Raw genomic sequence first — 72,089 nt, 5'->3', positions numbered from 1 at the left:
GAAAACAAATCCCCTGATCGCCGATGGCACCTCCAGTCGGCGCCGATCAGCCCCAAATTCTCTAACAGAATGCAGGCTGATCAAGCGCAGCACCTGAAAAATAGAAAATAAAGCACAGGGTCTTGATGAAACATTTTTTGCCTACCTCACCATTCCCCAAGTGGCCATCCGCGGTGACAATGCTTCCTGCAGCTGCCGGTGTTGAGGCCCAGTGATGCTGCAGGGGGCGTCAGCCAAACTCGCATCCGGGGCGGTACCAGGGCTCAGGAGATCGTGGCGTTAGGGTTTACTGCCGCCGGTAACCTGCAGGGGAAGTTCACGGGCGTCGGTACTCTTGCCATGCCCGGTCGTAAAGCCGATAGAGCCCCGTTAACGCCCCCCGGAGGCCCTAACGAGAGGCACAAAGGAGGCCAATTTCTCCCCCTTAGTTTATATATTAGAATGGAATTTTGTGGCCTGGGAAAATAGAACTTTTTTGCCATTGATGTTCAAAAACAATCTTTAATACATATGAAAACCAATAGTCTGTGCCATGGAATTTATCAAAAAGCACCCACAGAAAGAGTTCACAAATTGCCCCTCTCCATTATTGAAAATTTACTTCATATCAGAAACAATCTCTATAATTACATTCATGATGCCATTTACATCTACAAATGGGAATCAGTCTAAGTATTTAAACATAATTTGCATTTCATAAATGTACAAGGTAATTAAGCTTCCCTGACCAAGCTCAAGATCTTAAGGGCGCGAAATTCAGTAGCGCCCCGTTCCAGGACACAGTGCCGGGCAGCATGATGGTGGCCAGGACCACCATGGAGGATTGACATGGAGGTCGGCCAGAAAATGATGGCAGTGTGGGTCGCGGCCGCACCTCCCCTTTAACTACCGCTCCGTGAGTGGAGGTCGGCCCACTTCGCGACCTGCGAGGCTGGCGGTGACACCGCCCACGGCAGCCTCACGGAGGCCAGCCGAATTTCTACCATGGGCAGTAAGGGGACACGGTGGAGTGCTAAGGGGTCGCCGCGCACGACGATAACGTCATTGCCAGAGACGCGCTGGCCTGGGGCGCTACTGGTGGGGACGCGGCACTATCGGGTAGTGCCTCAGCAACACCCTGCTGAATTTCGCAGGAGGCACTTTTTTCACCCCCCCGGGCAATAACCCCTTTGCGCCCCGTTAGTATCCCCTGGAGGCACGAACGGCAGGCCCAAAGGAGCTGAATTGCACCACCTTATAATCCTAATAAGAATGGCCTAGAAATTCCCCATGAGCCCCGTTTGGGGTACTAAATCAGGAAAGCTGGAAAAGTTAGCGCCAGGTGCTAACCTCTTCCTGCCTCTCTGAAATTCCCATTTCTTGCTCCAATAGGGAAGTGGAGCGCTAAATCAAGCACTCTACTTCCTTCTTGGAGCGCAAGAGGGGGAAAGTTCATGACCTGGAGCGCACGGCTCAGCAGCGCTATGCTCTGGGGATGCAGAGCGCTGCCGCGTTGCAGGGGCTCTTCCTTGAATTAAAGGGAAGGGCCCCACGCTGCAAGCAGAGTGCCGGGCAGACCGATCGCGGCACCGACCCCGCGTCCGGAGGCACAAAAAAAAAGTTTTTAAAAATCTGAGGCGGCCAGCCACCTCACCTTTAACTTCCGCCCCGCTAGCAGCTGGCCTCCCTGTTCGTGTCCCCTGCAGCAGTCGCTGCCATCGCCCGGCGCTGCTGCAGGGGGTGAAGGGGAACGTTTGTGCTAGGGCGCTATGCCCAGAGATGATGCCTTTAACTCCTGGCGCAGGAGATCGGGGTGCAACCCAATAGCACCACCGCTAACCTCCCGCCAAATTTGGTGGGAGGGGAGGTGAGCGCGCACCCAGGCGAAAAGGCCTTTGTGCCCCGTTAGTGTCCCCCATAGAAGGTGCAAGGGACATATAGAGAAGTCATCATTAGGGGCGAAATTCGGCTCCTTTGCGCCTGCTGTTAGCGCTTTTGGGGGGCGCTAACAGGGCGCAAAAGGGTTATCGCCCGGGGGTTGAAAAAAACACCTCCCGCAAAACTCGGCATGTGCGGTGACCCCTTAGCATCCTGACATGTTCCCTTACCGCCCCGTGGCAGAAATTCGGCTGCGCCCGCAAGGCTACCACAAGCAATGTCAGTGCAAGCCTCATGGGCTGTGAACCAGGCCGACCTCTGCTCCTGGGGCGGTAGTTAAAGGGGAGGTGCGGCCACGACCCCCACCGCTATTTTCTTTTTTTGCCCACCCTCCAGGTCGGCCTCCGTGGTGTGCTGTGGTGTGGTCCTGGCCGTTATCGCACAGCCCGCCACTGCATCTCAGCGCCGGGCTGGAACCATGGCACCATGCCGCCCCGGTGGCCTAGTTGGGGCCACCGGAGGCCCTGTAAAGTGCGCAGCGGCCCTCCCCTTTAACTGAAGGGGAGGGGCGTTGAAACGCAGCAGCGCTCATGCCCGACTGCACCTCAGTTACCGCCCCACCTGGAAGTGTAGCGCCCGACATTGCGCTCCACTTCCTTGGCGAGGTGGTAAGGCGAATTTCGAGGCCGGCACGGGATTTCCTCACTGGGCACAGAAAGTCCCGCCTCGCCAGCGTTACTGCCCTGAAACAGGGCGCTACTGAATTTCGCGCCCATCTGAATAAGATTGCAGCACAAAGCTTTCAAATGTTTGTTTTGTAGAAAGTATGTCTGATCCATCTGATTAGTCTTTTGTGCTTTTCTGACCTGGGCTTACACTACCTACAAACTTCATGTTTTGGTTGTTTTCGCACTTGAGCATGCATGAGAGCCTTCAAGAATATTTTTTATGACACTTATATAATGTAAAATATCTCATTTGAAATTCGCACCTAGAAGCAAAAATTACGGAACACAAAATGGGTCTGTCAGGATGAGTAATGCTGTAGAGTACACTGAATATTACAACCATGAGAAGATTAGAATGAGGGGACTGCCACTGCTTTAGGAAATGAAGATAGAAAGCAAGAGGATGGCAGAGGCATGAGAAGCTGTCAAGACTGCAGTACAACATCAGCAGATGACTGGGATTCCTAATAAGGCCTCTCAGTTACACAGTGTTCTTTTTCAAATCCTGTGCAGTCTTATGGGACATTCAACAAGTTTGAACCAATTTGATTTGTATGATCATGGACATGTTGGTGTTTTTCTAGGCTAATTGGAAAAACTCATCCAAATGCTGTTCTATAAGCTATAGCAGGCTTCACTGTGCCACTGCATTAAGATGCAGATAATATTCCAGGGCAAATCATGTGCTTTTTAGCAATGCTGTCGGCATCCATCTACTTTCACAGAAAACCAGAGATGATTAAATCATGATCAACCAAAGGTTCTCCATTCTTAATACAATTTATTAAACTGAGTTCTAACAATCATTGGATTATTCAGTTTTACTATTGTAAATCTGAATATATTTTAATACCAGTTGTCAACCCAATTATTTATAACTAGGAAACAGCAGCTGATCCTGATGGGATCAGGCTGTAGCAGTTTTAGCAATAAAATCCAAAAATGCTGGAAACACTCAGCAAGTCAGGCAGCATCGGTGGAGAGAGGAACAGAGTTAATGCAATAACCTTTCATCGGAACTGGAAGATGTTAGAGCTTAACAGCTTTTAAGAAAGTATAGAGCCAGGGAGCATAGGAACGGGGACATAGGAACAGGGACATAGGAACAGGGGCATAGGAACAGGAGTAGGCCATTCAGCGCTCAAGCCTGACCCGCCATTCAATGCGGTCATGACCAAGCTAACTCCATATAACCGCCTTTGGCTCATATCCCTTCATACCTTTGGTTAACAAAAAGCTATCAATCTCCGATTTAAAATTAACAATTGATCTAGCATCAATTGCTTTTTGTGGAAGAGAGTTCGAAACTTATACCACCCTTTGTGTGTAGAAGTGTTTCCAAATTTCACTCCTGAAAGGTCTGGCTCTAATTTTTAGACTATCTCCCCTAGTCCTAGAATCCCCAACCAGCGGAAATAGTTTCTCTCTATCTATCCTATCTGTTCCCCTTAATATCCTGAAAACTTCGATCAGATCACCCCTGAACCTTCTAAATTCTAGGGAATACACCCTAATTTGCGTAAACTCTCCTCGTAACTTACTCCTTGAAGTCCGGGTATCATTCTGGTAAACCTACGCTGCACTCACTCGAAGGCCAATATATCCTTCCTAAGGTGTGGTGCCCAGAACTGCTCACAGTACTCCAGATGTGGTCTAACCAGGGTTTTGTATAGCTGCAGCAGAACTTCTACCCCCTTGTACTCTCGTCCTCTAGATATAAAGGCCAGCATTCCATTAGCCTTTCTGATTATTTTCTGCACCTGTTCATGACTTTTTAATGATCTATGTACCTGGACCCCCAAGTCTCTTTGGACCTCCACAGTTTTTAGCTTTTTACTGTTTAGAAGGTATCCTGTTCTATCCTTTTTAGGTCCAAAGTGGATGACCTCATGTTTGCTTACACTGAATTCCATTTCCCACAGTTTTGCCCATTCACTTAATCTATCAATATCCCTTTGGAGTTTTATGCTTTCCTCTACACTGCCTACAATGCCGCCTATCTTTGTGTCATTGGCAAATTTGGATATATGACTTTCTATGCCATCATCTAAGTTGTTAATGAATATTGTGAATAGTTGAGGCCCCAACACAGATCCCTGCAGGTCACCACTAGTCATATCCTGCCAATTTAACTACCTACCCATTATCCCTACTCTCTGTCTCCTGCCGCTCAGCCAATTTCCGAACCAGGTCAATAATTTGACCTCAATTCTGTGGGCTTCTACATTAGATAACAGTCTCTTATGTGGGACTTTATCAAATGCCTTCTGGAAGTCCATATTACTAACATCCACAGACATTCTTCTGTCCACTACTTTAGCCACCTCTTCAAAAATTTCAATCAGGTTTGTCAGGCATGATCTACCTTTCAAAAATCCATGCTAGCTCACTCTGATCAAACTGAAAATTTTCAAGGTGTTCAGTCACCCTATCCTTAATTATAGACTCTAGCAATTTCCCGACAGCAGATGTTAGGCTAACTGGTCTATAATTCCTTGGTTTCCCTCTCTCGCCATTCTTAAAAAGTAGAGTGACATGCCTAATTTTCCAATCTAAAGGGACGGTTCCTGAATCTAGAGAACTTTGGAAGATTACAATTAGGACATCTGAAATGTTCTCATCTAATTCCTTTAAAATCCAGGGATAGAAACCATCTGGCCCTGGGGATTTGTCACTCTTTAGTGCCATTATTTTCTTCATTACTGTTATTTTACTTACGTTAATTTTATTGAGTTCCTGTCCCCAATTCAATATTAGCTTCTTTGGGATTTCTGGCATGCTATCCTCTTCCTCTATTGTAAATAATAATGCAAAGTAATTATTCCACATGTCCGCCATTTCCCCATTGTCATTGACAATATCACCACTTTCAGTTTTTAAGAGGCCAACATTGCTCCTGACCACCCTCTTTTTCCTAATGAACTGTAAAAATTCTTTGTGTTGATTTTGATATCCCTGGCAAGTTTCTTTTCATACTCCCTTTTTGTAGCTCTTACTATCTGTTTTGTGACCCTTTGCTGTTCTTTGTATCTTTCCCATTGGCCAAGATCTGTGCTATTTTTTTTGCATTTTTGTGTGCCCTTTCCTTTAGTTTGATGCTGTCCCTGACCTCTTTAGTTGTCCATGGCTGGGTTTTTTTGGCAAGTAGAGCTCTTGCCCCTCGGGTATAAACTGGTTCTGTATCACATTAAATTCTTTTTTAAACATCTCCCATTGATCTTCTGTCATTTTACCCATTAACAGATTTGCCCAGTTTAGTGTGGACAGTCTCTGCCTCATCGTGTTGAAATCGGCCTTACCGAAATCTGTATCTTAGTACCTGTTTCGTGTTTCTCGCTTTCAAACGTTACGTTGGACTCGATCATGTTATGATCGCTATTGGGTAAATATTTACGTACAGTTAGGCTGTTAACTAAATCTGGCTCGTTACTCATTACTAAATCTAATATGGTATGCCCCCTTCTTGCCTCTAGGACATATTGTTGTAGAAAACTATCCCGGACACACTCAAGAAATTCACTACCTTTCTGATAGGTACTCACCTGCTTATCCCAATCAATATGAAAGTTAAAATTCCCCATTAAAACCACTCTGCCTTTACTACATGCTTGTCTAATCTCTGCATTTATAAAATCTAGCACTGCACAGCTGCTACCAGGGGGCCTATACACAACTCCCACTACAGTCTTAAAACCTTTCCTATTTCTTAATTCTACCCATAAAGTCTCCACTGCCTGTTTACTTCTAGTTATCACAATTTCTGACTGCTACTCTACTCTCTTCCCTTTCATTTGTTCTTGAATTAATATTTGTACAATTTGACTGCAATTTCCCCCTGAGCAACCCCCCCCCCCAATTTACCAGTTTAAAGTCCTTTTGACCACCCTATTTATCTTTTCCACTAGGACCCGGGTCCCAGACCGGTTCAGATGGAGCTCGTCCCAATGGTACAGTTCTTTCCTGTCCCAATACTGGTGTCAGTGCCCCATAAAATGGAACTCCTCTTTCCCACACCACTCCTTTAGCCACGTTTGCTTTCCTAATCAGCTTATGTCTATGCCAATTTGCAGGTGGCTCAGGTAATAATCCAGAGATTATATCCCTTGAAGTCCTGTTCTTTAATTTAGCTTCTAGTTCCTGGTACTCCCCAAAGATGATCCCTTGCCTACTCTTCCCTATGTTGTTGGTCCCAGCATGGACCACAATGACTGGAGCCTCCCCCTCCCTCTCCAATATCCTTTCAAGCCGGTTCGAGACATCCCTTACCCTGGCACCAGGTAGGGAACATACCACGTGGGACTCTCTATCTTGTGTACAAAGGGGAAGTGGGGGGGGCGTGCAGGAAAGAACAAAGGTGAAGGTCATTGATAGGGTGGAAGGCATGAGTAATTAATTGGTGAAAGAGATGATCTTGCAAGGCAAAAGGGGGTGATAATGGGACAAGTGAAGAAACAAAAGATGGCTCCAGAGGAGGTGTAAATGGTTACAGCAGAACAGCAGAGTACGGGGTGGGGGGATTGGTGGCAGGGAAACATGAAAAATCTTGCAAAAAGGAAAAGGTTCCCGTGGCCTGGGAAAGTGGTGGAGAAAATTAGGCAGATCCCAGAAGTACATTTTGCAGCTCTCTTTCCTCTTACTGGTGGCTGGTTTATGATCATGCTTCTGAGCTAGCACAGAGGGTACAGAATAAAAACCAGTCAGAGTTTTCACAACGCAAGCTCCGTCCCATTGTTGTCCAGTTTCACATCGAGGCTCCATAAATGTCGCAAGTCTAATTTGCATGACCAAATCAGCCTTGGAGTACTGCGTACAATTCTGGTCGGCATATTATAAAGAGGATATCGAAGCATAGGAGAGGGTGCAGAGAAGATTTACAAGGGTGATACCAGAAATGTGAGGGTATACCTATCAGGAAAGGATGAACAGGCTGGGTCACTTTTCTCTTGAAAAGAGAAGGCTGAGGGGTGACCTAATTGAGGTCTTTAAAATCATGAAAGGCTTTGATAGAGTAGATACAGAGAGGCTACAACACAGGACTACTTGCATGCCAAACAACGGAAGCAACATGCGATAGACAGAGCTAAGCGATCTCACAACCATCGGATCAAATCAAAGCTCTGCAGTCCTGCCACATCCAGTCGTGAGTGGTGGTGAACAATTAAACAGTTAACAGGAGGAGGAGGCTCCAAAAATATCCACATCCTCAATGATGGTGGAGCCCAGCACGTGAGTGCAAAAGACAAGGCTGAAGCATTTGCAACTATCTTCAGCCAGAAGTGCCGAGTGGATGATCCATCTCGGCCTCCTCCTGAGGTCCCCAGCATCACAGATGCCAGTCTTCAGCCCATTCAATTCACTCCACGTGATGTCAAGAAACGGCTGAAGACACTGGATACTGCAAAGGCTATGGGCCCTGACAACATTCCGGCAATAGTACTGAAGACTTGTGCTCCAGAACTAGCTGCGCCCCTAGCCAAGCTGTTCCAGTACAGCTACAACACTGGCATCTACCCGGCAATGTGGAAAATTGCCCAAGTATGTCCTGTCTACAAAAAGCAGGACAAATCCGACCCGGCCAATTACCGTCCTATCAGTCTACTCTCAATCATCAGCAAAGTGATGGAAGGTGTCGTCGACAGTGCTATCAAGCGGCACTTACTCAGCAATAACCTGCTAACTGACGCCCAGTTTGGGTTCCGCCAGAGCCACTCAGCTCCTGACCTCATTACAGCCTTGGTCCAAACATGGACAAAAGAGCTGAACTCAAGAGGTGAGGTGAGAGTGACTGCCCTTGACATCAAGGCAGCATTTGATCGAGTGTGGCATCAAGGAGCCCTAGCAAAACTGAAGTCAATGGGAATCAAGGGGAAAACTCTCCATTGGTTGGAATCATACCTAGCACAAAGGAAGTTGGCTGTGCTTGTTGGAGGTCAGTCATCTCAATCACATGACATCACTGCAGGAGTTCCTCAGGGCAGTGTCCTAGGCCCAACCATCTTCAGCTGTTTCATCAATGACCTTCCCTCCATCATAAGGTCAGAAGTTGTGGATGTTCGCTGATGATTGCACACTGTTCAGCACCATTCGAGACTTGTCAGATACTGATGCAGTCCGTATCCATATGCAGCAAGACCTGGACAACATTCAGACTTGGGCTGACAAGTGGCAAGTAACATTCGCACCACACAAGTGCCAGGCAATGACCATCTCCAACAAGCGAGACTCTAACCATCTCCCCTTGACATTCAATGGCATTGCCATCGCTGAATCCCCCACTATCAACATCCTGGGGGTTACCATTGATCAGAAACTGAATTGGACCAGCCATATAAATACTGTGGCTACAAGAGCAGGCCAGAGGTTGGGAATTCTGTGGCGAGTGTCTCACCTCCTGACTCCCCAAAGCCTTTCCACCATCTACAAGGCACAAGTCAGGAGTGTGATGGAATACTCTCCACTTGCCTGGATGAGTGCAGCTCCAACAACACTCAAGAAGCTCGACACCATTCAGGATAAAGCAGCCTGCTTGATTGGCACTCCATCCACCACCTTCAACATTCACTCCCTCCACCACCGGCGCACTGTGGCTGCAGTGTATACAATCTACAAGATGCACTGCAGCAACTCGCCAAAGCTCCTTCAACAGCACCTTCCAAACCCGCGACCTCTACCACCTAGAAGGACAAGGGCAGCAGACGCATGGGAACATCACCACCTACAAGTTCCCCTTCAAGCCACACGCCATCCTGACTTGGACCTATATCGCCGTTCCTTCACTGTCGCTGGGCCAAAACCCTGGAACTCCCTTCCTAACAGCATTGTGGGTGTACCTACACCATATGGACTGCAGCGGTTCAAGAAGGCGGCTCACCACCATCTTCTCAAGGGCAATTAGGGATGGGCACTAAATGCAGGCCTAGCCAGCCAGCGACGCCCACATCCCATCAATGAATAAAAAAAATTTTTTTTTAATGTTTCCACTTGTGGGGAAGAGCAATACTACAGGCCATCAATATAAGATAGTCACCAAGAAATCAAATAGGGAATTCAAAATAAACTTCTTTACCCAGAGAGTCATAGAGTTATATAGCACAGAAACACAGAAACATAGAAGGTAGGAGCAGGAGTAGGCCATTCGGCCCCTCGAGCCTGCTCCGCCATTCAATGAGATCATGGCTGATCATCCAAATTCAGTACCCTGTCCCTGCATTCTCCCCATATCCCTTGATCCCTTTAGCCTTAAGAAATATATCTAACTCCTTCTTGAATATAATTAATGAATTGGCCTCCACTGCCTTCTGTGGTAGAGAATTCCACAAGTTCACCACTCTCTGGGTGAAGAAATTCCTCCTCATCTCTGTCCTAAATGGCTTACCCCTTATCCTTAGACTGTGACCCCTGGTTCTGGACTCCCCGGCTATCGGGAACATCCTTCCTGCATCTAGTCTGTGTAGTCCTGTTAGAATTTTATAAGTTTCAATGAGATCCCCTCTCATTCTTCTAAACTCCAGCGAGCATAAGCCCAATCGACCCAATCTCAAGATTCAAGATTCAAGATTCAAGGTTCAAGATCATTTTATTGCCATATGTAACTAGTACAATGGAATGCTTACTCCCCACTCACTCTCTCCTCATACGTCATTCCTGCCATCCCAGGTATCAGTCTGGTAAATCTTCGCTGCACTCCCTCCATGGCAAGAACATCCTTCCTCAGATAAGGCGACCAAAGCTGCACAAAATACTCAAGGTGTGGTCTCACCAAGGCCCTGTACAACTGCAGCAAGACATCCTTGTTCCTGTACTCGAACCCTCTCGCTACGAAGGCCAACATCCCATTTGCCTTCTTAACCGCCTGCTGCACCTGCATACTTACTTTCAGCGACTGGTGCACAAGGACACCCAGGTCTTGTTGCACTTCCCCTTCTCCCAATCTATTGCCATTCAGATAATAATCTGCCTTCCTCTTTTTGCCACCAAAGTGGATAACCTCGCATTTATCCACATTATACTGCATCTGCCATGATTCTGCCCAATCACCCAACCTGTCCAAATCATACTGGAGTTTCTCGGCATTCTCCTCACAGCACACACGCCCACCCAGCTTTGTGTCGTCTGCAAACTTGGAGATATTACATCTAGTTCCCTCGTCTAGATCATTTATATATATTGTGAATAGCTTGGGCCGATCCCTGCGGTACCCCACTAGTCACTTCCTGCCACTCGGAAAAAGAGCCGTTTATTCCAACTCTTTGCTTCCTGTCTGCCAACCAGTTCTCTATCCAAGTCAGTACCTTGCCCCCAATCCAATGTGCCTTAACTTTACACGCTAATCTCTTATGCGGGACCTTATCGGAAGCCTTCTGAAAGTCCAAATACACCACATCCACTGGTTCTCCCTTATCTATTCTACCAGTTATATTCTCAAAAGATTCCAGTAGATTAGTCAAGCACGATTTACCTTTTGTAAATCCATGTTGACTTTGTTCGATCCTGTCTCTGTTTTCCAAGTGCTCTGCTATTACATCTTTTATAATGGACTCTAGCATTTTCCCCACTACCGATGTCAGGCTTACCGGTCTATAATTCCCCGTTTTCTCTCTACCACCTTTTTTGAATAGTGGGGTAACATTAGCTACCCTCTAATCCATGGGAACTGTTCCAGAGTCTATCGAATTTTGGAAGATGAACAGCAATGCATCTACTATTTCTAGGGCCCTTCAGCCCATCATGTCTGCGCCAGCCATCAAGCCCTATCTATTCTAATCCCGTTTTCCAGCACTTGGTCCGTAGTCTCATATGCTATGGCATTTCAAGTGCTCATCTAAATGCTTCTTGACTGTTGTGAGGGTTCCTGCCTCTACCACCCTTTCAGGCAGTGAGTTCCAGATTCCAACCACCCTCTGGGTGTAAAGATTTTCCTCAAATGCCCTCTAACCCTGCTGCCCCTTAGCTTGAAACTATGCCCCCTGGTTATTGACCCTTCTATTAAGGAGAAAAGTTCCTTTCTCTCTACCCTATCTATGCCCCTCATAATTTTGTACACTTCAATCAGGTCCCCCCTCAGCCTTCTCTGCTCTAAGTCTCTTCATAGCTGAAGCGCTCCAGCCCAGGTAACATCCTGGTGAATCTCCTCTGCACCCTCTCCAATGCAATCACATCCTTCCTATAGTGTGGCGAACAGAACTGCACACAGTATTCCAGCTGTGGCCTAACTAGCACTTTGTACAGCTCCATCATAACCTCCCTGCTCTTATATTCTATGCCTCAGCTAATGAAGGCAAGTATCCCATATGCCTTGTTAACCACCTTATCTACCTGTCCTGCTGTCTTTAGGGATCTATGTACATGCACACCAAGGTCCCTCTGATCCTCTGTCCTTCCTAGGGTCCTACCATTCATTGTGTATTCCCTTGCCTTGTTAGTCCTCCCAAAATGCATCACCGCACACTTTTCAGGGTTAAATTCCATTTGCCACTGTTCTGCCCATCTGACCAACCCATCTATATTGTCTATATCCCTCCTCGCTATTTACCACTCCACCAATTTTCGTGTCATCTGCGAACTTACTGCTCATACCTCTTACATTCATATCTAAATCATTAATGTACACTACAAACAGCAAAGGACCCAGCACTGATCCCTGCGGTACACCACTGGACACAGGCTTCCAGTCACAAAAACAGCCTTCGACCATCAACCTCTGCCTCCTGCCAAAAGCCAATTTTGGATCCAATGTGCCAAATTGCCCTGGATTCCATGGGCTCTTACCTTCTTGACCAGTCTCCCATGCGGGACTTTGTCAAAAGCCTTACTGAAGTCCATGTAGACTACATCAACTGCACTACCCTCATCCACACACCTAGTCACCCCCTCGAATAATTCAATCAAATTGTTTAGACATGATCTCCCCCTGACAAAGCCATGCTGACTATTCTTGATTAATCCTTGCCTCTCCAAGTGGAGACTAATTCTGTCCCTCAGAATTTTTTCAAATAATTTCCCTACCACTGATGTTAGGCTCACTGACCTGTAATTCCCTGGTTTATCCCTACTACCCTTCTTTAATAATGGTACTACATTCGCTGTCCTCCAGTCCTCTGGCACCTCCCCTGTGGCCAGAGAGGTCCTGAAAATTTGTGTCAGAGCCCCTGCAATCTCCTCCCTTGCCTCACACAGCAGCCTGGGATACATCTCGTCTGGGCCTGGGGATTTATCCACTTTAAACCCGCTAAAACCGTTAGTACCTCCTCCCTCTCAATACTAATTTGTTCAAGTATATTTAAATCCCCCTGCCTGATTTCTATGCCTACATCGTCCTTCTCCATAGTGAACACAGATGCAAAATATTAATTTAAAACCTCACCTATCTCTTCCAGCTCTACACACAGATTGCCACTTTGGTCCCTAATGGGCCCTACTCTTTCCCTGGTTATCCTCTTGCCCTTAATATACTTATAAAACACCTTGGGATTTTCCTTTATTTTGCCCACCAGTGTTTTTTCATGCCCCCTCTTTGCTCTCCTAATTTCTTTTTTAAGTACCCCCCCCTGCACTTTCTATACTCCTGAGAGTGGTGCAATGTGGAACTCGCTGCCACAGGGAGTGGTTGAAGTAAATTGTATAGATGCATTTAAGGGGTGGTTAGATAAGCATATGAGGGAGAAGGGAATGGAGGGCTATGCTGATAGAGTTAGATGAGGAAAGCCGGGAGGAGGCTCGAATGGAGTATAAACACCGGCATGGACTGGTTGGGCCGAATGGCCTATTTCTGTGCTGTATATCCTATGTAATCCTATGTAAAGCCTGTTGCTCATTTCAGGCATGCACTCTGGACGACTAAAGGTTGCTTGAATCAATTTGGTGGGGCATATTTCCGGGGACAATCGGGCACGGGAGATTGCACATTTTGGATCCCGTTTTGCCTATTTCATACTCGAAAAATGGGTGCATTGATGTCCAATTTCCCTTCCAGAGAACCACAAGATAATCCCCATTTTGTTTGTCAAAGTATAGCACAACCATTTAAGTGACAATCAGCACATCCCACATACCCAAGTAGTGTTCCTTTGGGAAAGAAAAGTTCATAGATCTCTAAATTCACGTGACTTGCTGAGGCAGCAGACCTGAAAGGGAGCGAGAGCGGAGCCTGAGGATATAAAGAGCGTGGCAGAGCGAGGCCTGAGAGCGGAGGCAGCGGACCTGAGACGGAGCAAGAACGGAGCCTGAGGATATAAATAGCGCGGCAGAGCGAGGCTTGAGAGCGGAGGCAGTGGACCTGAGAGGGAGCGAGAGCGGAGCCTGAGGATATAAAGAGCGCGGCAGAGCGAGGCCCGAGAGCGGAGGCAGTGGACCTGAGAGGGAGCGAGAGCGGAGCCTGAGGATATAAAGAGCGCGGCAGAGCAAGGCCCGAGAGTGGAGGCAGCGGACCTGACAACAAAAACAAGGAGTGATGTCACAGGAAAGCAGGGAAGTGATTGGTTGGTCAGTATTTCTCTCTTTATCTTGGACATTGGTTTAAATTAAGAGCCGGATTAAAAACTAAACGTTCAAAAAGAGGGAGCTAATTGGTGAGTATCTGGTAAGTGTTTTTACTTGGCTTTCTTAAAGTTTTTAAGTTTATTCCAGCTAGGTTAGTAAATAGTCTGTTAATTAGAGGTATGGCAGGGCAGCTCACACCTGTGGAATGCACATCCTGTGCCATGTGGGAAGTCCTGGACACCTCCCGTGGTCTGGACGGCCACATGTGTGGGAAGTGTTGCCAGCTGCAGCAGCTCGAGCACTGGGTTACGGAGCTTGAGCGGCGGCTGCAGACACTGCTGTGCATCCGCGAGGCTGAGAGCTACGTGGATAGCACGTTTCGGGAGGGGGTCACCCCGCAGCTTAAGAGTGTGCAGGCAGAGAGGGAATGGGTGACCGTCAGATAGAAGAGGAGGACCAGGCAGGTAGTGCAGGAATCCCCTGAGCCCATCTTGCTCACCAACCAGTATTCGGTGCTGAGTACTGGTGAGGGAGATGGGTCCTCTGGGGAGTGCAGCCAGAGCCAAGGCCACAGCTCAGCTGCACAGGCAGGGGGGAAGAGGAGAGGGAGAGCAATAGTGATAGGGGAGCAGACAGGCGTTTCTGCGGCCACAGACGTGACTCCAGGGTGGTATGTTGCCTCCCTGGTTCCAGGGTCAAGGATAACACTACATGGCTGCAGGGTATTCTGAGGGGGGAGGGTGAACAGCGAGAGGTCGTGGTCCATATCAGTACCAATGACATAGGTAGGAAGAGGGATGCGGTCCTGCAGGCAGAGTTTAGGGAGCTAGTAAAGAGGTTAAAAAGCAGGACCTCAAAGATAGTACTACCAGTGCCATGTGCTAGTGAGTACAGAAATAGGAAGATAGAGCAGATGAATGTGTGGCTGGAGAGATGGTGTAGGAAGGAGGGCCTTAGATTCCTGAGAAATTGGAACCGTTTCTGGGGGAGGTGGGGCCTCTATAAACCAGACGGGTTGCAGCTCAATGGGAACGGGACCAATATCCTCGCGGGAGGGTTTGCTAGTGCTGTTGGGGAGGGTTTAAACTAGCTTGGCAGGGGGATGGGAACCTAAGTATAAAGTCAATAGGGAGGGAAGAAAAACTGGAATTGGAAAACAAAAATGTAGAAAGTAAATTGGAAGGACAGAGGAATCAAGGGCTAGATAATAGTCAACAAGGCGGTTTGCCTGTACTAAATGGTATATACTTCAATGCAAGGAGTATAGCGAACACGGCAAATGAGCTAAGGGCACAGGTAGATACTTGGGACTATGATATTATAGCTATTACAGAGACGTGGCTGAAAGAGGGGCAGGTGTGGCAGCTCAACATTCCTGGTTACAGGATTTTCAGACGAGATAGAGAGGGAGGTAACAAGGGAGGGGGGTCGCAGTATTGATTAAAGAAACTATTACTGCTGTGAGGAGGAATGATATGTTGGAGGGATCATCAAACGAGGCCATATGGGTCAAATTGAAAAACAAAAAAGGGCCGATCACACTGCTGGGAGTGTGCTACAGACCCCCAAACAGTGAGAGGGAGATAGAAGAACAAATATGTAGACAAATTTATGAGAAATGCAAAAACTACAGGGCAGTAATAGTAGGGGATTTCAACTATCCCAATATTAACTGGGATAAAATTAGTGTGAAGGGTATAGAGGGTGCAGAATTCCTAAAATGCATCCAGGAGAACTTTTTAAGCCAGTATGTAGCAAGCCCAACAAGGGAGGGGACAGTTCTGGACTTAGTTTTAGGGAATGAAGCTGGGCAGGTAGAAGGCGTATCAGTGGGGGAGCATTTTGTTGCTAGTGACCATAATTCTGTTAGATTTAAGGTAGTTATGGAAAAGGACAAGGATAGACCAGGAATAAAAATTATAAATTGGGGAAAAGCAAATTTTGCTAAGCTCAGAGGGGATTTAGCCATAGTGGACTGGAAACAGCTACTTGAAGGTAAATCAGTGTCAGTGCAGTGGGAGACCAAATATGTGCCCTTAAAGAAAAAAGGTGGGACTAACAAATCTAGAGCCCCCTCGATGTCCAGGGACATACAGGGTAGGATAAAGGAAAAAAGGAAGGCGTATGACAGATACCGAGGGCTAAATACTCTAGAATCTTTAGAGGAGTACAGAAAGTGCAGCGGTGCAATTAAAAATGATATTAGGAAAGCAAAGAGAGAACTTGAAACATTCTTGGCAAGTAAAATCAAGGAAAACCCAAAGATGTTTTATAAATAAATTATGAGTAAGAGGATAACTAAAGAAAGGGTAGGGCCTATTAGAGATCATGAAGGTAATGTGTGTGTGGAGGTGGGAGACATCGGTAGGGTTCTTAATGAATATTATGGACTAGATTTTCGGGGAGCCGTCAGGCGGGGTTTCAGGCGTGTGGGGGGGGGGGAAATCCCGACTTTGGGGGTCCCGACACCATCCCGCCCAAAACCCCGCCCCACGTAAGTTTCAGGGGCGGCGGGTACCTGCCCCGCACTGGGACCCGCCGAAACCAGGCGGGAAGGGATTAGTGCCAATTAACTGCCTGTTAACAGGTAGTTAACAGGCAGTTTTTAGCCTAATCCCTACTTTGAGGGGTGTCGTGTGGGATTCCCGACGGCTCCAAACCATGCCAAGTTAGAGCAGGCGGGCCGTCGGGTTGAATGAGTTGGAGGGGTCGCGATGTCGGCGCTCAGGTGAGTGATGGGTGCATGAGTGTAAAGGTAAGTGTGTTTGGTGTGTCTAAAGTGTGTAAAGAGCTTTTACTTACCTTTGCTTACCTTAACAGCCTTTCTTCCTGTAGCCGTCGGGAGCACAGCACTCAGCCGGAACTAAAAGCTGAACGGCTGCAATCTGTCAAAAGTGACAGCCTTCAGCTTTTAGTGCTGCTGAGATTTCTAAATGAGTCTGCGCAGAAGGACTCATCTTAGAAATCAGACTGTCAGTGTTTGACAGCTTCAAACAGCTGTGAAACACTGATATTTCATCTGTCAGAAATCTTGACAGATGAAATTTCAGTCTGTGACGTCACCTGTTGCCGGGTGGCCCTTAATTGGCCTGCTGAGCCCGCTGGGCGGGCACAACAAGGCCAATCAAGGGAAAATCGAGCGGATTGGCCGGACGTCGAAGTAGGCGGGTCAGAAACCCGAAAGGGGAAGACCCGCCTTCTTCCCAACAGGTTCGACAAAATCGACCGCTATGTGTCATCTTTTAACAAAGGAGAGGGGCGAAGCAGACATTGCTATTGGGGGGAGAAGTGTGAAATATTAGATGAAATAAACATAGTGAGATAGAAGGTATTGAGGGGTTTAGCAGCTTTGAAAGTGGATAAATCCCCAGGCCCAGATGAAATATATCACAGGCTGTTAAGCGAATCAAAAGAGGAAATAACAGAGGCCCTGGCCATCATTTTTCAATCCTCTCTGGCTTCAGGTGTGGTGCCGGAGGACTGGAGGACTGCTGATGTGGTACCTTGTTTAAAAAGGGAGAAAAGGATAGACTGAGTAATTATAGGCCAGTCAGCCTAACCCGGTGGTGGGAAAATTATTGGAAAGAATTCTGAAGGACAGGATAAATCTTCATTTAGAAAGACACGGATTAATCAAGGATAGTCAGCACGGATTTGTTAAGGGAAGGTCGTGTCTGACAAACTTGATTGAATTTTTTGAGGAGGTAACAAGGAGGGTAGATGAGGGTAGTGTGTTTGATGTAGTGTATATGGACATTAGCAAGGCTTTTGATAAGGTTCCACATGGCAGACTGGTCACGATGTTAAAAGCCCATGGGATCCAGGGCAAAGTGTCAAGTTGGATTCCAAACTGGCTCGGAGACAGGAAGCAGAGGGTAATGGTTGATGGGTGTTTTGGTGACTGGAAGGCTGTTTCCAGTGGGGTTCTGCAGGGCTCAGTACAAGGTCCCTTGCTTTTTGTGGTATATATCAATGATCTAGACTTGAATATAGGGGGTATGATTAAGAAGTTTGCAGATGATACTAAAATCGGCTGTGTGGTTGATACTGAAGAAAGGAGCTGTAGACTGCAGGAAGATATCAATAACTTGGTCAGGTGGCAGAACAGTGGCAAATGGAATTTAATCTGGAGAAGTGTGAGGGAATGCATTTGGGGAGGGCTAACAAGGAAAGGGAATACACATTCTGATTTGTCCTGCTTGGATCCAACATGAATGACCTCACACTTCCCCACATGGAGCTCCATCTGCCAGTTTTGCCCACTCACTTAATCTGTCTGTATCCCTTTGTAACTTCCTGCTGCTATCTACACAACTTACTGTGCCTCCTAACTTGGTGCCATCTGCAAACTTGGATAGACAACTCTCTGTTCCTTCATTCAAGACATTGGTATGATGAGGCCCCAGTACAGATTTCGGGGAAACACCACTTGTCACATTCCACAAATCAGAGTAAATTTCCTTTATCCCCACTCTCTGGGCCCGATTTTGTGGATTGTGTGGGAAATGGTCGGATTCCCTGAATGTGGGGTTCTGACACACAAAAAAATGGGTCAGCCAGCTGCACGCAATTTTCCCTCAAGTGGCCAATTAATTTCCAGCGTGTGGGCAGCCTTGCTAATTGTCCATTTCCAGTCAGGAAGCCCCACAGTATGATGTCATCATTCGTGGTGCTTTCAAGGTCCACAGCAAGCATTGCTTCCTCTGTTGGCTTCCAAACGAACCATACAGGATGGCAGAGGAGCCTACAGCAGCTGTGGCCAGTGCCAGACCCCAAGCTGCTTCCAAATTCGATGAAGCTTCACTGCAGACTGCAGGCATTATTGGATGGGGTTAGGGCCCACAGGGAGGTCCTCTTCCCTAGGTCAGGCAGGAAGAGGCCTCCCACTGAGACCAAGGCTGCATGGATGCAGGTGTCAGCAGATGTCAACTCGAATGTGCATGTAACCTTGGCATCACATCTCTAACTCCTTCCTCTACTCCCCCACAGGACCATCCAGAGCCCCCGTCCCCACTGTGGAGGAGGAAGAGGCTGTGCAGCCAGACTCCTCAGAGGAAGCTCCAACCTCTGTGGGCGCAGCGTCAGCAGAAGTAAGCGCACCCAGCACCAGCGCAGACACTCACACTTCGGGGGGATGTTCGGGACATAGAGTAGTGTTGTCACCTGGTGTTTCACAGCTCACAAGTGAGCATCAGCGGATTCTGGAGACAGGGACAGCAGTGGAGAGTCCTTGTCAGAGGGCACAGGACTCTGCCAGCTCAGCTCAGCTGCGCTGCATGTCGACCCTCTGCCTCTGGGTCCATCCGCAAGAGAAGAGGTGATGGATCTCCATGCACAGATGCAGGAGTCTCTGGCAGGTTTTGTCTCCAGGATCGCTGCGAGTGCGGAGCGAATGGAGGAGTCCATAGCGACCATGAGCAGAGCCTTTGTGGAGTCATTGGCGCAGGAACACATCACCATGGTTGGCAACCTCCATGGAGGAGATAACTCGCCAGAGTACGTAAAACCTGGTGAGTGCTCATAAGAGAATGACATCTCTTGAGGAGCGTTGGCCATCTATTGAACAGAGAAACCAGACCTACATGGAAGTCCTTCTGAGTAGGACTGCCAGTGCAGATATGGGTCCCCATGGCCCCCTAAAGCGCAGCAAGGAGCTCTCAAGCCACTTCCAAGCGCTGGCCCCTTCTGGTCTGTGCAGCTTCAGGTGAGTGAGCAGCAGCCTGGTGCTCCTGGTGCTCATCCAGCTGTTCCTGGTCCTGCTGCTGCCGCCTCTGCTGCTGGAGATCCTCTAATGACAAGAAGGGAAGGAAGAAAAGGTGTCCCATGCTTCTGGTAGATGCCTCCGCTGAGGAAGCACTGAGTGAGGGTGGCAAGAGGGGCTTCCCAGGAGATCACATTGGAGAAGTGTGTGAGGCTCCAACCTTCCACAGCTGTGCCTAAGCCTTGAAGAAGTAGCCCCAAGCCTGCAACAACAAGGTCCTTCAACATACAGATGCTGCCCCTTTAAATCGCAGCTTTCCCGAATGACCTGCAGCTGAGAGCAAGCAAGCCGGCAAGCTTCACGCCAGGTTTCATCAGTGGGGTTCCCCGCAGGCGTGTTTAGCATGGGGAACCCCTGAAAATCGCAAGGGCACCCTAAAATGGCATTAAACATGCCAATAATTGCTGATTAGGGTCCCGACGGCCAGTCCCGCCAGCGGCGGGCGGGACTGAATCGGCTCATGGAGAAACGGCGGTCCGAAAGTCGGACGGGGCGGGGAATCAGGCGGGGGGGTGGTGGTCGCAACCCCCTATTTCGGTGATTTTCGGCCCCCGCCCACCTGAAAAGCCGCCCAATGGCTGGCAGAAAATCGGGGCCTCTGTCTCCGACCTCCCAACTAATTACCAACCCATGTCACAAGATTAACTCCAATTTGGGGTGCTTTTATTTTTGCTTATTATGGAACCTTATCAAAAACTTCTTTAAGTCTATATAGACAACATCCATAGACACTCCCTTATCCACCATGTTAGTGACATCCTCCAAAAATTCAACTAGATTAGTCAGACATGACCACCCTTCACAAATCCACGCTGACTCTCTTTGTTCAACTTATACATGTTGAGCCACATAGAGTGGAGTAGGTGGGGTGGTAGGTTGGCAGGTTCTCTTCCCTGAAGGACATCAGTGATTCATTTGGGTTTTTACAATAATCTGCCAGCTTCCATGGTTAGTTTTTTTGTGCCAATCCACAAATTGCCAGATTTATTAAATTCAATTTCACATCTAGCTATAGTGGGATTTCAACTTGTGACCTCTGGGCTGCTAGCCCAGTATCATACCCATTACATTACTATTTCCCAGTTGTTGTCTTCTAACTTTAGGGAACAACAAAAGGATAGGAAAACAATATTCTAAACTGAAAGCTGATGAAGGTACCATCATCTGTGAGTTTCAGGTCAACTGCAGTGGAGCTCACACTTGCAGTGAGGAGCTAAGGTTTTGCTGGTAATTTCTGTATTCAGTTTTATTTTAGGGAATCAAACGTGATGGTAGCCAATTTTGTGCTAAAAATATTTTTCAATAGGCCTAAAAGATAAAGGGGGCTAAATTGGATAACACCCAAAAACGTGCGCATGGATCGCGATGCACGATTAACCCGCACCCGTTGCTTCTGATGCAGGCAGCACGTTAACTTCCTAACCCTAACCCTAATTTGCATGATTGCTGCGTGCAGCCAGCGCTAACTGCGCTGTTGAGTGGCTGCATGCCTCAGCAGGGGGTCCAATGTTGTCTGAGACTTGCACCACTTAAAGCTAGCCTGCACTACTTAAGAGGGAGGTACATTCTGGCTGGAGGAGGTGCTGGAACTGCTTGTGGAGGAGAATCTGAGCAGGAAGAAGAGTTAAATTATGGCACAACAGGGGAGAGAGCATGCTCCAAGGTTCCACAATGCCACACTGGAGGCCTTGGAGGAGGAGGCAGAGAGGAGCTATGATCTAGCTACAGGGGGCCAGGAGGCCCTCCAGACAAACTCTGCAAAGGTAGTGGGAGCAGATAGCCATGGCAGTCAAGGCTAGGAGTCAAGCCCCGAGGACCTAGATGCAGTGCCGAAAAAAGTTCAATCACCTCACATGAGAGGTAAAGGTCTGTGAATTCACCTTCAAATGCCATCTCCAACCAACTGCACCACCAGCCTCACACACTGCTCAATGCACCACACCCCCATCACTCATCTACCAACAATCTCTAGCAATCACAACTCATGCCTCACAATCATAGCTTCTCCTCGCCCTTACACACTTAGCAGTGCTGCAAGCCTCACACCCACATCTCACGCCTTGCACACACTGCCAACTATTCACCACGACAGACACATCACCCAAACACATTGCACCACACTCACTGACATACTTCCCTCTCCCTTTTTGGAGCATAACCGGAGGCAGCAGGAGCTAATCAGTGGGGGTGGCTGCATATCCTTACCCCGATGGTGGAGACAGTGGTTGCCATCATTGGAGTGGCCACCACTGAGGCCATGTCCAGTGGCGAGGCTGAAACCATCGAAGATGATGGCATCCTCATACCTAATCCTTCTTCTCACATCTCACTTCCCCCTCATCCCACAATCTCTTCTGGTTTACAAGCTGCAGATGGTGTAAGCATGCACCTCTTGCTTTCCCCACTTCCTTCACCACAACCCTACCCTTGTGCCTTTCTCCTTTCAGATACTGCAACCTGGCCAGGCAGTGAGGGAATAGCAACAGGTGGAAGAGCAGGAAGACAGTAATGAAGAAGAAACACTATCACTCGAATTCACACTCACAGCCACCAACTCAGTTACTGACACTGCATGTAATTTACAGGATAGTTTAGAGGCGGGATCTGCACATGGTGAGACAGCGGGAACGAGTGGCCTGCAGCCAGGGCAGGGGACAAGGATAGTGCAGGTGCCAGTTCCCCGGAGGGAGAGGTCGCACACAACTTTTGCTGCAGAGGACCCAGATGAGCACATCGATGGGGCGGGCAACAGAAGAAGGCTGATAGCTATGCACAATAAAGTACTTGATGCATTGGCAGGCTTGCCAGAAAGCCTGCATGCAATGTCAAGAAGCATGGAGGAGTCCGGCGCCAACCTTGCACAGGGCTTTACGGAGAGCTTGGAGCCCATGATTTCCAACATGAAAATGGTGGCCAACCCCATTAGTACACTTGCGGACCCAACCATGACGCAGCGTCTGATGGCCGATGTCTCAGCTTCCATTGCAGCACAAGCAGAAGCCACCCAATGTCTTAGTGCTGCAGTGGAAGCTCAGACTTGTGCCATGCAAGCAATGCGTGCTCTCATGCAAGCTCAGACCATTGCCATCATGGTGGTGGATACCAGTATTCAAAGGGCTTACAGGGTATCACAGCAGCCCAGCAATCTGTCCTCCAACAGATTGCTGAGGTGGGAGTGGCAGTGGCTCCATGAAGCACAAACCTGAGGCCCTCTCTCAGGATTGACAACATTCATCCGCCCACCCCTGCCACTCTGCCAGTGCCCTTGCTATTGCCTGTCAGCCAGCCAGCCCACACTGCTGCCGCCCATGCCGAGATAGTGCATTTTGAAGCCAGGTCTCCTCGGCCCAGAGCTGCTCGAGGTCGTCCTCCAAGGTCATCTGCAATCTCCCCCACTGAAAGTCAGCAGCCTTCCGCCAGCCATGCTGCAGCCACTGGGGTAACACTGCGTAGGAGCACTAGGACAGATGAAGGCACTTGGAAGACAGGCATTCAGGGAATGCACAAGGGTGATCAGTTGACGTTTGTATTCAATATTGATTTATAAATTTGGCTTGGAATTTTTTTTGTGTTGGCGTATTTTTGCATTGTGGCGAAGCGGACGCAGTGATGATCAGTAACAGAGGGAAAGTAAGGTGTGGGACTGTTGGTGAATGGGGAATTGGGGTTGCATTTACTGGTATCACAGTTAGTTGTGCCATTCACGGGCAGCCTGGCCAGAAAGTGGCTGTCTAGATAGCCTCCTCCCTTCCTCCTCCTCCTGAGCTGGTCGCCGTAAAGTTGGTGGCAAGGGTTGTGACCTCATGATGGTGAGGTTGTGCAGCATGCAGCAGACCACCACGAATATTGACTCCTGCTCTGTGAGTACTGCAGGGTTCCTCCAGAGCAGTCTAGGCAGTGGAAGCATTGCTTCAGCATGCCAATGGTGTGCTCCATCAAATTTTGTGTGGCAGAATGGCTTTCATTGCATGCATGCTGCCCACATGTGCATGGGTTGTGCACCGGAGTCAGGAGCCATGTCGTCAAAGGATAGCCGTTGTTGCCCAGTAGCCATCCTCTGGTTGGCCGTGGTGGCTCAAATGCAGATGGCACAGTGGACTGCGGCAGAATGAAGGCATCATTATTGCTGCCAGGATACCAGATATTGACTTGCATGATGCGCTGCATATGGTTGCACGCCAGCTGGATGTTGAGGGAATGGACTCCCTATCGGTTGCGGTATATCTCAGAGTTGACATGCCGCGCCTACAAAGCAACATGCATGCAGTCAATGGCACCCTGCACCACGGGGAAGCCTGCAATCCTTGTGAAGCCATGTGTTCGCTCCACCTGCTGCTCTCTGGCAAGAGAGAATGAAATGTTAAATAAAAACAGAAAATGCTGGAAACACTCTCTTGGAATACAGAGCCTCAGTGAGCTCCCTTATGCAATAATGGATGGCAAACTGGGAGACGCTACAAATATCTCCTACTCCAGCCTGGAAGGAGCCAGACGCATAAAAGTTCATAGCCACGGTCACCTTCACAGCCACTGGTAATGTGATCCTTGCCCTGCTCTGAGGTTACAGTTGTAGCTGCAGCAGGTGGCAGATTATTGATTTATTGAGGACGTCTTTATTGAAACACAGACGTCTCACACACTGTTCCTCGCTGAGGTTCAGGTAGGTGAATTGCTCCCTGAACACTCTTAGTGGATATGGCCTCCTGCTGAGAGCTCTTCTCACCCTCCTTCTCCTCCCTCTGCCAGCAGCTTCTCCTGCTCTGCCTGCCCTCTGTTCATTCTCCAGGTCAAGGTCATGCTGTGTTCCAAGGGGAAATTCCTACGAGTGTACCCATGTCTGCAGAAGCCTTGAAGCCAGGACAAAGTCCTTCAGCACTACCCACACCATTCCCTGTCGACTTTAGCAACATTAAAGAACTCTAGAAAGCACCAAACACTAGTACAATCGTAGCAAGAGCCAGTAGAGATCAATCAGCAACTAACCTGAAAGTAGGTGATGAGCCCTTTAAATAGCACTGGTGTGGGTTCCTTCCTGCTGCTGAACATGTGTTCAGCTGTGTGAGTTTAAGAGAGGGCGTTAGCTGGCGCGTTGAGCTCCAAAATGGCAGCGCTGGCATCAAATCAGCGTTACGTGCTGATTGAAGTCACGATCTACCTACTCTGCATACTACTGGCTGGCGCTCCCTGCGTGTGTGCCAACACCCTCACCAAGGTGTTGTCCGGCGCGGCTCACACCAGAAGTGCGTGCGCATGCCATGGACGCCATTTTGAAACCTAACCGGCACTCTTAGCGCCCAAACAACGGGCGCTACAGAGCCAAATTTTGCAGCTGAAGTTTTTATTGAAAAGTAAGTGACTGAAAAGTGACTGAAAATACCTTTATTGGAAAGTTGATTATTAGACTTATCTGTCTGCTCTGAACTGAATCTCTGAAATAGCACCTTAAAAAAAGTGATAAAACATTGAAAAATTAATAGAAAGAGGTTTTCTTTTTCTTAAAATTTGTGTTCTTCAACCAGCCACTATAAGTAGGATTAAGGATACACTTATTGGTGCTTCCGTTTGCCACAATCCTTATATTCATAATTTATTCAAATTGCTATTTTCCATTGTTGAACATTAACGAATTATGTGCTTACAGTGCGTTTTTCTGTCGGCAAGCTAAGAAATTACTTCACGTGGAACAGTATCAATAATGAGGCAATTTCCTCCCTGCATTGCCAGAGCAGCAAGTTTAAAAAGTGAAATCTGATTGCTACAGGGCTCAAAGGTCATTATAATTCCCCTCCCCACCCCCACCACCCGCCCCCCCCCCCGGCCCCAGGGCAATATAAATGTGAAAAGAATCTGCATTTTTGCACTGTGCTGCTTTGAGGTGGAGTAACATGCATGGCAGAGATTGAAGTTGCTGTGCTCCATAAAATCGACAAACATTTCGTGGGTGGCACATCATTAATACCCTTGAATAATAGAATCATAGAATGGTTACAGCACAGGAGGAGGTCATTTGGCCCATCAAGCCCTTGTCGGCTCTCTGCAAGAGCACTTCAGCTAGTTCCAAACCCCGCCCTTTCCCTGTAGCCCGGCAATTTTTTTTCCTTCAGGTACTTATCCAATTCCCTTTTGAAAGCCACGATTGAATCTGCCTCCACCACCCTCTCAGGCAATGCATTCCAGATCCTAACCACTTATTGCATAAAAAGTTGAATACCATACATTATCACTGATTTCAGTGGGAAGGAGGAAATCAAATCCATTGTTTGTGTGTCACAATTTTCTAGTGTACAACATTAGTAACCGTGTCCCCATCACAAAATACTGTGCGACTCCAATTATGTGGCACAGTAAATGATCAAAATTAAGAGCATCAGGAGAAAGCCCAGTGAATAACATGAGTACCTGTGTCTTGCAGTGACAGGTTTAGTTCCTGGTCTGTGCTGAGGTAACTTACCTTAACTGGGGGAGGTGACATAATAGTTAGTCTCAGAGATATAAGGCTAGAGAGGAAAATTAAAACACAACACAGAAAGGCCCACTTCTTTTGTGAGTGCTTCACTAATTCTGCAATTACATAGAATTACATCAAGTGTACATCACAGAAACAGGGCCCAATTGATCCATGCCAGTGTTTATGCTCCACATGAGCCTCCACCCACCCTACTTCATCTAACCCTAGCAGAATATCCTATTATTCCTTTCTCCTACATGTATTTATCTAGCTTCCCTATAAAGCCATCAATGCTATTCACCTCAACGACTACACATGGTAGCAAGTTCCACATTCTAACCACTTTCTGGGTAAAGAAGTTTCTCCTGAATTCCCTATTGGAATTATTAGTGATTATCTTATAATTTGGCCCCTAGTTTTGGTCTCCCCCACAAGTGGAAACATCTTCTCTCTGTCCACCCTAGTGAGCCCCTTCAAAAGTTTAAAGAGCTCTATTAGGTCACTCCTCAACATTCTCTTTTCTAGAGAAAAGAGTCCCAGGCTGTTCACTCTTTCCTGTTAGTTATAACTATCAGCTCATTAAATATCTCGCACAGTATCACAGAGGTAAAGGGAAGGGGTAAAAGGACAATTTTGTGCAGGCAGTTTCTAGAAATACACCTCGATTGCAAACAGTAAACACAATCTATTCTTTCTTTCCCCATAAATAGCAAAGATTTGTCAGGACAACCTTCATGGCACGTTGCCATCGCACGGGGGCCATCGACACTCCCCAACCAGCCTTGTAGTGGATGCCATTATAGTAAGTTTCATCAAAGTACATCAGATACAAACAAAGTCTCATGACTGGACACTTCCCATTATCAGGGATTGAGGGACCAGGTATTAATCATCTATATGAGGTAGAATTACTGGGTGCTCTTTGTTAAATATTAGGCAGTGTGACCAGGCGCTGATCTTTAACGTTGAGCAGCTTAAGTGGACACTCTGTGCACGCTGACCATCAATGGTGGAATGGTTCCTCAGTCGCTGAACAGTTGCAAATTGCCAAGAATTGCCCTCGCTTTTGACTGGTTGACAGCATTGTAAAGTGTGTATAATTTGAATTATGCTGTGTTTATCTGACAGGAAGGACACAGCTCATGGAAGATGACTGTGTACCTGCCTGGGAAGTTGGAGCACACCGGCCAGATAAGGCCTTTCCTGGTATCTCTACATGGCTGGGGATTGGGCAGGCAAAATGTCTCACAACTTATAACATGCATTGGAATGTACTATTTTCAGATTGGGGTGGTGAAATATCCTTTATCTAACCGAGTATCGAATAATCTTGGTTGCTTTTTCTGTTGCCCACGTTTACAAGGGATGCAGCCAAAATCACATAGCATGGGTGAATGTCAGTTTTCCACATGCTGTATTCCTGGTTTTGAACATGCAATCTGGGTCATAACTTCCCCATATAAGTGACTATTACACATTTTGGGTCTCCACTAGATAGTCCCTTGGGTGGAGCATTAGCGGTCTCTCCTCTAAGTGGATCTCATGTCCCTATAATCAGGAGTTTACTGTTACTGTCCGATATCTAGTCATATAATAGCACAACCTGAGGCTTTTAACAATGGAACCCTTTGTTGTGTATATTGGATACTGCAATGACTGTCCTTGGTGGCAGTATGGCCTACATTGTCTAACCATTGATTATAAAATGGACAATTCTGAGTGTGAAATAGTTACTCTTAGGTTACATTTCAATCAATGCTCCTTCAGCTTTAACTTAGGTTCTCAAGGTTTCTTCTGCCGCTGTAATTAAGAACTTATTTACATTCACTCCTCGGATTTCTTTCTGCGATAAAATCTTGGATCTGTCCTACGAGTGACTCTCAGTTGTATAATACATATTTTCATCTCATTCAGTCACAATAGTAAATTAAAACCATACATATTAGAACGTCAACAGTGACTCTGAGTTACTGAAGATGTCATAAAATTAGCAAATTGAGCAGCATTTAAAATTTAAAGTGGAATGCTTAATAATGTAACTTTATAGAATGTTGAGAAAATTATCATAAAAGCATAGAAAATAATAGAAATAGAAGTTGTTGGAAGTTGGGACTGAAGCGGTTCAGGAAAGCGGCTCACCACCACTTTCTTGAGGGCAATTAGGGATGGGCAATAAACGCGCGATGCCCACATCCCATGAAGGAATGAAAAAAAAAAGAATTCTTTGCAAAGGGAAAAAGGCAGTCAGTTAATCTTGGATCTATCACAACTGGGGCTATTTATGATTTTTGGGTAGAATTTTCAAAATAGTACCCACTTAAACTTGAATAACCATTTGTATAATGTTTACAACCATTAACATAAGAATACATTGTCCTCTGAGCTTTGAAAAGCACTGTAAGACGAAAGCACTTTATAACGATGACATTAATTTCCTACCTAACACATTGTGGGAGCAGCAACACCACATTGCAGTGGTTCAAGAAGAAGTCTAACCACCTCTAACTCAGGGCAATTAGAGATGGGCAATAAATGCAGCCTTGCCAGCATTGCCCATGTCTCAAGAACAAATCCAAAAAATAACAATTTGTACCCATTGGAAACCTCCAATCTGAACAATTTTATTAATTCCTAAACATTTATTATTAACCATCACATTGAACATCAAATATATAGAAAATAGTAAAAACAAAAACACTAAGACCGGGAAATTCGGTAAGGCCCAAAAACGGTGCAGGCACGCGAGGCGAGATCTGCTCACACCCGTTTAGAAAGCGCAGGCAGCATGTTAATTTGGTGCTGCCTGCTAATGTAAATGATTTTAGTGCACAGCCCAGCAAATACCATGCTGCTGACAGGGTGTGCGCTCAGCAGGAGGCCCAAGGTCACGTTGCCGGAGAAACGCTGCATTTCCTTAAAGCACAGCTATTAGTTTTGAAGGCAGTCTCTAGCCCTTAAAGGTGAACTGCCTTTTGAAAATAAATTAAAAGTTATTGAAAACTAGGCAGTCGCTAGCCCTTAAAGCTGAACTGCCTTCTGCAAAAAAAAATCATTCCAAACTAGGCAGTCTGCAGCTCTTACAGCTGAACTGCCTTCTGCACCTCAAAAAATGGTAAAAGTGCTTCAGCACCAACACAAATGGCTCAACAGGCCAGGGATAGGGCACCCAGGGTCTTGGATGTAGCACTCAAGCTTTGTGCAGCGGTTCAACACAGGAAGAGTGGTCCTCCAACCACAGGGGCCAGGAGGTCCTACAGAAAGAAGGATGTGGGGCCAGATCACAGAGGCCGTCAATGCCAGCAGTGTTGCCCCCAACTCCTGGTACCAAAGAAGTTTCATGACCTCAGACGAGTGGTCAAGGTCACTAAGGGAATGCAGAAGTGTGATTAGTTGATTTTTTGATGTAATGTTGGATGCATATATGAATTAAGTTGGATTGGAAATTTTGCTTTGTGGTGGCTTTTATTTCAGCATAGTGGCCAAGAGGGCACTGTGATATTCAGTAACAGAGGGAAGGTAAGGTGTGGGACAAATGTTGAAAGGGGAATTGGGGTTGTGTTCACTTGTACTGCAAGCGCATGATTCGATCCCGGATATCTCGGCCAGAAAGGGGCTGCCTGGGTTGCCACCTTCCTTTCGCTTCCTCCTCTTTTGCTTTTTCCTCTTCTGCTTCCTCCTCATCTGCTTCCTCTTCCCTCTGCAAGCAGCTTGTCCCCTTTGCTGCCTCTGCTCGATCTCCAAGTGATGTTGCAGCCCAAGGAGGACTGCAACTACAGCCCCAGGACTGGGAGCAAGTGGTGTTCTCAGAGACCTTCCTTTAACATCCAAAGCCTTGCAAGCATCCAACAGCACTCCCTGCACACTGTAACAACTTTTTAAATGTATTGCACCAAGCCACTGCTCTATTAAAATGTAAAAAACAGTCCAAAAGCTGAAATCGAAACTTACCTGAAAGATGCATGTGTCCCTTTAAGAAATGTCACTGTCATACCGCTGCACGCATGTTCTGATGTGCGTGGTTTGGAGAGGGTGGTATCCAGAGCGGCGATGTCCAAAATCTCACTTGTGTGTCAATTCAGGCGTTGCACTCCTATTGACATCACGATCTGCATATTTACATGTGAGAGGCGAGCGCAGACAACGGCAGCACTAACGACCTCTCCAAAATGCCGGCCACTGTGTTCCACGCCGGAAGCGCGTGGAAGCGAGGTGGTCGCCATTTTTTCAACAAAATCGGTGCTACACCCCGAATTTTGCGGGCTAACTATTTTACTTGAATATACTTTGATAGCGTTTTATCTCAAATATATTATCCCACCTTTTTAAAATTTGTGTTATAACAACTGGTTTATCCATAGTGCTCCTTTTAGGCTAGCAATGGATTTCAGCAGATCTTGAATAGAAGAAGAATTTCAGCAGGTCATATATATAAGAAATGCACCTTGAAATGTAAAGTGAAGTATATTCTGAACTTTACAATTATCAAGTATAAACCTGATTAAGCCCCATAATAAAGCACACGTGCAAGTGCTGGTTCTAGATTGCTGCCAAAATAAATAATTCTAATTAAGCATCTACCCGGCAATGTGGAAAATTGCCCAAGTGTGTCCTGTCTACAAAAAGCAGGACAAATCCGACCCGGCCAATTACCGTCCCATCAGTCTACTCTCAATCATCAGCAAAGTGATGGAAGGTGTCGTCGACAGTGCTATCAAGTGGCACTTACTCAGCAATAACCTGCTAACTGACGCCCAGTTTGGGTTCCGCCAGGGCCACTCAGTTCCTGACCTCATTACAGCCTTGGTCCAAACATGGACAAAAGAGCTGAACTCAAGAGGTGAGGTGAGAGTGACTGCCCTTGACATCAAGGCAGCATTTGATCGAGTGTGGCATCAAGGAGCCCTAGCAAAACTGAAGTCAATGGGAATCAAGGGGAAAACTCTCCATTGGTTGGAATCATACCTAGCACAAAGGAAGTTGGCTGTGGTTGTTGGAGGTCATTCATCTCAATCACATGACTGATGCGCTATCAATTACTACAAAAGACTGGAAGTTGAGTGAGTAACAAACAGGCTTTTATTACCAAAGAACAGAGCATGCCTCTCGTGGTTGCCTGGTATCCAAAAGGGCAGGGGGCTGCCGAGCAGTCTCCTTTATACCCGGCCATGAGGGTGGAGCCAGGGGCGGAGTCAGCTGAGGCATGCACAGACAAGTACAACAATGTGCAAGAGTGAACAACAGTGAACAACAGTGAACAACAATACTAACAACAGTGGTTTACCACAGTGACATCACTGCAGGAGTTCTTCAGGGCAGTGTCCTAGGCCCAACCATCTTCAGCTGTTTCATCAATGACCTTCCCTCCATCATAAGGTCAGAAGTGGGGATGTTTGCTGATGATTGCATGCTGTTCAGCACCATTCGAGACTCGTCAGATACTGATGCAGTCCGTGTCCATATGCAGCAAGACCTGGACAACATTCAGATTTGGGCTGACAAGTGGCAAGTAACATTCGCACCACACAAGTGCCAGGCAATGGTCATCTCCAACAAGCGAGACTCTAACCATCTCCCCTTGACATTCAATGGCATTGCCATCGCTGAATCCCCCAATATCAACATCCTGGGGGTTACCATTGATCAGAAACTGAACTGGACCAGCCATATAAATACTGTGGCTACAAGAGCAGGCCAGAGGCTGGGAATTCTGCAGCGAGTGTCTCACCTCCCGACTCCCCAAAGCCTTTCCACCATCTACAAGGCACAAGTCAGGAGTGTGATGGAATACTCTCCACTTGCCTGGATGAGTGCAGCTCCAACAACACTCAAGAAGCTCGACACCATTCAGGATAAAGCAGCCCGCTTGATTGGCACTCCATCCACCACCTTCAACATTCACTCCCTCCACCACCGGCGCACTGTGGCTGCAGTGTGTACCATCTATAAGATGCACTGCAGCAACTCGCCAAAGCTCCTTCAACAGCACCTTCCAAACCCGCGACCGCTACCACTTAGAAGGACAAGGGCAGCAGATGCATGGGAACATCACCACCTACAAGTTCCCCTCCAAGCCACACACCATCCTGACTTGGACCTGTATCGCCGTTCCTTCACTGTCGCTGGGCCAAAATCCTGGAACTCCCTTCCTAACAGCATTGTGGGTGTACCTACACCATATGGACTGCAGCGGTTCAAGAAGGCAGCTCACCACCATCTTCTCAAGGGCAATTAGGGATGGGCACTAAATGCAGGCCTAGCCAGCGACGCCCACATCCCATCAATGAATAAAAAAATTAAAAAATAACCTGTTTGTCAACACATAAGGCTATGAACAGCTCCTATGCTGATTACATGCCAAGGGAACAGGCCTAGGCATTTAATCAAAGAGCAAGAAATATTTATTCCTGAATATATGCATGAAAAGTAGATCATTGTTAAAAATTTAGTTATCTGTGACAAACTCTTTTTCTTGGTGACTATTGTGTCCCTATACTGTAAGGTCAATGGACATCAGTTATACGAGGCTTTTGGTGACATTCAACTGGTGAAGAACAGAGTAACTATCAGTCCACAAAAAGTTTCATGTTGCGATTACACTAAAGACCGAATAATCACATCTGTTACCAACATTTAGTTTCCTTTATTAATAAATTACATTCAACTAACAAGGAAATATTGGATCATAGTGAATATATTTTCCTGCACGTAACATTATAGTTCTGCTTTGTTTGCTGTATTGTGATCAATGTAATCAAAAATAAGCAATTCTTTAAAAGTCAAGAAGTTGTGACTATGACCAAGGGGGCAAAATTCTTCTTGTGAATAATTTTAAGAAAAAAGCCAGTGTGACCATAAAATGGGATTTCCTCTTTTCTCACGTTAATTTTTCTCACCCAGGTGAACAAAAAAATCATCCCCTAGATGCTTATTGATGTAATATTTGATCCTTCAATATGCAATAGTTATTTGACATTCGGCTCCCAATGGATCCAAAAATTTCCAAAGTACAATTCATTATATTTGACTCCAGCAGACTGCAGCATAAAATCACTGTTATTCCTGGTGATTATAGCTAGCTACCTCTGGCATACTCACTAAAAGTGCTACAGCTATGTTTGGAGCTTGTGTGAATAATAGTTTTTACAGTGTGAAGTCCATTTACCAATCAGATTTATGATTTAATGTCAGAGGACGCGAAATTCGGTTATGCCCCATTTGTGAATGGTAACCGATTTAGCACCCGGTGTGGAAGTGCTGCACCGGCCACTAAATTCGACTTACCACCCCGCACAGGAAGTGGTGTGCAATGTCAGGCACTCCACTTCCTGGTGGGGCGGAACCGAGGCGATGTCGGGGCGTGATCGGTAGTGCCCAGTGGAGGCGCTGCGGAGCGCTGCTGCATTTCAACGCCCCGCCCCTTCAGTTAAAGGGGAGGGCCGTTGCGCACACTGCAGGGCCTCCAATGGCCCACTCTAACCCAACAGGGCAGCGTGGTGCCATGGCAGCAGCCCACTGCTGAAAGGTGGTGTTGGGCTGTGCGATGACGGCTAAGACCACGCCATGGCCCACCACAGAGGGCCGACCTGGAGGTTGGCCAAAAAAAAAATGGTGGCACGGGTCGTGGCCGCATCTCCCCTTTAAATAACGCCCCATGAGCGGAGGTTGGCCCAGCTAACGACCCGTGAGGCTGGTGCTGACACCGCCCGCGGCAGCCTCACGGTTGCAGCCAAATTTCTGCCGCGGGGCAGTAAGGGGCCACGGTGGGGTGCTAAGGGGTCACTGCGTATGGCGATGACATCATCGGCGGAGGCGCAGCAGCCCGGGGCGCTACCGGCGGGGGCGTGCCGCTATTGGTTAGCGCCTCAGCAATGCCCCGCCGAATTTATCAGGTGCCGCTTTTTTGGCCCCCCCCCCGGGCGATAAGTCCTTTGCGCCCCGTTAGCGCTCCCGGGAGGTGCTAACGGCAGGTGCAAAGGAGACAAATTTCTAGTCCTCTAAATTCTTTTAAAATAAATACAATATTGAAAATTGGAATCTGATGACAATAATGACCTTGATGGGGCTGGCTATATTTTGTTTTTTTAAGCCACACCAATGATTGTTTAAGCATTCAGTTTCACTTCATTCCAAAGCAATTACTGGCCTGGTAACTCCCCTGACATACACAACTCTTCAAATTCTTTATTGCCTTATCAATAAACTCTCCAATATGATAAAGTCATGAAACCATTTGGATTTAGTAGGTTGCCCTCACAGGTGGCCCTATGCACTCAAGTGTAATGTTTTATGCAGCTCCGTTTGTATCCATGAGAATGTTATTCCCCATAAAGCATTTTATTGCAAATTTACAAAAGCCAAATGCTGTGGATGCTGGAAACCTGAGATAAAAACAGAAAATTCTGAAAATACTCAGCAGGTTAAGCAACATCTGTGGAGAGAGAAATAAGGTTAACGTTTCAGATCAATGACCTTTCATCAGAACTGGTCAAAAATCATCGACCTGAAATGTTAACTTTGTTTCTCTCGCCACAGATATTGCCTGATCTGCCGAGAATTTCCAGCACTTTCTGTTTTTATTATTCAGAATTTGGTTTCCTTTAGATTTAAAGACATTCCCATCAACATTTCAGTAAAAGTTATGGCTGTGTGGAAAGGCAGCACTTGTGCCTTCCAGCTCACCCTATTACACTTTGCCATCAGGATAAATAAATATAAACAGTAGTTTTGCTTATATTTTCCCTGTAAAGTCTGTGATCTCCTTTCCAGATAAATGAACATTTGTACCATGAAAAAGAAAGTCAAACAAACCACATTTAAATCTAATTTTTGATTTTTTCATCTAATCACTTCAATATACTAGCTCAGTTGTGACGGCTGAACTGAAAAAATAGCTGGTGCAGACCAAATCAGATAGATGACCCTGGTTATGACATCAAACAATATTGTTCTGGGCACCATACTAGACATTTTACAATCAGAAATATGCCATCTCGGAGCAGGATTTATACACGTACAATCTTTAATTGATCTTTTGTGCAACATATATTTCAGTAAGTTTCTTTGGATGCTCTAGTTCTAATTTCAATTTGATAGTCATCCTGGAATCTCCTTACAAAAACAATTATGCCAAATGACTGTGCCAAGTATTCAGATTGCACAATCCAAATTTAGTTTACAGTGTCACAGCTCTGGGTAAAAATATCACAGTTGAGCCCAGACTTTTGGGAGAGGCTGAATTCTTCAAGTAAAAACTTAAATTAAAAAATAAGTTAGGCTGACATTACGTCCCCATTTTCTGGGGATAGTCCCCAGATGAGGGACTGCGTCCCTGGCAAACAACGTCACTGGAAGAGTCCCCGGTTCACGAAACTCAAGCCCAAATAGAGCAATATTCAACGGTCTGCTGCTCAGCAGGAGTTAGATTTTAAATTTATTTTCGGATAGACTGGAAAAATTCAATCTTTGTTTTTTTAAACACGAATGTACAAAAACCCCAGGAGGAGCTTCTTGTCCATTCGTGCCCAGTTTGAGCTCAGGAATGGATTCCAGAAGACAGTTGAATGGAAGCGATGATGGTGGTCCCACCTTCCCACAATGCAGCGCAGCGGAGAAAAGGCCCCATTGGTTGTTCGGGCCGCACTGCGCTCTGGGGGATTGCGTCACCTGACCGCGTGTTTCGGCCAATAGTGACTGGCCAGAGGGCGGAACTTTTAAAATGCATGGGAGAAACTGAGGGTGCGGAGAGCTGATGGGTGAGTGGATTTACTTTACCTCAGAGATCAGTTTGGTGCATTGTATTTTTTTTAATGAATACGGCAAACTCTAAATTCTCCCACAGGGAAGAGGTTTCTGAAACCTTCTGAGACAGAGGGTGTTTCACACATTATATGGAAAAATCTTAGTCTGTTTGGAACAGATTTAAAATAGAGAAATTAAAAGTTGGGGTATTCGGGGACGAGTATAGTCAGTACAACACTATTGCCAGAACACACACAAGATTACAAATTAGGTGTAGTGAAAATGGTGCTGTCTCTACGCGTATTCCACTAGCAGAAGCAACAAAGTCGTCATGCCGGTTTTCTTGAGATGCGTCCTGGCTACTTTGCTGTGTTCCCACCCTGTGTGTCCCCGCATTTAGTTTAGAAAATACAGTCACCCTAAAATAAGTGCATAAATGTAATCATGTTATTTTGAAATATGTCATTTTATTTGAATTTTTAGTTTTGTTTAAGCCGTTACTTTGACTGTTAGAAATTTCAGTTGCTGAGAGAAAATGGTAATGCAAACATTTTCAAAAAGTACTTTGACCAATTTGTGGGAACTCACTGGCCAGATTTGCAATCACAGAGTGAATATAGGGCTAAAAATTCAGGTGTTTAATGATACCCATTACTGGCATAATATGGTGAAAAAACGGCAGCCGCCAATCTTGCGTCAGCTCGTGGCTGGTCCTGCGGCGTCTGCCATTTTGTGAGGGCCTGCAGTGCTGCCGGTAAAAGTGCTGGCCCTGGAAAATGTAAATGAGGAGAGGGTAACCTAAGTCGGCGTGCAACGCCAACTTAACGGCACCTCAGCGAACTTGGCCCTTTGCGCTGAGTTCAGCACTGGGTCCTAAGCTCGCCATGAAAATCCAACGTTCAGCAGAATGAAAGATGCTCTGGCAGCACCTCTTAAAGGAAAACACACATCTTTCAGTTAAGTTTGCATGTAAGCTTTTGGACTGGATATTTTTTATTTCATTGAAGTAGTGGTTTGCTGCAATACATGTTAAAAGTTTTTTAAGTGTGCAGGGAGCACTGCTGGATGCTTGCAAGGCCTCAGATGGTAAAGGAAGGCCTCTGGTAAGATAGAAAATGCTGCAAATACTCAGCAGGACAGGCAACATCTGTGGAGAGAGAAACAGATTTCATGTCTCAGGTCAAGATGCTGCCTGACCTGCTGAGTATTTTTAGCATTTTATGCTTTTTGTTCAGGGATTGGTGCTGGGTCCTTTGCTGTTTGTAGTGTACATTAATGATTTAGATATGAATGTAGGAGGTATGATCAGTAAGTTCGCAGATGACACGAAAATTGATAGAGTGGTAAATAGTGAGGAGGGAAGCCTCAGGCTACAAGTTGATATAGATGGGTTGGTCAGATGGGCAGAACAGTGCCAAATGGAATTTAACCCTGAAAAGTGTGAGGTGATGCATTTTGGGAGGACTAACAAGGCAAGGGAATACACAATGAATGGTAGGACCCTAGGAAGGACAAAGGATCAGAGGGACCTTGGTGTGCATGTACATAGATCCCTGAAGGCAGCAGGACAGGTAGATAAGGTGGTTAAAAAGGCATATGGGATACAGGTTGGACCCCGGTAACCCGGCACCCTCGGGACTAGGCCAGTGCCGGACCATTGAAAATTCTGAACCACTGAAGGTGGTCCAAAACTCTGAAAATTCCGAACCATTGGAGGCGATGAAACACTCGCTCCCTTTGCACGTACTGAGATGTTGGCGAACATGTCCCAGAAGCTGTGGAACTGCGGGATGCATTTCTCACAGATCCGCACTGGCCACGCATTCCTTGCCACGCAATTCACCAGAGCGGCGCTGCTCCCGCCGAACTCACCACAAACACCGCCACCACCTGCTCCTCCTCTTCCTGCTGCTGCCCTCCCTGTGCCGCCACCGACCCCGCCGCCCACGGGCGGCTCGGGCTCCATCACTCCTCCGAGCCGTCGGTGATGCTGCGCGGTCCAGGCGCTGATCATGACCCGGCGGCGCTCCCGGGACCTGAGCCGGAAGGGAATGTGACAGCAGGACCTTCCTCGTGCCGAACCACTGAAGGTGCCGGACCGTCAGGTGCCGGATTACCGGTGCTCAACCTGTACTTGCCTTCATTAACCGAGGCATAGAATATAAGAGCAGGGAGGTTATGATGGAGCTGTACAAAACGCTAGTTAGGCCACAGCTGGAATACTGTGTGCAGTTCTGGTCACCACACTATAGGAAGGATGTGATTGCATTGGAGAGGGTGCAGAGGAGATTCACCAGGATGTTACCTGGGCTGAAGCGCTTCAGCTATGAAGGGAGACTGGACAGGCTGGGGTTGTTTTCCTTAGAGCAGAGAAGTCTGAGGGGGGACCTGATTGAGGTGTACTAAATTATGAGGGGCATAGATAGGGTAGATAGAAATGAACTTTTCCCCTTAGTAGAGGGGTCAATAACCAGGGGGCATAGTTTCAGGTAATGGGTAGTCTTATGTTCATTAATAAATAGACATTCTTATTATGAACACAGCTAGCTTTTGCTAGACACTTTTATTGAGCACATGTGGACTAGGTACAGTATCTGTAGAGGCTTCCATCTTGACTGCTGCCTTGTGGATAGCCTAGTGCCTCATGGGTAATGTAGTCTTAATATATATACAGCTGGGTAGTGTAGTCTTATATACAGCTCTACACAGCTCTACGGCTCCACCTAGTGTCCACTATAGAATGACATGTTATTGATCATTACAGGCAGGAGGTTTAGAGGGGATTTGAGGAAAAACTTTTTCACCCAGAGGGTGGTTGGAATTTGGAATCCACTGCCTGAAAGGGTGGTAGAGGCAGGAACCCTCACAACATTCAAGAAGCATTTAGATGAGCACTTGAAATGACATAGCATACAAGGCTACAGACCAAGTGCTGGCAAATGGGATTAGAATAGATAGGGCTTGATGGCCAGCATGGACACGATTGGTCAAAGGGCCTCTTTCTGTGCTGTTAATCTCTATGGGCAGGAATTTAACTCAGGAGTCGGGTTGGAGGCGGGACTACAACTTTCGGGGTTGTAGTCCCGCCTCCATCAAGATGCGGCCAATCCACATGATTTTAACTTGATTGACCTTGTTGAGCCCACCCAGCGGGCTCAGCAGGCCAATTAAGGACCACCCGGCAACAGGTGACATCACAGACTGAAATTTCATCTGTCAAGAGCATTTGACAGATTAAATATCAGTGCTTCACAGCTGTTTGAAGCTGTCAAACACTGACAGTCTTACTTCTAACCTATCTCCTTCTCCACAGACTCGGTTAGAAATCTCTCCTGCACAGTAAGCTGAAGGCTGTCACTTTTGACAGTTCGCAACCATTCTGCGTTCTGTGCCAGTGACATGAGGGACTCCTGGAACCTAAAGGAAGGAAGGCTGAAAAGGTAAGAAAAGGTATGTAAAACTTATTTAATCACTTTAGACACACCAAACACACTTACTTTTGCACTCATGCACACATCACTTACCTGAACACTGACATCTCGACCCCTCGAAGTCCATCAACCCGACGGCCCACCTCCTCTAACTTGGCGTGGTTTGGAGCCATCGGGAATCCCACACTTCAACATCAAAAATAGGGATTGGGCTAAAAACTGCCTGTTAACTACCTGTTAATAAGCAGTTAATTGGCACTAATCCCTTCCCGCCTAGGGTAGGCGGGTCCCAGTGCGGGGCGGGTACCCGCCTCCTTTGAAACTGGCATGGAGGCGGGTTTGGGTGTGGGAAGGGGTCGGGTCCCCTGATTTCGGGATTTTAACCTCCCCCCTCCCCCACGCCGCTAATCCCGACTCCACGGCACAATGAAAATCCTGCCCTAGGACTCTATGTTCAGATTTACAGCACCTGCTTGCAGAGGGAAGAGGAAGCCACAGAAGAGAGGAAGCAGAAGAGGAGGAAGCAGAAGGAAGGATGCAATCCAGACAGCCCCTTTCTGGCCAAGCTAACCAGGATGGAATCATCCACCTATGGCACCAGTGACCACAACCCCAATTCCCTTTTCAACATTTGTCCCACACCTTATGTGCTGCCTTCCTTTAGGAATTTATGTTAGTTTTCCAGTTAATTCAGGGGTTTGAGTAATTTGGGTCAATTTCCATTGTGTGCCGCCACCTAGTGGATATTTGGTACCTAGCAAGTGCAGTAAAGCGCAGTAAAGTGCAGTAAAGTAAACTACTGTATTAGCACAAGACCTGCAGCTCGACACATGGTCTGGCAGTTATTTTCTTGTTACGCTCCGGCCTTGGACACTATTTGTCTGTAAGTACTTGAGAATGTTATAGATGATTAGTGTACACTATATTTTGCAGAAAATGTTTCATTTGTAACTTTTCTCTGTAAGCAAACCTCGCTCTCTGTGTCTAGCTGGTTAACTTGTAGCTGTATTTTGATGCACTATGTACAGGGCTAATTTAAAGTGAATGTAAGAGAATGCCTTTCAGTTTGCTAAATGTATATTCACAGTAAGCTGTGTTTCCACGTATTTTGGTAAGTTACATGCCAAATGTACTGTGTTGCTCAGGCTTGCCTAAATTTGTGTATGCATATCAGTTATGTGCTTGTGTACTAATGTGTGCTTCCATTTCTGTATTGTATTTCAGTTTCACAATAAGAATCTTTCAGTAAAGTTTACAAGAAAAGTCAAGCCTTGTGATTTTTATGGGAAGATATCAAGTTATTAGCTACCTGTCTAGCTCTGCATGAACGCGCTGCAAGGGCAGAATAGTGAAAAGACAACAGCACAGCGGGCTCAAGCACAAGAAGATACCACTCAGCTACCATGAGTCTACGCTCAGGAAGACAATATACCATAGATGACGTTGACCAGCCAACCGAGAAGCATGAGCCTCTTCGAGCAAATGATGCCAAGTCACAGTCCTCTAAAGCATCCTCTAGATCATCTCGGCGGTCCAGCAGACCATCATCATCGACAGCTTCTGCAGCCGCCAAAGCACATGCCAAGGCAAAAGCTGCCCAGGCTCAATTGTCCTTCACTGAAAACGAAGCTAGTGTGATGAAGCAGAGAGCCGACCTCGACACTAGTGTGATGAAGCAGAGAGCTGACCTCGACGCTAGTCTGATGAAGCAGAGATCTGACCTCGACGCCAGTCTCCACATTCTCCAAAGCCAGAGAGCTGCCGCTGCCGCTGAAGCTGAAGCTGCAGCTTATGAAGAAGGTGAGGAGAACGAAGGCGGGGAGCACAGCCATGAACCATATATTCCAGAACAGCCCCTCAGTCCAGTGCAACGTACAAGTGAGTATGTCCAACAACACTCCAAATTGTTCTTTAAGGAAACATCCAGGTATCTCGACACAGAACCAGCTACTCACCACAGTAACAAACAGCCTGTTTTCGGAGACACTGAGCTTAAAAGAGAAGAAACAAGTTAGACTTACCTGCAGAGACCTCCACAGCACTCGGCCAATCCAGCCAAGCAGTCCTCACCTGAGCCACAAGGTGCACAAGACTTCGCTAGGTACCTCATCCGTCGAGAATTGTTAAGTTCAGGTCTTCTAGAATTTGATGACCGTCCTGAAAATTATTGGCCATGGAAAGCGTCCTTCCTGAGTACCACCAAAGACTTGAATCTGTCAGCCAGAGAAGAACTAGATTTGATGACAAAGTGGCTCGGAGCTGAGTCGTCAGAACAGGCAAGGAGAATTCGCTCAGCGCACGTCCGCAATCCCACAGCAGGCCTCAACCTGGTTTGGCAACGTCTCGAAGACTGTTATGGGACACCAGAAGTCATTGAACACGCACTGCTTAAGAAGATTGAGGACTTTCCGAAGCTAACCAACAAAGATAATGTTGAGCTTCGAGAACTGGGTGACATTCTCCTCGAACTGGAGTGTGCTAAGGGAGAAGGTTACCTGACAGGCCTCTCGTATTTGGATACAGCTCATGGGGTAAACCCAATAGTGGAAAAGCTCCCCTACAACCTTCAAGAGAAATGGATAGCTAAGGGATCCAAGTACAAGGAGGACTACGGAGTGGCATTTCCCCCCTTCTCTCTCTTCTCCAGGTTCGTCCAACAACAGGCAAAGGTGAGGAATGATCCAAGTTTCACTTTCTCCACCTCCAGCAGTTAGGCTCCTTCGAGAACAGAGAAACCCACAAAGTACAGCAACAAAGCCTCTGTGAGCGTGCACAAAACAGATGTTCCAGCCAAACCCTCAGTCAAACAATCCAGTTCTGCTGGGAATAAAGTGGATGACCCAGATCGTCAGTGTCCAATACACAAGAAGCCCCACCCACTCAAAAAGTGTCGAAGCTTTAGAGGTAAGCCTATTAATGAGCGCAAATCATACCTGAAAGAGAATCGCATCTGCTTCAGGTGTTGTGGGTGGACTATGCACATGGCAAAAGACTGCAAGGCGACAATCAAGTGCTTTGAGTGCAACAGTGAAAAACACATCGCAGCCCTGCATCCAGGTCCTCCTCCTTTGACCACCGAGAGTGCTGCGGTTGACAAAGATGATAGCGGGGAGCAAAGCGAAAGCGCATCTTCTTCAGTCACCTCCAAGTGTACAGAGGTTTGTGGAAATGCAAGCAGCCCACGCTCATGCTCCAAAATCTGCTTGGTTAAAGCATATCCTGCAGGGAGAAAGGAGAAGGCAATCAAGATGTACGCAGTGCTTGATGAGCAAAGTAACAAGTCTCTAGCGAAGACAGAATTCGTCAATCTCTTTGAAGTCAAGGCCAGCGCGGCTCCGTACACGCTAAAAACCTGTTCAGGGACAACAGAGACTACGGGTAGGAGAGTTGGCAACTTCATGATCGAGTCCATGGATGGGAAACTAAAGCTTCCCTTCCCCACCTTAATTGAGTGTGACATGATGCCAGATGATAGGACGGAAATTCCCTCCCCAGAGGTCGCACGCCATCAGCCCCACCTACAGCCAGTTGCCAACAAGATTCCAGCTGTGGACCCGGACGCTCCAATCCTCCTGCTCTTGGGAAGAGACATCTTAAGGGTGCACAAAGTGCGTGAGCAAATCAACGGGCCCCACAATGCTCCTTATGCGCAGCGGCTTGACCTGGGATGGGTCCTCGTGGGTGGAGTTTGCCTGGTTACAGTCCACAAACCAGCGGATGTCAACGTCTATAAAGCAAACGTGTTGCACAACGGTCCCACATCCTTTCTCAGCCCATGCCCAAACAGGATCCAGGTAAAGGAAGACTACGATGGCATGACGCAGCATCATAGGGCAACCTCCTCTGCCTGTGAGGAAGAGGCAGGCCTCACTGTGAGCATAGACAGCCTAGGATGCTCAGTGTTTGAAAGGTCCAAGGATGATGACAAGCCAGCACTATCCGTGGACGACAAAGCTTTCCTAACCATCATGGAGAGGCTCATCGGTGTTGCCAGGCGTATTCTGGATGCTATGCTGCTTCAGCCGGGACCCACTCATCTCACACACGACGTCTTGAGCACTCTGAAGGCTGAAGTCATGGCGATCATGAATGCAAGACCCCTGGTGCCGGTGTCCACCGACCCAGACATGCCTGCAGTCCTCACCCCAGCGATGCTCCTGACTCAAAAGGTGAGTGCTATTTCAGCCCCCTCTGGAAACTTCGACATGGCTGAGCTGCATGGGAAGCAGTGGAAGCAAGTCCAGTGTCTTGCAGACACTTTTTGGAAGAGATGGAGAGAAGAGTATTTGTCCACCCTACAGAGCCGTAGGAAATGGACAGAAGACAAGCCAAATGTCAAAGTGGGAGATGTTGTCTTGCTGAAAGACAGCCAAGCACACAGAAATGAATGGCCAGTGGGACTGGTTATCAAAACTCTGCCGAGCAGGGACAAGAGGGTCCGCAAGGTGGAGGTGAAGGTTGTCAAGGAGGGTACTGTCAAAGTGTTTCTGAGGCCAGTCTCAGAGATCGGAATCCTATTTTCTGAAGAAACCTAGAGAAAGGATTCTGAGTATGTTTGCAGCCAAAGGACGTTTTCTTTAGGTTTTATTTTGTATCTGTAGTGGTACAATGGAATTGTACCAAGCGGGGAGTGTGCTGCCTTCCTTTAGGAATTTATGTTAGTTTTCAAGTTAATTCAGGGGTTTGAGTAATTTGGGTTGATTTCCATTGTGTGTCGCCACCTAGTGGATATTTGGTACCTAGCAAGTGCCGTAATGTGCAGTAAAATGCAGTAAAGCGCAGTAAAGTGCAGTAAAGTAAACGACTGTATTAGTACAAGACCTGCAGCTCGACACATGGTCTGGCAGTTATTTTCTTGTTACGCTCCGGCCTTGGACACTATTTGTCTGTAAGTACTTGAGAATGTTATAGATGATTAGTGTACACTATATTTTGCAGAAAATGTTTCGTTTGTAACTTTTCTCTGTAAGCAAACCTCGCTCTCTGTGTCTAGCTGGTTAACTTGTAGCTGTATTTTGATGCACTATGTACAGGGCTAATTTAAAGTGAATGTAAGAGAATGCCTTTCAGTTTGCTAAATGTATATTCACAGTAAGCTGTGTTTCCACGTGTTTTGGTAAGTTACATGCCAAATGTACTGTGTTGCTTAGGCTTACCTAAATTTGTGTATGCATATCAGTTATGTGCTTGTGTACTAATGTGTGCTTCCATTTCTGTATTGTATTTCAGTTTCACAATAAGAATCTTTCAGTAAAGTTTACAAGAAAAGTCAAGCCTTGTGATTTTTATGGGAAGATATCAAGTTGTTAGCTACCTGTCTAGCTCTGCATAGGAACGCGCTGCAAGGGCAGAATAATTTAATTACTTTAGACACACCAAACACACTTACCTTTGCACTCATGCACACATCACTCACCTGAACACTGACATCTCGACCCCTCGAAGTCCTTCAACCCGACGGCCCGCCTCCTCTAACTTGGCGTGGTTTGGAGCCGTCGGGAATCCCACACTTCAACATCAAAAATAGGGATTGGGCTAAAAACTGCCTGTTAACTACCTGTTAATAAGCAGTTAATTGGCACTAATCCCTTCCCGCCTCGGGTAGGCGGGTCCCAGTGCGGGGCGGGTACCCGCCTCCTTTGAAACTGGCATGGAGGCGGGTTTGGGTGTAGGAAGGGGTTGGGACCCCTGATTTCGGGATTTTAACCCCCCCCTTCCCCCATGCCGCTAATCCCAACTCCACGGCACAATGAAAATCCTGCCCTAGGACTCTATGTTCAGATTTACAGCACCTGCTCGCAGAGGGAAGAGGAAGACGCAGAAGAGAGGAAGCAGAAGAGGAGGAAGCAGAAGGAAGGATGCAATCCAGACAGCCCCTTTCTGGCCGAGCTAACCAGGATGGAATCATCCGCCTACGGTACCAGTGACCACAACCCCAATTCCCTTTTCAACATTTGTCCCACACCTTATCTTCTCTCTGTTACTGACCATCACAGCGTCCTCTTGGCCACAATACTGAAATAAAAGCCACCACAAAGCAAACCTTCCAATCCAACTTTATACATCTATCCATCTAATATGACATCAAGAAATCAACTCATCACCCTTATGCATGCTCTTCGTTATTGTCTTGTATGTGCCTTTGCCTATCCTAGTGATGTCACACAGTGCTACCCCAGTGGCTCCAGCATGGCTGGTGGAAGGCTGCTGACTTTCAGTGGGGGACACTGAAAATGTCCTTGCTAGTTGACCTTGAGGAACTGGTGGCTGCGAGTGTCAAATCCAATGATGGTGTTTCTTCTTCTTCATCACTTTCCTCTCCCTCTTCTTGGTCACCCACTGGTTGGGCAGCCTGCATTTCTTGGGTGTGTGAAATGAGGAAGGCATAAGGGTGGAGTTGTGGTGAGGGAAGGGCGGGAAAGCAAGAGGTGCATGCCAGAAGGTCGATAATGTATGAGGATACCAGCATCTTGTATTCTTTCAGCTCCGCTGCTGGCCAAGGGCTCAGCCACGCCCCTGCCAAGAATGGCCAGCACCGTCTCCCCCAAGGGGGTGATGTGAAGCTTGGAATGGGAGGTGTGTCTCATGTTTGGTACAGATTGTTGGTAGGTGAGTGATTGGAGGAGGGGGAGTCGTGCATTGAGAAGTGTGTGAGGCTAGTGATGCAGTTGGTAGAAGAAGTCTTTTGAAGATGAATTCACTGACCTTGACCACTGGTCTGAAGTAATGAAGCTTCTTTGGGCACTGGAGCCAGGTGGTGGGGGTGACACTGCTGTCAGTGATGACCTCGGTGATCTGGTCCCACATCGTTCTTTCTGGAGGGCCTCCTGCCCCCTGTGGGTAGAGGACCTCTGTTGTAGTGTTGACCCCCTGCACAAAGCTGGAGTGCTGCGTGCGAGACCCTGGGTGCCCCTTCCCCGGCTTGCTAAGCCATTTGTGTTAGTGCAGAAGCACTTCTCCCATTTCTTTAGGTGCGGAAGGGAATTCAGCATTAAGTGCTGAAGACTCCCATATGGGAGTTCTTTTTAATGTTATTATTTTTTTCAGAAGGCAGTTGAGCTGGAAGGCCTATTTTTACATCATTTTTATTTTTATTATTGCAGAAGGCATTGCCCTTTTAAGAAAACAACAATGCATTGCCCTTTTAAGATCCCACAATGCTTTGCAAAATCACAGACTCGCTTTCAGAGGTTGTTCGAAGCTGCTTGTGAATGCCACATTGGGGCCTGATGCCAGGACGAACGCCACCAGGAGGGGGTTGCACAGTAAGCTTAGTGCTGGGCTAATCACCATTAGTCCCCAGTGCCAATTTTTCAGTCCTACCAGCACCACCATTTTTGGCGGCCGTTAACCCACGGCCAAGGTAGCACCGGCAGCTTTCATGTCGCACTCGAATTTTAAGGCAATAGTCTCACCTTTACCACTCAAAATACCCATCAGTGTCACCTAAAAGAGTAACAGGTATTACAGGTACTTTTAATGTGTTTTCACCCGCATCACATACCATATTTAATATACTATGGATAGATACTTAGTGAAACCACTTTTAGTGATCATCACTTTCCCTAATCACAGGAATATAACGCTCAAATTGAATTTGTCAGAACTGATTTATATTAACTCTGTGGCCTAGAAATTCGATTTTGTAGTGCCTGTTGTTTGGGCACTACGGGTGCAGTTTTAGTTCGAAAATGGCGTCCGAGCAGCACGCTCACAATCTTGGTGATGGGGGTAGTGTCTGCACTGGGAGCGTGCGCCAGAAGTATGTAGAGTAGACAGATCGTGACGTCAATCAGCGTGCAATGCTGATTTGATGCCAAGGCCGCCAATTTTGCCATCAACGCTGGAGGTAACGCTCTGTGTTAACCTCACATCAGCAGCTGCAAGGACCCCCTATCATCGATTATTTAAAGGGATCATCAACTATTCGCAGGTCAGTTGCAAATTGATTTTGACTGGCTCTGTGTAAGTTTGTGGAACTGTTTGCAGCTTGCTAGAGTTGTTGGTCAGGTGACAGGGAGTGGTCCTGCAAGTAGATAAGGCCTTGCTTCTGACTTCAAGGGTTCTGGTCAGACCACTTGCTCCCAGTCATGGGTGCTGTAGGTGTCATCCCCCTTGGCCGACAGCATGACAGGGAGATGGAGCAGAGGCAGCAAAGAAGAGGACAAGCTGCTCGCAGAGGGAGGAGGAGGAGGGGGAGAAGGGCTCTCAGCAGGAGGCCTTACCCACCATGGGTCTTCCGAGAGCCATTCTCTTACCTCAGCCTGAGCCAGGAGCAGTGTCTGAGGCATCTGCGCTTTACGAAGGAGGTGCTCACAGAACTCTGCCGCCTCTTGCAACCAGACCTGCAGCCTTACTCCAGGGCAAGGAAAGCGCTGCCAGTGACTGTGGCCCTGAATTTCTTGAAGAGATTTTGGGATGAGCGGGAAGTGGGATGTGAGAAGAAGGATAACGTATGAGGGTATTGGTATCTTCTTTCTTTCATCCTTGCCACTGGCCATGTGCTCAGCCATGCCCCTCCCAAGAATGGCCAGCACCGACTCTTCCATGGGGTTGAGGTCGTGCAGATGAGCCTGGCACCTGCTGGTTAAGTTCTGCTGGTGCTGGTTATGCGCCACATTTCCTGCAAGAGAAAGGGAAGTGTGTCAGTGAGTGTGGTGTAATGTGTTTGGTTGATGTGGCTGTCATGGTTGAATAGCTGGCAGTGTATTCAAGCTGTGAGATGTGGGTGTGAGGCTTACCACAGTGGTAAGCGTGTACGGGTGAGGTGAAGCTATGAATGTGAGGTGTGAGTCGTTGGTAGGTGAGTGGTGGGGGTGTGGTGCATTGAGCAGTGTGTGAGGCTAGTGGCGCAGATGGTGGGATATGACATTTGAAGATGAATTCACTGATCTTGACCACTCATGTGAGGTCATTAAACTTCTTTCTGCACTGCATCCATGACATTTACCGCAGTGACTATGTGCTCTCACTGCACTCTGGTCTGTTGCCTGGAGGGCTTCCTTGCCCACTGTGGATAGAGGACCGCACTCCGGGAGTTGACCTCCTGGACCAAGGCCTCCAGTGCTGCATTGGAGAACATTGGTGCATGCTCTCTCCCCTGTTGTGTCATCATTATAACTTTCTTGTTCAATGTCTTCCCAGCCACTTCAAGCACCTGTTGCAGGCAGAAGGCACTGCACCTTTAAGAGGTGCAGGCTGCCTTTTAATAGTGCAGGCTAGCTTTAATAGGAGCTAGCCTCGCACAAACCTGGGCCCCCTGCTGAGTGTTCAGCCACTCAGCAGCGCATTCAGTGCTCGGCTGAATGCTACAATCATGGAAATGAGCAGGCAGCACAAAGTTCAGGTGCTGCCTGCAGTCCTCCGAATGGGCGCGGGTTGCTATCTCATCACGATTTCTAGGCCTGTATATTTTCCACTAATTGCATAGACCCATACCTAGCTTTTCCTCAAATCCCTATTGTTTCCCATTTTCTGTTTTGTTTCCTAGTCTATTGGTACTAGTACCTTAAACAGCTGATTAAATAGTTCTTATCTTCTCCCCATACACTGCTTCGAATGTTAGTGCTATAAAAGGGAAGTTAGTATTTTCATTAATCTCAACTCAACACCAGCATTCAGAGCAAAGTGCTGTTCAACTACTTAAAATATTGGTGAATTCTGAACATCTCAGCAATAAGATTAACAGCCTTGAATTGCGAGCAGTCAATGAAGCATAATAAAAACAGTGAAATACTTTTTATAGCACGAACCTTCTGAGCAATACAAAGAGAGACTGAACAGCCATTTAATCAGCCAGCTGCTTGATTCCAAGTGCAATTCACTGTTGGAATCATGGAATACCTGCCTTCTGATATACTGACCTGTCAGTTATGATCATGATTTTAGGGATGGGCAATAAATGCTGGCCTTGCCAGCGACGCTCACATCCCATAAACGAATGAAAAAAAAATGATTTGTACTTAATAGCCAAACTGATCAATATAACAAGATTCCACTATACTAAATGATTACAGGCTACAAAAAAATGCACTGGCCAAATTTGTACCAGCTCAGATTACTACTTGACATTGAGTTCCCATTCCTATTCTTAAATGTAAGGATGTCTTAGGAAGCTGTGTTAAAACAGAATCCACATGTATAGAGTTACGAAAAGAGAATGGTACCATCCTCTGTGTACTGCATGCCACCAAGCAGTGGTGATTTGAGGGGGCGATTTTCAAATATTTCGGAGAGATATGTGAGACAATAGGGCTATAATATTGGGCCAGAATTTGCGGTCCTGGTGACGGCAAACTGGCAGCGTTTACCATCATTTCGCTTTTTAAACTGACCGCAACTTCAGGATTTAGCGCATGCACAGCCAAATGCAGAAATCCTGAAGTTGCGGTCTGTTATTCACTGCTCCTCCACAGGCTGCGCTGTGCGTGCCCACACCCAGCTCTCCACAGAGCCAGCTATCAGTGAAATCTCTCAAGTCATGGAAACTGACAAAAACTTCAGCTCTTCTGCAGTAATTACACTGTTAAATACCCCAGAGTAGTCTTAAACGGAGCGTTTCTAAACAGTGTGTTAAAGTTAGGAATTTGGAGAGTGGAAGTGTCTGGTAAGTACTGGCTAAGTACTGGGTAGTTCACTAGGTTGATTCCTGAGATGAGAGGGTTGGTTGTCCTATGAGAAGAGATTGAGTAGATTGGGCCTATACTCTCTGGAGTTTAGAAGAATGAGAGGTGATCTCATTGAAACATACAAGATTCTGAGGGGGATTAACAGGGTAGACGCTCAGAGGTTGTGTCCCCTGGCTGGAGAGTCTAGAACTATGGATCATAGGATCCCAATTTGCATAGATTAATAATGGTCCTGCCTGATTCAGGTCAATGCCTCAACTGCTCAGTGGAAGGTCCCAGGAAAAATTGCAGCGGAGTAAACACAGGGCAGTAAGTCTAACACCTCCATTTTAAATCTGTTTCGATTTTGTTGGGGCGGATTGAGTTTATATAGGGCCGACATTTGCGATCGGAGGCTTCCCGCGGGCGGACGCCTCCGACCTGCACAATGTCTACAAAAGTATCTGGTGGCCCGGGTGGAATGGTGGCTTGCGATCCTGCGCCTCTCCGGGTCCGTGCGGGCAGAGCCCCACGTATCACAGGGGCGCAAGCGGTTCGTAGGCGCTCCTGGGATCACGTGGGCCGGCCCAACCAATAAAGGAAGGGATTCTCTATTCAAACTTTTGACAGTTCTGTACGTATGGAATTGTCATAAGTATGAATGGGGATCACTTAAAAAATATAACACACATGAAATTTTTTTTTAAATTACATATTTAAAATTAATTAAAATGCCATTTAATTAAATATTTTAAACAAAAATTTAATTTTTTCAAAAGAAGTGTTAAATGTTTTTACGGGGCTAAAAATAAACTTACCTTTTTGAAGAGTATTTTTAATTTATAATTGAGTGATAACATTTTATTTTTCTAGGCATAAGAATTTGACAGGCATTCAGCAGGTGGAAGTTGTGCAAATAGCACAGCTCTCCACCCGCAGAGGCCCTTCTCCTACGGATGCGAAGGATCTGTCAAGGGAATTCTTGACAGATTGCAAGTGCCGGGTTTCAATGCATGCACTTCACATGCCTAAACCCGGAACTTGCGCGGCCCCCATGGGCGAGTGCGCACCTCGTACGCACCCGTGGGGGTCGCAGAATACGGCCCAATATCTAACCATTTGTGTTTGTGGAGTCCACTATTCTTATCTTTGGCTGTTCATTATTCTTTTCTATTCTTAGTTTGAAGCTGACTATGTTGTGATCCAATGTTCCCTCTTATTTTTTTTTGTGGGTGCACAGTCTCTTTAAGGAGCTGCACGCCCATTCAAAATACCATGCATGCACGGTTTTTCGCATTGAAATGCCGGTGAGCTGGCTGCGATGGAGGTTCTGAATTCTGCACTGCCACCGGGCCACACAGCTTAAAGGGAACATTACATAGGACCCCGATGCCATTTTAACTGCCTACTGGGCAGAGAGTGCGCCATGGATACTTTGCTCAGTAAAACCTGGCGTAAAGCAGAAGAGGCCTGAATAGGTAAATGCAAAAATTATTTTAGTGCGTTTTGGAGGAGCAGGAGTGCTCCTCCAGGCTCACAAGAATAATATGGACCACCGTTGCCCTCGGCTCCCACCCTTCCACGATTGCATTGCCCTACCCGGACCTATCTTTTTCCGGCCTGCCCAATATTTTACTGGCCCGGAGCCGGCAAGCTGCATCAGGAACCTCGCTTGGTGCCCGAAACCTGCTGCATACATGTTAATGAGGAACGGCACTCAAAATATACTAGGCCTTCTGCCCAATATTTAAAATCCACCCTAAAGTTCAGTACAATAAGGGATCTGGCCCAAATTAATAAAGCAGAAATGTAGCAAACAGGTTGACAGATCAGGAGTGGCAGATTTTCAAATCTGAGATGCTCAGAGTAAAAAATATATCCCCATAAGCAAAGATGGGGTGTATCAAAGAATGGAGATCCATGGATAAATAGGGTTCACAATACTAAAGCTAATCACGAGGAATATTCAAAGTGTAATGGGAGAATTAAAAGGGAGACCAGAAGGATTAAATGGGTATATTATAAATGTATAGCAGATAATATCAAATAAATTGTATGGGCTTTTGTAAGCACAAACACTGTAAAATAATAGTTAAAGAGTTGGTGGCACCACTCAGGAATGAAGGAGGGTGTCTAATTGTGGATGAAGTATTCCAGAGATATTAAATACATATTTTGAATTAGTTTTTATAAATGAAGGCATGCACCCTTGGCTTTTAAAAGGTGTCAGAGAGGAGCGAGCAGAGTCTCTGGGCTTAATTTTTTAACCCTTCTTAATTATGCAAATTAGCCAGTGGAACTGGGCAGTGCCCAGTGTAACACCCTTGTTCAAGAAGGGAGAGGTGGGTAAGCTGATATCAGTTCGTCTAATGTCATTTGTAGGCAAACTCTTAGAGTTGATAATTTCACAAAAATTAGTAAGCGTTAAAAAATGCATGGATTAATCAACAACATGGATTTGTTAAAGGCAAGTCATATTTGACATTTTTTGAAGAGTGACCAAAGGGCTAAAGGCAATGCAGTAGATGTAGGGTGCATGGATTTTCATAAGGTGTTTGATTAAATATCTCAAGTGCTTGTTAAAAATTGTGGCATATGATATGAGAGGGAACGTAGCAGCAAGGAGAGGAAATGAAGAGTTTGGGTAAATGGGTATGGCTTGGTCTAGAGAAGGGTTGGAAGCAACGTTCCTCCTAATTTTATTTGGGTGCACGGTTCCTTTAACGGGCTGTGTGGCCCAGTCAAAATTTTGCGCATGCACGAAATCTCCCATTTAAAAAGCCGGTCTCGGGCTGCGTGGGACCTCCAGACAGCTGTGTGACCGCTTAGCAGGAAGGATGGTTAGAAGTGATGTACACCAGGGGTCAGTGCTGGGGCTGCTTCTGTTCTCTGCATACATAGATGGTTTGGTCTTGGGTATAGTGAATAAAATCTCAAAATTTGCTGATGACACAAAAGTAGGAGGTTTGGTAAATGGTGAGGACAACTGTAAAAAATTTTAGGAAGAGAAGGCAGGCTAGTTGATTGGGCAGACAGGTGGCAGATGCAAATTAACATGAATGCAAGTGTGAGGTAATACATTCTGGGGAAAATAAATCAAGGAATAAGAGTATACACTTAATGAACAGACACTGAAGAGTGTAAATGAACAGAGACCTAACGATTCAAATACATAATCCCTTGAAAGTATGAATGCAGGTAGATAAAGCCATAAGAAAGGTTAATAGAATTTTAGGTTTCATAAATAAAGGCATAGAGTACAAGAGTAAAGAAGGAATGATTTTTTATAAAAAGGGTACCATGTACGGTGCTGGGTGTCCCATTATAGAAAGGATATTAAAGCCATTAAGAGTATACAGCAGGCAATCGCCAGGATGATGCCAGGATGGGAAACAGTAGTTATAAGGAAAAATAAAAGAAAAACTTCCATTTATATAGCGCCTTTCATGACCACCGGACGTCTCAAAGCACTTTACAGCCAATGAAGTACTTTTAAAGTGGAGTCACTGTTGTAATGTGGGAAACATGGCAGCCAATTTGCGCACAGCAAGCTCCCACAAACAGCAATGTGATAATGACCAGATAATCTGTTTTTTTGTTATGTTGGTTGAGGGAGAAATATTAGCCAGGACACTGGGGATAACTCCCCTACTCTTCTTCGAAATAGTGCCATGGGATCTTTTATGTCCACGTGAGAAAGCAGACGGGGCCTCGGTTTAACGTCTCATCCAAAAGACGGCACCTCCGACAGTGCAGCACTCCCTCAGCACTGCATTGGTGTGTCAGCCTAGCTTTATGTGCTCAAGTCCCTGGAGTGGGACTTGAACCCACAACCTTTTGACTCAGAGGTGAGTGTGGAACCCATTGAGTCACAGCTGACACAAGGAGAGCTTTGAGATACTGGGATTCTTTCCACTGGAAGAGTAAGAAGAGCTTTAATAGAGATTCATAAAATTGTGAAGAGTTTTGATTGACTGAAAAGGGATTCCTTTGGTTGGGGAATCAGTGACAAGTGATTATTAATTTAAGATTATCACTAAGAGAGTGAGGAGAGAGGTTCGGAGAAAACTCTATCCACAGAGTGTTATTGGAGAATGTAATGCTTTTCACGGAGACTGGTTTATGCAGAGACAATGGCATCTTTTAAGGGAAAATTGGATAAATATTTGAAGCAGAAAAAGAAACAAGGCTGTTGAGAGAGAATGGGACAATGGAATTAGTTTTGTATCGCTCTAGCAAAGAGCCAGCACAGAAATGATGAGCTGAATGGCTTCCTCTGTGCTGTAAAAATCTAAGGGGGTAATTTTGACTTTGTGCCACAGTATAAAACAGGTGATTTCAAATCGGCAGCCCGTTTTACATTTCTCTCGCTTTTTATTTGTATTGACTTCAATGGATATAAAAATCAGGAGTGATGTAAAACGGGCTGCCAATTTACGATCACCCATTTTACACTATCACACAAATCAAAAGTATCCACAATGGTTCAAAGCAGTAGACACAAGGTAAGAAGGAGATACTAGGCACAAAGTGGGATGGGTCAAGGTACAGGAGGGGTGCATTAATTCAGTGGTGCAGTTCTGTCTAATACATCCAGTTCTCTGTTCACAAAATGATCCACAGACATAATGGTCAAATGAAATTCAAACCTCTTGCTCAGTGTCAGCCTACATTTTGAGGTTGAACCTGTGACCATACAGGTGTGAAATTAATACCTATCTCACAGTATTTTTTCTTTTAAATGTAATATATTGTCCCTGAAATTAACAAACTTCAAGTGCATCCAAGCAATAGGTAGGATACTGAAAGAATTCCCTGGCCTCCAAGGCTGCCTGTTTAATGTTACAATACTTCTTCAGTGAGCTACTGGTTCACAGTTCTGACAAACTCATCTCACACATGACTGCATGCCAGACCCAGTATCTGATGGGATTTCAGTATCTGACCAGAGTCAATAAATCTCTTACCAGAACAGTACAACACCCTATCCTTCTCCTTTCTCCTCCATTTTCATTAGTTCCCTACTATAGCTAACCTGATTTCTCTCTTACACATGAAGGAAAGAGAGAGAGAGTATATAAGATACGTGGTAAGTAAAAGTGAAATATAGAAATATTATTGAATAATTCCTGCATTCTAATATTATTTGTCTCATCAAAGAGTTTCAAAACCAGAAAGCTTTCAGTATTTTTAATGGGTTCTCCTTTGTACCTACATATTCCAGGTGATAGTCTTAGACACATGGGCCGGGATTTTACCGGCGCTACGAGTGCGAGTTTGGAGGCGGGTCAGCTGTCAAAATGGCAGTGATTGACAGTGGGGCAGAAGTGCGCCTTCAGCCCGCCTCCATGTCAGTTGCCCAAGTGCCGGGTCTTTCTTCACTTCACAGACACGACACCAAGCGGCGGGGGCTGGCAATCTTAACATTTTAAGGTAAAATTGCTACTGGATTACACGGTGTCATGTGTTACCATAGAAGCTAGAAATCAGCCACTCAATGCACTTCATAACACAAGTTCTACCACAAGCCCAGTGACTCCCACATCAACCTCATCCCACTCCGCTTCCTGTTAGGATTCCATTCCTTTCTCTCAGTGCATCTGTTTCAGTCACAGCTGCTCAGATAATGGCACCTTTCACACCAGAGTTTCCAAAGTGTCTTCTTTTTTTTTAGGCAAGGATTCCCCTCCACTGTTTTACAGAGAACCCATGACTGGGTCTGTCCCACTTCCCATGCTGATGCCCTCACTCCTTCTAGCTCACAACCGGGATAGGATCCTTGTTATAAATCTCATCATTCATCAAGAAACTACTTGTGAAATAATGCTGGACAGCCAGCTGGTGGCGCCGTCCAAGGAGTATAAATACTCGGGCGTCGGCCCCAGCTTTCCAGGGACATTTTGTAAGACAAGGAACTAGTGAAGTACAACTAGACCTCCATGTTCTGAAACAAGTTGATTGAAGCCTTGCTTTATGCTCAAACCAAGTGCGTAGTGAGTTTTATTACGTCAATTTAATCAACTTGATATCGACTCCACGCTTTGGGTGATTTCGGGAACAGCCAGCTACAACTCGAACCATAGAAGGGAACTCAGACAAGTAATCGATCCATCATGGAGAAACTACTCAGACCCGCCCGTCTCAGCCTGGACCCGAATTCATTTACAGCTGCTAAGGTATGGAAACTCTGGTATCGTACTTTCAGCAACTTCCTCAGGGTGTGTGGTGAGAATGTTTCTGATAAATTAGAGATACTTGCTAATTATGTATCCCCTCATGTGTTTTATTATATCGAAGACTGTGTAGACTATGACGCCGCTATCCAAATACTACAGCAGCTATATGTCAAGTCCCCAAATGAAATTTTTGCTCGGCATCTACTGGCCACAACTCGACAACAACTCGGGGAATCACTTGACGAATTCCTTCAGAAACTTCGCAGGCTCAGCAAGGATTGTAACCTTAAAGCTGTTACAGCTGAGCAGTACCAGGAGGAGTTAATTTGTGATTCCTTTATTAATGGGATTGCATCTCCCTTCATACATCAGCATCTGTTGGAGAATAAAACCCTCAAGTTACAGGCTGCCTATGACCAGGCATGTTCTCTGGACTTAGCAAAGAGGAATGCAGACACCTATCTTTCACCACGTGCACAGGCTGCTACTATCACTTTTAGTCATGGTGTGGAGATGCTGGAGTTGGACTGGGGTGGACAAATGTAAGAAGTCACACAACACCAGGTTATAGTCCAACAGCTTTATTTGAAATCACAAGCTTTCGGAGCACTGCTCCTTTGTCAGGTGAAGTGGAGAAATGCATAAAGACACAGCTTATATAATCAGAGAATCATGTCAGATGTTTACAGGTAATCTTGCCAACTGCCATTTATCACACCTCAGCAGAGAGATAATCACAGCAATCAAAGGTGTGAATGGTGTCCAAACAGGTCAGTCAGGAAAACATTACATCAAAGAACAATGAGGTGGGGTCACAAGGGGTCAAATATTGCAGATGCTGGGGTCTGCATGAAAAACAAAAAAACAGACAAAAAACATTTTTTTTTTTGCTGGAAATCACAGCAGGTCCGGCCGCATCTGTGTAGAGAGAACAAGCCAATGTCGACTCGAGTCTGGATGACCCTGCGTCAGGTGGGGTTACATGTAGCGTGACATGAACCCAAGATCTCGGTTGAGGCCGTCCTCATGGGTGCGGAACTTGGCTATCAGTTTCTGCTCGACGATTTTGCGTTGTCGTGTGTCTCGAAGGCCGCCTTGGAGAATGCTTACCCGAAGATTGGGGGCTGAATGTCCTTGACTGCTGAAGTGTTCCCCGACTGGGAGGGAACACTCCTGCCTGGTGATTGTTGCGCGGTGTCCGTTCATCTGTTGTCGCAGTGTCTGCATGGTCTCACCGATGTACCATGCTCCGGGGCATCCTTTCCTGCAACGTATGAGGTAGACAACGTTGGCCGAGTCACATGACTCTCACAGCCCGTGACTCTTTCGATAGGCCTCGGGCGGAAGCCCACACGGATGATGATGCCAACCCGGCTGATGACAACCCTACCCTAGAAACCTACACCGATGACGACCCCGCCCTAGCGGCATCTTGGCAATCTGGAAGGAAGTGTTTCTTCTGTGGAGTTGCGTTCCATTATAGGAAATTTTGTCCTGCTCGTAGCGTGACCTGTAATCATTGTAGCAAGAAAGGTCACTTTTCTAAGGTGTGCCAGTCAAGAGCCGCTGTTAGTAAGAAAGGTCACTTTTCTAAGGTATACCGGTCGAGAGCTCCTGTTAGTTTTGCAGCTACTATCTATAAAACTGCTCCTCCCCCAAGAGCCACTACTAAGGTTACAGCTGCAATCTATAAAACTGCTCCTCCCCCAAGAACCACTACTAAGGTTACAGCTGTCAAGGGTAAAACTGCCCCTCCTCCCATCATAGCTGTTTTTCCCCAAAGTCTGTCCCATGCAGCCACGAAGGTTTCGGTAAATGGACACATTTTGAGTGCACTAATCGACTCATGCAGCTCTGACAGCTTCATTAGTGAGCGAGCTGTCAGTAAGTTAAAACTGCGTATTTACCCCTCGGACAGGGAAATTGCAATGGTTCTGACGACACTGACCACCAATTCTTCTGACTTTTCTCTTGTCGACCTTATTCTCAATGGCCGCACTTATTTCTCCACCTGGCTCAGAGTGCTCAAGAACCTATGCAGTGATGTGCTCCTGGGACAGGATTTACAGAAACAACACAAAAGACTCACTTTCGAGTTTGGAGGGTCAAAGCCGGAGCTGACTATTTCCAAAGTACCATTTTGTGCGCTTTCGGCGGCTTCGCTTGACAAGCCCTCCTTGTTTGCCAATCTTTCCCCCTGATGTAAGCCCATAGTCACTAAATCATGATGTTTCAGCCAAGATGATCGATCCTTTATCGAGACAGAAATCTCTCGCCTTCTAACTGACGGTATAATTGAGCGATGTTGATCTTCCTGGCGGGCTCAAGTCGTCGTTGTTAAAAATCCTCTGAAGCAACACAAGAAACGTCTTTGCATCGATTACTCGCAAACTATTAACCAGTATACCGATCTGGATGCCTACCCACTACCACGCATCGATGGCACGGTCAATAACCTTGCCAACTACAAGGTATTTTCAACTTTTGATTTGAAGAGCGCACATCCTCAAGTGCCGTTAAAGGACTCTGACAAGAAGTATATGGCCTTTGAGGCCAATGGTCGGCTTTACCAGTTTTGTCGCCTTCCATTTGGGGTCACCAATGGGGTGGTCGTCTTTCAACGGGCAATGGATAGCCTAGTCAAGCAGGAGAACTTAACGGACACTTTTTCATATCTGGATAATATCACCATTGCTGGTTGATGCACTATCAATTGCTACAAAAGACTGGAGATTGAGAAAGTAATAAACAGGCTTTTATTACCAAAGAACAGAGCATGCCTCTTGTGGTTGCCTGGTATCCAAAAGGGCCGGAGGCTTCTGAGCAGCGACCTTTATACCCAGCCATGAGGGTGGAGCCAGGGGCGGAGTCAGCTGAGGCATGCACAGACAAGTACAACAATATGCAAGAGTGAACAACAGTACTAACAGTGAACAACAATACTAACAACAGTGGTTTACCACATTCACCCCTTGTTTAGAATTGAGTCCGGCGGGGTGAAGTGCACTAAAAATTCGTGTACTGAAGTCTATCAGGAGGCCTTGTAAGCCGTCCTGAGCGTCGCAGCAGCGGCGGTGATGGTGCAGCATCCAACGGTGAACCCGGTGTCTCGTTCAGAGGAGGTGTAGCAGGTGGCGGACCCTGGGGCTGCTGCATGCCGTCTACAGGGGTCAGAGCATGGGTAATGGGAGGTAGCGATGGTGGTCTCTCAGAGGCACCCGAAGGTGCGAGGTCTCGTGCGGGGACTGTGTCCTGGGGGTAGGCAGGAGTAGCGGTGGGTGGCGAAGAGGGTGTTTCAGGAGCACCTGCAGGTGCGAGGTCTCGAATGGAGACTGTGTCCTCCCGCCCGTCCGGGTACACCACGTAAGCATACTGCGGGTTGGCGTGGAGGAGGCTCACCCTCTCGACCAGGGGGTCCGCCTTATGGGTCCTCACGTGCTTCCGCAGTAGGACGGGACCTGGAGAAGTCAGCCATGTTGGTAGCGAAATCCCCGACGTGGACTTCCTGGGGAAGGAGAACATTCTCTCGTGAGGAGTGGCATTGGTGGGTGTACAGAGCAGCGACCGAATGGAATGGAGTGCCGCAGGGAGGACCTCCTGCCAGCGGGAGGTCGGAAGGCCCTTAGATTTTAAGTTTAAAAGGACTGCCTTCCAGACTGTCGCATTCTCCCTTTCCACCTGGCCGTTACCCCGGGGGTTGTAGCTGGTGGTCCTGCTTGTAGCAATGCCTCTCGCGAGCAGGTACTGCCGAAGTTCGTCGCTCATAAAAGATGAGCCCCTGTCGCTATGGATATAGCTAGGGAAACCGAACAAGGCGAAGAGGTCATTCAGACATTTAATGACCGTGGTACTGGTCATGTCCGAGCAAGGGATGGCAAACGGGAAACGGGAGTACTCATCAATTATATTGAGGAAGTACACATTGCGGTCAGAGGAGGGGAGGGGCCCTTTAAAATCGATGCTCAGCCGCTCGAAGGGGCGCGTGGCTTTGATCAGGCTCGCTCTGTCTGGCCTATAAAAATGCGGCTTGCACTCGGCACAGATCTGGCAGTTCCTGGTCATGGTCCTGACCTCCTCGATGGAGTAGGGCAGGTTACGGGATTTGATAAAATGGAAGAACCTGGTGACCCCCGGGTGGCAGAGGTCATTGTGGAGGGTCTGTAGCCTATCAACCTGCGCGTTGGCGCACGTACCACGTGATAGGGCATCTGGGGGCTCATTGAGTTTCCCGGGCCGGTACAAGATATCGTAATTGTAGGTGGAGAGTTCGATTCTCCACCTTAAGATCTTGTCATTCTTGATTTTGCCCCGCTGCTTATTATGAAACATAAAAGCCACTGAACGCTGGTCAGTGAGCAGGGTAAATCGTTTTCCGGCCAGGTAATGCCGCCAATGTCGCACGGCTTCCACAATGGCCTGGGCCTCCTTTTCGACAGAGGAGTGTCGAATCTCGGGGCCCTGGAGGGTCCTTGAGAAAAAGGCCACGGGTCTCCCCGCCTGGTTAAGGGTTGCAGCTAGGGCAAAGTCGGATGCGTCGCTCTCCACTTGAAAAGGAAGGGACTCATCCACAGCGTGCATTGTGGCCTTCGCAATGTCTCCTTTTATGAGAGTGAAGGCTGCACAGGCCTCTGCTGTCAGGGGGAAGGAGGCGGACTTGATGAGGGGTCGGGCTTTATCCGCATAGTTGGGCACCCACTGAGCATAGTAAGAGAAAAACCCCAGGCATCTCTTCAGTGCTTTCTGGCAGTGGGGGAGGGGGAGCTCCATAAGGGGGCGCATTCTATCGGGGTCTGGGCCGATGACTCCGTTCTCCACTACGCAGCCAAGAATAGCAAGGCGCGTAGTACGAAACATACATTTGTCTTTGTTGTATGTGAGATTCAGCCGCTGGGCCGTCCGGAGGAATTTCTCTAGATTAACGTCGTGGTCCTGCTGGTCGTGGCCGCAGATGGTGACGTTGTCTAGATATGGGAAAGTGGCCTGGAGCGCGTTCTGGTCAACCATCCGGTCCATCTCCCGTTGGAAGACAGAAACTCCGTTGGTGACGCCGAAGGGAACTCTGAGAAAGTGATAGAGCCGACCGTCAGCTTCAAAAGCTGTGTACTGGCGGTCCTCAGCCCTGATGGGGAGCTGGTGGTATGCCGACTTCAGATCAATCGTCGAGAACACCCGGTATTGTGCTATCTGATTGACCATGTCAGATATGCGGGGGAGTGGGTATGCATCTAGTTGGGTGTAGCGATTGATCGTCTGGCTGTAGTCAATAACTAGGCGCTGTTTTTCGCCAGTCTTCACTACCACCACTTGTGCTCGCCATGGGCTGGTGCTACTTTCAATAATCCCTTCCTTCAGGAGTCTCGCTACCTCGGATTTAATGAAGCTCCTATCCCCAACACTGTAACGCCTGCTTTTGGTAGCGATGGGCTTACAGTCGCGGGTGAGGTTAGCGAACAAGGAGGGGGGGGGGACTTTAAGGGTGGAGAGGCTGCAAATGGTGCACGGCGGGCGATTTAAAAGCTGCTGGCTGCAGACTGTGAGTGGGGGGAGGGGTCCGTCATACGCTAATGTGACACTCTTAAGGTGGCACTGAAAATCCAACCCCAGTAGAACGGCAGCGCAGAGATGGGGCAGGACCAGAAGTTTAAAATTTTTGTATTCTGTGCCCCTTACTGAAAGGGTCACTACACAGTAGCCACCGACGTCCGCTGACTGGGCTTTGGAAGCCAAAGAGATCCGATGGCGCGTCGGCAGGACCGGGAGAGAGTAACTGCGCACCGTGTCGGGGTGGATAAAGCTCTCCGTGCTCCCGCTGTCAAAAAGGCAGGTAGTGGCGCGGCCGTTTACCGTAATATCCATCATGGACCTGGACAGTTGATGAGGGAGAGATTGGTCCAGCGTCACGGAGGCCAGCGTATGGTCGAGCGAGTCGATGTGGTCGTCAGATGAGGCGGTGGTTGAGTCCGGGTCCCCCGTGGTTGAAGTCGGAGGCGTCCAAGATGGCGGACAAAATGGCGGCGCCCACGGTCCCGATCCCCACGCGGCTGGGGGAGCCCAAGATGGCGGACAAGATGGCTGCGCCCACGGTTCGCACGCAGCGCTGCTGGCGTTAGCGGTCTTCCCTTTGCAGGCGCTAACGTAGTGACCTTTCTTCCCGCAGCCGGAGCAGGTAGCATTCTTCGCGGGGCAGCGTGCTCTAGGGTGTTTAGCTTGGCCACAAAAATAGCATTTTTGTGCCTTGGACATCGCTGCAGCAGTCGGAGGTGGCGGTCCCATGGCCCAAGATTGCGGCGTCCACGGCGCGGGGCGATGAGGGGAGAAAGCGTCCATATTTCTGTGGGCCGCGTCGAGCGAGAGCGCGAGGGACACTGCCTTTGTCAGGTCTATTTCACCCTTCTCCAGCAGCCTCTGCCGGGAGTAGTCGGACCTTAGACCCGCAACGAAAGCGTCTCGTATCAGTCCCTCCGCATGTGCCGCGGCCGATACTTCCTTGCAGTCGCAGCCGCGTCCGAGTACCCGCAGTGCCCGTAGGAAGGCTTCCACCGATTCCCCGGGCTGCTGTCTGCGAGATCTTAAAAGGTGCCTGGCATAGACCGTGTTAACCGGGCGTGCATACTGTCCTTTCAGTAGGTCGATAGCCGCCGCGTAGGTCGTCGCATCTTGGATTAAAGTATAGACTTGGTGGCTCACCTTCGAGGCCAGGATTTTCAGTTTATTTTCATCAAGAGTCACGGTCGAGGCTTCCAGATACGCCTCAAAGCAACGCAGCCATTGTGCGAATTTAGTCGACGAACCTGCTTCTTGGGGGTCTAAGTCCAGGCATGTTGGTCTGAGGGCTCGCAGCAGCGCCTGCTGCTCAGCGTTTTGCGCCATCGGTTGATCAGCATCCGCAGCCAACATTTAACTTTGGTAATAAAATTGATGCACTATCAATTGCTACAAAAGACTGGAGATTGAGAAAGTAATAAACAGGCTTTTATTACCAAAGAACAGAGCATGCCTCTTGTGGTTGCCTGGTATCCAAAAGGGCCGGAGGCTTCTGAGCAGCGACCTTTATACCCAGCCATGAGGGTGGAGCCAGGGGCGGAGTCAGCTGAGGCATGCACAGACAAGTACAACAATATGCAAGAGTGAACAACAGTACTAACAGTGAACAACAATACTAACAACAGTGGTTTACCACACTGGTCATGACCAGAAGCAGCATGATGCCAACCTCCAGAAATTTTTTGATGTTCTCCATCGTCGCAACTTAACCTTAAATGAGTCCAAATCTGTGAAATCAGTACCATCAGTCAACATCCTTGGCTACTGGGTGGGCAACGTTGTCATCAAACTAGATCCGGAGTGACTTCGTCCGCTTCAGGAGCTCCCTCCCCCTACGAATCTCGGCTCTCTTCGTCGGGCACTCGGCATGTTCGCCTATTATGCGAAATGGATACCCCACTTCTCCGACAAGATCCAGCCCCTGCTTCACGCAAAGTCATTTCCATTAGAGGCAACGGCTATTTCAGCTTTCAACCTCCTCAAGCGACAACTGGAAAAAGCCACGCTTTGTTCCATTGATGAAAACCTTCCTTTCGTGGTCGACTGCGATGCATCGGATGTGGCGTTCTCTGCTACCTTGAATCAAGGTAGTCGACCCGTTGCATTTCTGTCCAGAACTTTGCAGGGTAGCGAGCTCCATTATCCTCCTGTCGAGAAGGAGGCTACGGCCATCATCGAAGCGGTACGTAAATGGAGTCATTTTCTCGCTCGTCACCATTTCACACTTATAACCAATCAGCGCTCTGCGGCCTTTATGCTGGATAACCGGAAACGCACTAAGATCAAGAATAACAAAATACAACGCTGGAGGATGGAATTGGCCGCCTTTGGCTACACCATACATTATCGACGCGGCAAAGAGAATGTGGCCCCGGATACCCTCATGCGGGCATTCTGCTCTTCTATGTCAACGTCGACTCTGGCGGATCTTCATACTGACTTATGCCATCCTGGCGTTACCCGTATGTTGCACTTTGTGCGATCTAAAAATCTCCCATTTTCTACAGAAGATGTGAAAAGAACGTGCTCCTCCTGTAGAATTTGTGCGGAATTAAAACCGCAATTCTTCCGTCCATCGCATGGCTCACTCATACACGCTATGCAGCGACTCAGCATTGACTTTAAAAGGCCATTGCCCGCCGCAACACGAAACACCTACTTACTGACTATGGTGGACGAATATTCACGCTTTCCCTTTGCTTTCCCCTGTCCCAATATGCTTACTTCCACAGTGATCAAATGCCTTGATCAAGTCTTTTCCCTTTGCAGTTCGGCCAATTTCATCCACTCTGATCGGGGTCCCTCCTTCATGTCAAGCGAACTCAAAAGTTATCTCTCCCAACGGGGAATCGCCACAAGTAAAATGACACCATACCATCCCATCGGTAACGGACAGGTTGAGAGATACAACGCTATCATTTGGAACGCTGTTCATCTTGTGCTGAGGTCACGCAACCTACCAGACCAGCAGTGGGAAACTATGCTCCCTGACGTGTTGCATTCCATCAGGTCTCTCCTTTCTACGGCAACCAAAATCACACCTCACGAGCGATTCTTCGGCTTCCAGCGTCGCTCCACCCATGGGACGTCTCTACCGTCATGGTTGGCAGCTCCCGGCCCCGTGCTGCTCCGAAGATTCGTCCGATCATCTAAAACCGATCCTCTCGTCGATGAGGTAGAACTCACAGATGTCAACCCCACGTACGCGCACGTGCGGTACCCTGATGGCCGGGAGTCCACCATATTGCTCTGGGACCTGGCTCCCTGTCCGGCCGGTTCCACGGACCCAACCGATAGAGGGACACACGGGGATGATGCCGACACTCTGCCCGCCCCTGAAGATGACGTCCTACCTGGGGCATTGAGAGATCTGCCAGCTGTCCCACCGGATCCACTCGGGGAGCCGAGTGCTCCCCGTGGGATGGCCACCCGAGGCCAGGACGCTGGTCAATCCCTGGCTATCCAACGGGATGAAGCCAGTTCTGCGCCTGTGGGGACCCACACCCGGAGTCACAATCTCCCCAGCCTCCCTCAGGTCGATCAGAGCAGCACGGGCCCTGTTGATCCACCGGTATGGATCAAGCGGCCCAGGGACCAAGACACGGTCCGGGGAGACGTACCTTCTAGCCATAAACAAAAATCTAAAAGACTGCGGCTATTCGTGGTCCGCCTGATCTGCTAAGAGGAAGTTGTCGGACTTCCAAATCTTTTAGGCAGGAAGAATGTTATAAATCTCATCATTCATCAAGAAACTACTTGTGAAATAGCGCTGGACGGCCAGCTGGTGGCGCCATCCAAGGAGTATAAATACTCGGGCGTCGGCCCCAGCTTTCCAGGGACATTTTGTAAGACAGGAACTAGTGAAGTACAACTAGACCTCCATGTTCTGAAACAAGTTGATTAAAGCCTTGCTTTATGCTCAAATCAAGTGTGTAGTGAGTTTTATTACATCAATCTTCATCTTCCATAAACCAGCCCCCCATTCAACAGATCATCTTCTGTCATTTCTGTCACCTCCTAACATGATCCCATCACAAATATATTTTCCCTCCCCTGTCTGTTTTCCAAATCATTTCATCCATGGCACACTGGTTCACTCTTACATTACCCATATCACCTTCTTTCCTTCTGCTGGTACTTTCCTGTGCCAGTACAGGAGATGCAACACCTACCCATTCATCTCCTCCCACACCACTGTGCAGGGCCCCAAACATTTATTTATTTCAGGTAAGATAGTGATCTATGTGTAAGTCTAACCTCATATGCTGTATCCGCTACTCACAGTGCAGTCTCCACACACTGGAGAGACAAAACGCACATAAGATGACGACATTGCTAAACACTCCCGAATTTTGTGACCCTTCCCACTTCTAATTTTGATCTCACTGTCTTTGGCCTTCTACAATGTTCCAATGAAGTTCAATGCAAGCTTGAGGAATTACAACTTATCTTTCTACTAGGCACTTTGCAGCCTTCTCTTCTTTATATTGATTTTAATAACCTCAGACCTTAACTATAGCTTTCACTTCCTCTCTGGCAGGAAGAATTGGGTTACGTGTGCTGGCCTTTCGGGGGCAGGGGACAGGGTGGTACTTATGATGGGGCTCCTCCATTGGAACACCATGCTGCTGGGGCAGTTTGTACTTTTGAACTGATTTTATTTTCCTCCCAGACTGCTGGAACTGTCTCACCAGTTTTACGAGCTTCCATGTCTATCAGCCGCACTTCTTTCACCTATTCACACATTCTGTGCCTCATAAATGTCTTAAATTTCTTTCATTTTGCTTCCTGTTGTCTTCTGCTAATATATCTCCTGCCATTTAACCATCTCCTGTTTTCCACTTAAGCACTTCACAGGTCATTCTATTTTGTGCGTGCAAGGTTGTGTTTCCCTCCCCTTTCCCTTTGGTCTCTTCCTTTTTAAACGCTGTTCATCTGATATTTATTTCATTTCTGATGAAGAGTCTGCAACCTGAAGCATTAACTTGTCTGTTCTCTCCATAGATGCTGATTACCTCTGCTGAGTGCGGGGCGTGGCGGGGGGCAGAAATGCTCGTCCAGGTGTCCAGGACCCATGCCTGAAACAGGCATTAGTTCTTTTGCATATGCAAATTAGAGGCCTAACATCTATTTGTGGTCCCCTCTGCAATATTGTGCTGTCCTGAGGCTGCCTGAGCCAGCACTGTCTGCGTTCAGGAAAAGGTAATCCACATGCAGCCTAACAAGTGGTTCTTAAAGAGACCACTGCACACTGCCACCAAAATGGTAAGATTTTAAAATTTATTTACCTGAATCTGGAGCCGAAGCAGGCCACCACTCCCCCGCCCAATCGCGTACTGGACACTCCTACCAACCACCGCATCGAACCCCCTCCTTAAGTCCTGATCTCCCCCCCTATTCCGGTCTGCCCCCTCCCGATCATTTTCCCTTTAACAACCTACCTGAAAGGCATTGCTGGTGATGCAGCCACCTGGAATTTGAACATCGCCGATGAACTACCTGGGAACATCCAGCAGGTGTCTGCAGCTCACCTGTCTCATTTAATTGAGACCCGAGGCCCAACATCGGGTGTGCCTCAGGATGAATGGAGAAGGAAATGGGGTTCTTCAGTAAATCTGCTCACCTACTGTTGGCAAAGTGAGAACGTGATGACCTCACCAAACTGGAAGAGAATCACAAAGTTTCCTGGAGCAACGATCTGGTGTTAAGCCTCACCACCTGATGTTCCTTCACAGGCCATCCTGAGTGTGCCCAAAATTGGGTGCTAAATGAAAGGAAATCTAGCCCAATGTGTTGGGTCACTGTAACATCTATAGGCACACAACTACTTCCAAATTCCCCTCCAAGTCACACACCATCCTGACTTGGAAATATATTGCCGTTTCTTCATCGTCGCTGGGTCAAAATCCTGGAACTCCCTCCCTAACAGCACTGTTGGAGAACTTCACCACACGGACTGCAGCGGTCCAAGAAGACAGCTCATCACCACCTTCTCAAGGACAATTAGAGATGGGCAATAAATGTTGGCCTTGCCAGCACCACCCACATCCTGAGAATGAATAAATTATTAGTATTTTTTTAAATATACTGTTCATGTGGTCATCTAGTGTCATTTGTTTTTGCCAGAAAGGATACAAATACCAGAGGAAGAAATGAGTGCTGCAGGACTGGTGGAGCGAAAGTCCGCATTACCTGAGTACGTCAAGTGTTCCTTCTGGGCAGCCTGTGGGATCAGCACATGATAAGTTATAACAGCTTTCTGCTGAGCATGTGTTATTAATTGTGTAAACAGGCCTAAAAGCAAGGATATCTTCACAGGAGAATGTCTAAGAATCATTCAGCCATATCTGTAATGGTCTGGAATATGTCAGCTTGGTCACTTGTGTTTAGGGGAATGGGGGGAGTTTATGACGGAAATTAGGTCACTTCTGGTCATGGTAATAAATGATGGGAAAAGTTTATGATGACTATCAGGTCTCTTGTATCTATAGAAGTACATGTTTGTTTAGTTCATGTTATTTATTTCTTGTGTTCTTATTCTGTTGGCATTTGTATTTATCTTTGATGTGCTATGATTTTTTGGTGGTATGCATAGAATGTATTGATCAAAGATGAAATTTGGTATAAGAGCTATGAGTAAACCACTGTTCAGCAGCTCGCTCTCATACTGAAATAGTGTAGTGTGGAAAGACCTGAGCTCTCATACTGGTTTTGTGAAGTATGAACAGACCTGTGCGCTCATACTGGAATTCTTAGAGTATGATGTCTCACAAAGCTATCAGGCCGGTTGTGGATAGTATGGAAGTTCAATAAAGTCCTGATCCTGCATTGCTGCAACTGAGTCTGTGTGTAATCTGGTGTTTAAAGTAACGAGATGAAAAAGAACAAGAAAGTAGTTCAACATCACTCACACCTCATAAATAAGCGCCACCCATAGCTCTTTAAGAGAGCACCAGACCATACATCACACTTCAGAAAATATCTGATTTTCATAAAATAGCACAGGGTGAATCACAGGAGGTGGTCAATGAAGGAGGACTAGCTGTTGGCGTGCTGCAGGGATTCAGGGGCCTCGCAGGGGTTCAGGGGCCTCACAGGGATTCAGGGGTCTCGCAGGAATGCAATGGTATCTGCACATAGAGATCAGTGGCTACAGTCTGGACTCAACCTCTAGTAGTGACATGCATGGTAAAGCACAGGTGTAGGCAGTTGGCTTTCAAATCACTTCAAATATCTTACCTGCCTCTGAGAAAATGAAAGAGAGAAGTCCTTCAAAGCATCTGGCTATCACAGACACACAATCAGAGCGATCTGGGTCTCCAACATGGAGAGGTAGGCAGCCAGCAATATTGCAATTCAGTGCTCAGTGAGATCTCTCAGGGATCCTTCAACAGAGCATCACTTAGGAGATGAGAAAGTACATGGCATACTGATTCACAAAGTACAAATGGACAACACAGCAGTGCAACACATGCATTCTTACATTAATAAAAATGAATATTGGCCACTGTACAGTTTGCAGTGAGTACTTTTCATGTGAAAAACAAATTGTTTTCCACTTAGCACTGCCAAAAAAAACCTGGGCAATGTTAGTTGAAACGTATGTACAAAGTTCTGCATTCAACACTGTTTGCAGCAAGGAGAGCAAAGGGAAATGTATTGACTAGTGTTTGTCTCACCTGTGCCACTGGTTAGTGTAATTTTATGAAAAAAGACCAAGGTCCATCTAGTTCCTCTATTACCATGCTGCTAGTCGCATGATACTATGGTAATGAAATTGGTAAGTAATCATAGCAATCAATCTCTTCTTTGTTGCAAGGAGTTCATGCTGCCTCTTATACTCTTCTTTAGCAAGCATATGTTTCAATCACAATAGTTTGCAGCTTGTAACATACAACAAGTATTGTGCTAATTCACTCTAACTCATAATGCAGGGCACCACCAGAATGGTGCAAATATTGGAAATCATATTCAGGAGGTAAAAGATCTGGGGGGGGAAATGCAGTTGTTTGCACCTCCTGTTAGCGCCTTAAGGGGGCGCTAATGGGGCGCAAAGCAACTAGCGCCTGGGCACTTTCCGCTACCACCCAACAGAGCAGAAAGATGCCTCTGAAAGATTTCTTGCCCTCGCTGCAGGCAAGACGCTGAAGCAATGGTGTGGGTGCCGGTTCCTTTTATATAAATGGCCTCATTCGCTTGGATTTGGAATGGGGTCAGGGTGGGGCAGACTGATGGGTAGAAGTGCTGCCCTGCCACACTCGTAGTACTGGAGCGGGCTTCCAGGAATTTCAGGCGTAAGACCTCCAAAATTCTTCAACATAACTTGCCTGTATTTCGTATCCAGCACAGCACAAGGGTAATGTATGTGATATAGACCATGCCATATAAGCAAAGACAAAAATAAAAACCAACAAGTCACATTTGCAGTTATTTAAATAGAGTAAAAATATGCAGGACAGATTTTGGATTTCATCTGATTTGGGGCAAATCGTAGATGTGCAGGGGAGGAAAATTAGGTACTGTTCCCCAAACCCACTTCCACAATTTCATACCAGATATGAGATTGGTTATCTAATATGTCCATCCAAATATGGGTAAGGTATTGTAATGAGATGCAAATATTTGGATTATGCAATATAATATATTCCCCGTTATTTGTGCCACTGGAATGCCCGACTCTAAAAACGTCATGCTCTCCTGGTGTCTAAAGTTGCTATGGGCTGCTGGGATTGAAATTCTAAAGGGCTGTCTTGTCAAGTATGATTGATTGTCGAGTCATCAATTGCACTCAGCAAAGCAGATACTTTAAAAAAAACAATAATTTTTTTTTTCTACTTCTGCCAGTGCTACCGGCCATACACTACAGCAAGTGCTGCCAACATTTCCTTCTCACTCTCAAACAGACTGACCAAATGGCACTGTAAACACTGCTGGAACAACACCAAAATTATTCAAATGACACTGACCCTGGAAAATCGGTCGGAATCAGTGGCAGAGTCATGGGGTAGGAGGAGATTCCATCCTGCTCGGGGTGTGTGGGTTGTGGGATGTGTGTGTGTTTGAGTGTGTAGGGTGTGTGGGATGTGCCTGTGGGGGGCAGGGAGGTTGTGGAGGCATTGTGCGGGAGTGTGGGGTGTGTGTCTGTGGGGTGGGTGTTTGGTGGGTTATGTCTGAGTGTGTGGTGAGCGGTGTGAATGTGTGTGTGAGAGTGAGAGTGTGTGAGTGTGAGAGTGAAAGTGTGTGTGTGTGAGATTGAGCATTTGTATGTGTGTGAGTGTGTGTGTGTGATTGTGTGTGTGTGTGAGTGTGAGAAAGTGTGTGTGTGAGTGTGAGAGTGTGTGTGAGAGTGTGAGTGTGTGTGTGAGAGTGTGTGTGTGAAAGTGTGTGTGTGTGTGGGGTGGGGGGCGGTGTGAGCATGAGAGTGTGTGTGTGAGGGAGAGTGATGGCAAGAGTGTGTTTGTGTGTGTATGAATGCAAGTGTGGATGTGAGGATGAGTGTGAGTGAGTGTGAGAGAGCATTTGTGTTGGGGGTGTGTGTTGGTGTGTGGCTTGATTATGAGAGTGTGTGTGAATGTGAGAGTGAGTGTGAGAGTGTTTGTGAGTGTGAGAGTGTGTGAGTATGGTGTGTGTGTGTGTGTGTGTGTGTGAGAGAGAGAGTGTGGGTGTGAGTGTGAGAGTGCATGTGTGTCAGGGAAGTGTGTGTGGGTGGGTGTCTGGGAGTGTGAGAAGAGTGTGTGTGTGTGAGTGTGTGTATGCGTGTGAGAGTGTGTGAGTGTGAGTGTGTGTGTGAGAGTGAGTGTGAGTGTCAGATTGTGAGTGTGAGAGTGCGTGTATGTGTGTGTAAGATGTTGAGTGTGAGTGTGAGAGAGAGTGTGTGGAGTGTGCATGTGAATGTGAGAGTTAGTGAGTGTGTATGTGTGTGATTGTGCAAGTGTGAGTGTGAATGTGAGAGTGTGTGTGAGTGTGCGTGAGAGTCAGAGTGAAAGTGTGTGTGTGTGTGTGTGTGTGTGAGTGTGTGTGTGTGAGAGAGTGTGTGAGTGTGAGAGTGAATGTGAGAGTGCATGTGTGCCAGGGAAGTGTATGTAGGTGTGTGTCTGTGGGTGTGTGTATGTGAGTGTGAGTGTGAGAGTGTTTGTGTAAGTGTGTGTGTGAATGAGCATGTGTGTGTGAGTGTGAGAGTGTGTGTGTGAATGTGAGAGTGTGTGAGTATGTGTGTGAGTGTGAGTGTGAAAGTGTGTGTGTGGGGGATGGGGCGGTGTGGGCATGAGTGTGTGTGTTTGTGTGTGGAAGAGTGATGGTAAGAGCGTGAGTGTGAGAGAGT

The sequence above is a fragment of the Somniosus microcephalus genome, chromosome 10 (assembly GCF_052327205.1).
Source record: "Somniosus microcephalus isolate GS21.2 chromosome 10, FLI_Smic_1.0, whole genome shotgun sequence".
Taxonomy (NCBI): domain Eukaryota; kingdom Metazoa; phylum Chordata; class Chondrichthyes; order Squaliformes; family Somniosidae; genus Somniosus; species Somniosus microcephalus.
The sequence above is the reverse complement of the archived record's forward strand: the minus strand, read 5'-3'. Positions refer to the sequence as shown.